General features: G+C 37.7%; 1 protein-coding gene across 1 annotated transcript; it reads left to right on the top strand.

The window, feature by feature from the left end:
• The first annotated feature begins 35,751 nt into the window (after nucleotides 1-35,751).
• On the top strand, nucleotides 35,752-70,303 carry LOC107806897 (phosphatidylinositol 4-kinase alpha 1-like). Its single transcript, XM_075254699.1, has 26 exons — nucleotides 35,752-37,000; nucleotides 37,285-37,626; nucleotides 37,721-37,876; nucleotides 40,804-40,974; nucleotides 41,116-41,274; nucleotides 41,364-41,491; nucleotides 41,569-41,875; nucleotides 46,734-46,902; nucleotides 47,056-47,273; nucleotides 48,308-48,466; nucleotides 48,566-48,748; nucleotides 49,207-49,701; nucleotides 49,821-50,180; nucleotides 50,994-51,208; nucleotides 51,473-51,653; nucleotides 51,824-51,957; nucleotides 52,049-52,199; nucleotides 58,456-58,722; nucleotides 59,137-59,214; nucleotides 59,350-59,394; nucleotides 59,964-60,136; nucleotides 60,261-60,456; nucleotides 65,839-65,979; nucleotides 68,352-68,560; nucleotides 69,530-69,691; nucleotides 69,781-70,303. Exons 1-26 carry the CDS (start codon nucleotides 36,161-36,163, stop codon nucleotides 70,037-70,039), a joined length of 5,898 nt encoding a protein of 1,965 aa, XP_075110800.1. The 5' UTR covers nucleotides 35,752-36,160; the 3' UTR covers nucleotides 70,040-70,303.
• Nucleotides 70,304-72,089: the final 1,786 nt, after the last annotated feature.

Raw genomic sequence — 72,089 nt, 5'->3', positions numbered from 1 at the left:
TGTGACTATAAAAGCTTAGAATTGTAAGCTTAAGCTAAATTGTTACTAAATTTAGAAAATGATCATTCTTTTTGGAACGGACCAAAAAGGAAATAGGTTCACATAAATTGGAACAGAGGAGTACGATACTTTCACATACTGTTGTTTATCAATTTATTAAGAACTACTCCCTCTGTTCCAATTTATGTGAACCTGTTTGATTGGGCACGGAGTTTAAGAAAAAATAAAAAAAATTAGAATTTGTGGTCCAAAACAAGTCAAAAGGAGACCCAGAGTATTTGTGTGGTTATAAAAACTTCTCATTAAGGGTAGAATTGTAAGTTTTAGCTAAATTGTTACCAAATTTAAAAAGGGGTCATTCTTTTTTGAACGGGCCAAAAAGGAAATAAGTTCACATAAACTGGAACATAGGGAGTACAAATTTTTCATTTGATACGTCCATAATTAACAATGAATTCATATCCTTTGCACTAGTTCTGTCGTGGAAATTTCTTTGTAATGCGTTCAACCTTTATCAGGGCGATATTTTTTATTAATCTATAACAAACAATTCACTCCGAACTGAGCAGAAATTGGAGTAATATATATACACCTACGTTATTTGTTTGATGCATATCATTAATCAAATAGTATATCATAATTAAATTATTTTAACATCGATCATTGATCTATCACTATATTTCTCTTATATTTGAATTTAGGACCAGAGGTGGCTCAACAACACTTGGAGCCTAAAGCCAAAGTTTATTTGGAGACCCTTAATAATGTTTTAATAAATATTTTTATTTAGAATCTCTTTTTTAACTTTTGAAATACAGAGTTATTAATTATTTTCTATAGTCGATTTCTTATGATAATTCTTTTACATTTGGTTTTATTTATACAATCCATATTAATCTTCTTCTTCTTAGATTTTAATATTATCTAGCTCAACTAGGTTGGTGACTTATTCATCTAAAAAATGCTCCCCTATATTTCCTAATTCGGTTTTTCTATTGTTTGTTAATTTTATCAAAAGCTCCTTTTGGGATTTTACTAAAATTTTAACTCTTCTCTTTAAATAACCATGAAATAAAAAAATAAAAATTAAAAATATAAGATAAACATATAGGTTAGAATGAAAGAACTTGATTCAAGAACTTTGAAGACTTAATTCTAAATTTATATTGCTGCTTCAAATACTTCCGGAAGCCTTAATTGTGAGAATGAACAAAAAATGAGACACAATATATTGTACTGAAAGTAGATTTTAACTATGTTGTTAAAGAAGCAACAAAAATTATCGAAAGTTTTGAACAACGAATAGTTGAAATCTTAGAGAAATTAAGAAATAATATAAGACAAACTATGTAAATTGATGAAATATGTTTTTTGAGCAAACATGAAATATATATATTAAAAGTTAAGGAACATGTAGTACATGATTTTCATAGTTAGTGTCGCATAGGACACTTTAATTACCTAGGCTTGCTAAATTTTTACAAGTATCATAAGATATGAATTTTTCAAAAGCATATTGTTCTAGTAAGTCACTTTCCACTAGACATTTTACATCATATGGTGGTTCCACAAAAACTTTCTCCTTCATTAGATCAGCAGTTGCCTTCTTTGCCATTTGATGAGCTACTTTATTCTCTTGCCTAAACTCGTGCTGGATGGTTACTTCTTTCTATTGGTGCATTAACAACCTGCATTTGCTGACAATGTTAGCATAGAGTCTATTACCTTGTTGGATTGACAGAATTACCTTCGTCGAGTCTATTTCGATTTGGAGAGGGAACATTCCCCAAGTATGAGCTGTTTAAGAACTACTAGCAATGCTTTGATTTCAGCATGTAGTGAACCACGTGCATGAGCTGGTTTTGCAAAGCCAACTATCCAGTGCCCATTGGCATTTCTGATTATACCACCCAGTCCACATTTTTGCATGTTTTTGTTGAAGCTTGCATCTATATTTAGTTTGAACCATCCCTTTAGGGGTCTATGTCATTTAATATTGATGTGAATTTTTGGAGGAGTCAGTTTATTATTTTCGGTTAGGAGACGAAATTTAGTAGCCCTAGCAATGATATGGTTGATATTGATAGGGTTTTCTGTATTGTTTTGATTGTTATTATTTCTATTTAACCAAATGTGCCAGATAGCAAATGGGAAAAAGATATTCCAATTTATAAACTTATTTTTCATCGGGTAGTTAAAAATTTTTAGCGGGACTAACCAATGATCACCCTGCTCCTTATAGAAGTTTTGCCATACAATGTTGTCCCAAAAGTGCTTAATGGATTTGCAGGTAATGGGATTATGGATTCCTATATATGACATTTACATATAGGGCATGTTGGGTCAATAATTAAACCGATTTTAGCTAGATATTTCCTATAGGGAATCTTGTTATGGAGCATTGCCATAGAAAGAACTTAATTTTATTTGGGTATGTTAGGTCCCAAATCCATTTAAAATCAATTTGCTTGTCCGCATTTGATTCCATGATAGTGTAGCAAGTTTTGGTTGTAAAGAAGCCTTGTAGTGAGAGACCATATTGGAATGTCACAATTTGGTCTTTTGAGACGGATTTTAACTTTGGATATGTTATCCTCGATTTCATTGGGAAAGTTGAAGGATATATTGCTAAAATTCCAGTTTTTACCATCTAAGATGTCGTTTATTTTTAGTGAGTAATCCGTTTTTAATAAGGATCCTTCCATTGTTTTCCTAAAACTTCCTAAATTCAGAATCCAATAGGTTTCTCAAATGTTCATGTTTGATTGATGGTGGGGTAACCAAATAATACCTTTGAAACATAAATCTCACCCCTTTTGAATGCTTTTCCAAATTAAAGAACTTTTGCTTATGGCATAATTATTTGCATATGAAGTAATGATTAGGTTTGCCCATGAAGTAGTAGCGTTAGTAAGGATTCTCCATACTAGGCTAGCAAGAGTGCATAGATTCTTGTCCTTTGCACTATAGAGTCCAAGGCCTCCCTTGCTTTTAGGTCGACAAATGGTAGACCATTTGATGAGGTGAATTCTTTTCCTCTCGTTGGTAGTTCCCCATATAAAGTCCCTTTGTACTTTGTCAATTTTGTTAAGAATTTTTGTGAGGAGTAAGGTGTATTGCATATAATGTTTTGGGATTGAGTTTAGACAAGAGAGAGAAAGGGTTGTCCGTCTAGCTATATTGATGAATTTCATTTTCCAAGTCGTTAGTTTGGCTCTCATTTTGTCAATTATGAATTTGTAGTCATTTGGCCTAGGATGTTTGTTTAATATAGGAAAACCTAGATATGTGCCAAAGGAATCACTTTTTTTAATACCCAACCTATTGGTAACTTCCTTAATGAACAATTGTTAGAAAAGACAATTTTGGATTTAGAAGTGTTAATACATTGTCCTGATAGGTCACAAAAAAGATCTAATCCTTTCTGGATTGCATGGCATGATTTAATATTGACCTTGGCCATAAGGGTAAGATCATCTGCAAAAAATAAGTGGGAAAATATGGGACTTTTTTCCCTATGGTTATTGGATCCCAATTTCTAATATCAACTTGATGATTTATGTATCTTGACAGCATTTCTAGACAAAGTATGAAGATATAGGGGAAATAGGATCCCATTGCCTGATTCCCCGACTTGGTTCAAAAAACGTAGTAATGGAACCATTAACTAGAACAGCTATGGAACTAGTTGATATGCAATTTAAAAGAAGCTTTTTGAATTTTTGAGGGAAGTTAAAGTACGTTAATGTGTGATGGACAAATGACCATTCTAACCGGTCAAATGCTTTTTTTAGGTCAATTTTAAGGAGCATGTGGCTTTGCTTTCCTTTTAATTTATGTAATTTGGAAACTAGTTCCTGAATGATAATAGCATTATCAGAGGCCCTTCTATTTTTCATGAAACTAACTTTAAAAGGGCCAATAAGTTGTTCAAGGAAAGGCTTGAGACGATTTGCTAGGATTTTAGTGATTAATTTGTAAATGATATTGCAAAGGCCAATTGGTCTAAAAATTTTAATATTATTGGCATTGGGAATTTTTGGTATTAAGCAAAGGTAGGTTATGTTAAGGTCTTTGGGGATCTCCTGATTTTTAAAAATGTTATGACACAAGTTTATAACTGAGGGTCCTATAATTTTTCAGTATTTTTAGAAAAAAAGGGGTGGAGGCCATCCAGACCCAGTGCTTTGAAAGGTTTAAAGGAGAAAATAGCCCTTTTGATTTCAATATCAAACAAAGGGTTATCAAGAGAACTTAGGTTTAACAGATTATGAGTAGAGTTGTTTTTTAGAGGACTAATCCAACTTGCCTTGGATTGAGAGGTAGTGAAAGTATTGGTAAAATAGTTAAGGACATGAGAATTAACTAGATGAGGTTCATCCAATTTCCTTCATCATCTTTAAAGAAGTTGATTTTATTTCTTTTCTATTAGTGACTGAGATGTGGAAGAACTTTGTGCTGGCATCTCCCTCATTAAGACACATAACCCTAGATCTTAGCTTCCAATAATCTTCTTCGATTTTGAGCAAGTCATTGTATTCTCTTTTTAAATTAGTTTCTAGGGTTTGGAGGAAGATACTATATGAATAATGCTTGGAATTTTGAATTTCTTGAAAGCGGGCTAGAAGCTTTCTTTTTTTACCCATTATATCACCAAAGGTTTTTTGCTTCCAAACCTTAACGTTTTCTATGAAATTTTGGCTAGCCCTAAATTAATCAGTATTAGACCAATTATTTTGGACTAAGGGTTGGAATTCTTGATGTTTGCATCAGAAAGTTTCAAGTCTAAAGGGTTGCTTGTGAAAAGAATTATTTTTAGGGATCAATTCTACTAGGATAGGGTTATGATCCGAATAAGTCTTAGAAAGGTGGATAATCGAACTTTTTGGGAATAGATTAACCCACTCCTCATTTCCTAACACTTTATCAAGTCTTTCCATAATGAAACCTTTATTTTTATGTCTATGGTTAGACCAAATATATTTACAACCTTTAAAACCTAGGTCAATTAAGTTGCAATTGTTAATTTTTGACCAAAGAAAATTTGCTCTATTGTCATTTATAGACCTGCCACCAAATTTTTCATTAGTACCCAAAACATCGCTAAAATCTCCCCTAACAACCATGGTCCATTATAATTCCTACTAATGTTTTCAAGATTTCCCCACATCATATTTCTACTAAGCATGTTAGTACTTTCATAAATAGCACTAAAAAGCCAATATTTACGTATATGAGTTACCTCAATCGTTGCATGAATTTCTTGATCCCTTCGGACAAAGTTTTGAACAGTCACAACTTCATGGTTATATAGAACCACTATACCTCCTGCTTGTCCTTTTGTTGACACCTCTATCAGCTCTGTGAACCCAAAATCATTATGCAACTCCATGTGGTTTCTTATTATAATCTCTAACAGTGCCGCCATACAAGGCCTGTGGGTATCTACCATTTCTCTGAAGTTTCTTCTGAAATTATCATTGTTCCCTCCCCTTATATTCCAAATAATGAAGTTTGTAGGTTGATTCATTGAGATATTAAGATTTGAGTTTTTCGGATCCTCATTCTCCCTCACTACCCCTAGGACTGGGTTCCTTCTCAATGATGGAACTAGGATCATGGATCTGTCGCCCACTGTTGGATTTTGAGGTGGTCTTATGTCCATCGAGAATTTGTATAATGCTAGCGCGCAACTAAGCACATGCCTCTTCTCTTGCCTCTCCGTGAAGAGAAACACTTTTACTCCTTCTAGACTGAGATTTCTAGGACTCTTTCTAAGAGTACATTAAGTGGTTCCTCCTCCTCCTCCATTTCTGCTTCTACTGGTTCTAGTTCTTGGACTTGGTGGTGGGGTGGGGATGGAGGTTGTTGGTGAGGTGGTGGAACTGGTGGCTCCTGAACTGGCTGAGGTTGTTCCCATGGCAGGAATATGGGATTGAGTTGGGTTAATGTCTCTGGCATAAAGAAAGGCATGTTCAGGAGAGCATTCTATGGGTAGATTGGGTTGAAGTGTGGTGGTATGTTCTATTGGTTTCTTATTGCATGCACTAGCTGGGGGTTCATTGAGGGTGCTAGGGGTTGAAGGATATTGTTGAGCCAAACCTGGTTGAGGTAGTTGTTCATGGATAACCTCATGCCTTCCGTTACCAGTTGGGCTAGGTACTGAGTGTCGTGAAGAGTGATGATCGAGTCCTGACCATTTATTTGGACATTGAATGAGTATGCATGACCCATCAGGCCAATCTCCATCCACGACACAGGTTGGTAGTCCTGTGCTTGTGGTGGTTGAACGTAAATTATCTGTGGGTTCTCTGGTTGAGGGGGTAAAGGTGGAAGTTTTCCATGGATTGGATTCTGTGTTGGCGTAGAATTTGAAGAAGTCTGTGTCTCCTCCTTAAGCTTGAATGTATTCTGGGCATAATGGATAAAGGGTTCGGTACTTAAAGGATCTAAGTTAGGCGCGAGAGAGGGGCTATTGGTGGTATGAGAGGGATTGGTTGATAGGGTAATGATTGAGGCTGCCTTTTGCATGGCGTTTGAGTCCCCAGTGTTTGGTTTTATTGGCAGATCCTCCATGGATGTAGTATCCATTGTGTGCTCAAGGTTGGAGGATATTTGCCCATTATTATCTTTTTCATTTGCCATTTGGATGGCATGCTTAGGGGTGGAGGGATTACCAAATCTTATGGAAAGATTTTGGTTGAGATTTCTGGTTATCAAAGGTTAGTAAGGCTATTTTTATCCCTTTCATTACATTTATTAGGGGGTAGTTTTGTCAGTTAATGGATTATTTTGCATGGCAAAATTTTTAATTTTATTATTAATATTATTAGGGGAAGACACGTTTATTTCTAACCATATGGGTGATCAACCATATGTTCTTCTGAGCCAAACTTTGGGAATTCCATGAAGGGTTGGTTGTCGGTAGGTGTGAAGAGAATTGGATTAGAGATGGTTAACATATCTTTGAAGGATAATTTGTTCATAGGGTTGTTATGTTTGGTAATATCTTGATCAATGTCTGCGAGTTTGGATGGTATTGTATTTTGATTTGCATAAGGATGGGGATCCATTGTGATGAAATATGTTAAATGAAAGATTGTGGCTCTTGCATAAACTAAGAAAGAGCATGTAAATTTATAACACGTTTCCTACTGGAAAAAAACTAAGTACAGAGTCCTTATCAAATCCATTCCTCATTAGTATGTTGTGATTTATAGAGTTATTCATATTTCCCTATTTTTAAGTCAAACGAGCACTTATTCACAGAGCTAAAAAGTTGGCGTTCTTTTTATATGAAAAATCTAATTTTCTTCTGAATAGTACTCCATATTTTTCAAAAAAGAAAAGAAAAAAAATATAAGTCTATTATTTCTAGAAAATGGGCCCCGCCTAAAGCAATAGCTTAGTTGCTTCATGGTTAAGCCGACACTATTTTGGAAATTTTGCATGTGTGAACTTGCTCACATAGCCGATCTCAAGTCCGGATAAAGAAGGAGAACTACAGTAAGCTGGAAGTCAGCGTAAACTTTGTTAATTCATGATGAATTCTCATACTAGGGATATTGTTGGGACGTGCCCACCTATTGTCATGACCCAAAATTTCACCAAGATCATGATGATACCGAAATTAACCCACTAGGCGAGCCAACCAATATACTGAACCAAAGAAGAAGATAAAGTATAATAAAGTCTCATAACTTATCATAAATAGATCAACATAAGTGAGAAAATACAAAAAATTAACCCTTAAGCTGATAGTATAACATTGAGCAACTACAATTGGATAACAAGGCAACAATTTCTGACATAATAAAAATTATTGTTTGAAATAAAACAACAGTAATGACTAAATAGAGATGGTGACTCTAAAAGTTGTGAATCCAAGCAAGGCAGATCACAACGAAGTCTTTAAGTGTTAGTCTATAATGACTCGACTAGCAGTTTTGAGTTTTAACATTGGCGGTTAAGACCTTGAGTAGCTTCATATGATGTATTATGACTTGCGTATATGGTTGGTTTCGATACCCGAGAGGTTTGTGACTGATTCTCAATTTGGAAACCTTAAGTTGGAAGAGTTGACTAAGTTTTGACTTTCGAGTAAACGACTTTAAAATGAAATTTAATGATTTCAATACATTTGTATGGTGATTTTAGACTTGGGCCTATTTTCGAATTTTACTTTGGATATTTTTAGAAGGTTTTGACTATTTATCGAAAGATGGCAATTTGAAGATTGGAAAGTTCATAAGTTTGACTAGAAATTGACTTTGGTATTATCTAATTCGAATTGTAGTTTTGAGACCTTGGATAGGTTTATTTAATCGATTGGGACTTGTGTGTAAAGTTTGATTGTGATCGAAAATGTCTAAGTGTGAGTCAGACGAGTTTGACGAAGTTGAAATGTTTAGAACTTAAGAGAATGATTTTGATCTTTGATTTGTGGTTTTGATGTTATTTTCAATATTTTGAGCCTTTGAGTAACGTATATGGGCTTGCTGGTATGATTGAACGGGGTTTCGGGGCTCAGACGTAATTCGGGGTGGTTTCACACCATTTTGATTGAGTTTGCATTCCTGATTTTTCTGGTGCATTTGATGAGCTCGTGATTGCGATGGTGTTTTGGCTGCTGGTAATTTGTGCATCGCATTCACAATGAAGGCCTCATGTTCGCAGAGTGTTATAGGAGCTGGCTATTGCGTTCATGAAGCGCTGAACGAGGTCGAGTAGTAGAGGTATGTGTTCGTGTATGTTCCCTCGCGATCGTGTAGTTATGAGGCCAATTGGACTTCGCGTTCATGTGATGCTAGCCGCATTCATGTAGTAGGTTTTAGTGGCATTGACTATTTGTGAATATCAATCGTGATAGTTGTGCCGTGATCGCGATGGGTACTGCTGGACAGAGTATTTAAGTATGTCTTCGGCATTTTTATCCATTCATTCATAATTTGAGTCTTAGACTTGGAGATAGACAATTTATCATGGAGATTTTCATGCAAAACAATAGGGTAAGTGATTTCTACCTATTTGTGATTATATTTAAAGAATATATATGTATTTCTACACCTAAAATATAGAATTTTAAAAAGAAATTTGGGGGTTTTATCTATACTTTAAGAGGGTGCATTTTGGGGTTTTGACAAACAACTTGGACCTGAATTTGGAAACTAGTCATATATTTTGACTCGGTAGGTTACGAGTCATCGTATATTAGTATTGTTTTTGAATTTCAGGCATGGGGGCCTGGGATGACATTTGTTGACACTTTTTAGAATTCATCAAAGATTTAAACTTTATGATTTGGAAATGCTTCCTATAATATTATTTGACTTTCTTGGATGATATTTTGCTTGGATTTGCGTGATTGGAGGGCAATAACAAGATTTAACGCAATTTGAGGTTGAATCTAGCCCGAGAAGAGGTAAGTCTTTTGGCTAACCTCGTTAAGAGAAGAATTTGACTTGGTTGCTATGTGTTTATGACATTGAGGTGGTGTATATGGGTGGTGCGAGCGTATATGCACTTACTAAACTTATACCATATATGGGGTAAAATTGAGATACTTTATGCCTTGTTTGATTATGTGACCCTTTGATTTATGATTTGTTTGACTTATATGACAGCATTCGCTCTCTTATTCATGTTAAAGATCATACTTGGGTTTATGATATTTTATGAAGACGATGGAGCTTGCTCTTGATATGTTGAATTGATTGAATCATCCGCAGTTATATAGAAATTCCATGAGCACATATCCGTATGATTATTATTAAGTTTTTATGACACCAATTGAGGTCGAATTCATGACTCTAACAAATGCACCTCCAGTATTTGAAGTTGTAGCTTTACCTCCCAAAGCACATGCTCCATTTGGAGTGAAGATGTCCACGCTGATCCCAGTGGCGATGTCAGCCGTAACACCATTCCATACCAAGGCTATACCATGGGACTATATAGCTGAGGCAAGGAGGAAGAGCAAGGTTAGGTTCGAGGAAACTGTTGCCGCACAGGGTATGACGAGGACGGGTAGGGTCTGTACCCCGAAACACCTAGCTGAGTCAAGAAAGCAGGCCTCCAATCGGTCGCCCATCATTAAGATAGGTCCAGACGATCTATGGAGAAAGATACAGGCCAAAGAATACTCGGTCATCGACCAGTTGAACAAAACACCGACGCAAATCTCCATACTTGCTTTACTACAAAATTCTGAGGCACACAAGAATGCTTTGTTGAGGGTGCTAAGTGAAGCATATGTGCCAAGTAACATCACTAACGGAGAAATGACTAACATGGTCGGACAGGTATTAGAGAGTCACAAAATTACTTTTCATGAGGATGAGCTACCGCTTGAAGGGTTGGGGCACACCAAAGCACTGTACATCATTGTGCAATGTGAGGATTACTTTATCACCAGGATCTTGATTGATGGGGGTTCCAGCCTCAACATTTGTCCATTGGTAACACTCAAGAAGTTGGGTAGGGGACTGCACGAGATAAAGGATGGAGCCATTAACGTGAAAGCTTTTGACGGTTCCCAATGGTCCACCATTGGGGAAATTAGTCTGTGCTTACAGATGGGGCCAACTTGGTTCGACGTTGATTTCCAAGTGATAGACGTGCTAGCATCTTACAATTTGCTATTAGGACGGCCATGGATCTATGCCGCTGGGGATGTAGCATCAACATTGCATCAGGTAGTAAGTTTGAATGGAACCACCAGGAAGTGATCATTCACGGAGACGGTAGCAACCCCATATACAGTCGCCAGACCATTCCATCATTGAAGGGAGAAAAGAGCTGGTAGGAGAGACTTACCATCACATCAAGTGGGTAAATGCTGTTGACAAAGACAAATGGTAGGATAACAAGATCGAGAGTATACTGAATTGGAACGGATACGAACCTGGCAAGGGACTCGGAAAGAATCTCCAAGGAATCGCTAAGCCTATAAAACTCAAGAAGCATGGCACCACTTTCGGTTTGGGATATGAGTACACCTGGGAGGAATTCAATAGCTGGTCGTTACCATGGCATGGTCCTTACTATCTATTGGAGTAGCCTATACCATATTTGGAGCAGACTTTCCAACCAGCCGATATTATTTATGGGCCAGAAGAAGAGGAAGTATTGGCAGCGGTGAAGAATTTGTTCTTAGAAGACAATGATATGGACTGCTGTGTCATTCTCGAGGAGGAGGGGAGGAAGGACCTTCCATACAAGCCGTAAGCAGAGGGGCCCGCCTCAATAACTGGACAACCAGAGCCCGACGAGCATTGGGGTAGAAAGGCTAAAACAAGCACTGTTTTGATTTACTAAAAGATTGTTATTTTTTTCTCTCGCATGTTTTCAATTCTCGCAATAAGATCTTCAATGTTCAAAATAATTATGCAATTTATCAAAGCATTCTGACTTTTCTTATGAATCAACACTTATTACTATTGTTTTCTCTCATTACTTTACTTATACAACATTACTATTACTTATCTTGATGAACCAATGACTGTGACATGCAATGAGACAACGCAACAAACGGACACAGATTTAGAGGAAGATGAAATACCAGAAGAGGTTGTTAAGGAAGTTGAGAATTTTGAGCATAGACCTAAGTCCAACCTAGACGAGATCGAGATTGTTAACCTGGGAGATGTAGAGAACGTCAAAGAAACGAGAATCAGTGTCCACTTATCGCCACCAGAAAAGAAGGAATACATAGAATTTCTAAGGGAATATGAAGACATATTTGCTTGATCGTATGATGACATGAATGGTCTGAGTACATCTATTGTGGCTAACAAACTGCTAACCGATCCAACATGTCCACCGGTAAAGCAAAGCTCAGAAAGTTTAAGCCTGACATGAGTTTGAAAATCAAGGAAGAAGTCACTAAGCAAGTCAAAGCCAAGGTTCTCAGGGTAGTAGAATACCCAACATGGTTAGCCAACATTGGGCCAGTACCAAAGAAGGACGGAAGGTCAGAGTCTGTGTCGACTACTGGGATCTCAACCGGGCTAATTTGAAAGACGGCTTCCCCTTGCCAAACATACACATCCTGATCGACAATTGCACCAAGCATGAATTGTAGTCATTAGTGGATTGTTTCGCTGGGTATCATCAGATCTGGATGGATGAAGAAGATGTTGAGAAAACGACTTTCATTACGCCGTGGGGAATGTACTGTTACAAGATGATGCCGTTTGGGTTAAAGAATGCAGGGGCCACCTACATGAGGGCCATGACTACCATTTTCCATGATATGATACACAAGGAGATAGAGGTATACGTAGATGATGTTATTATCAAGTCCAAGAAACCCACTTATCACATGGAAGATTTGAGGAAGTTTTTCAATAGATTGCGAAGGTACAACCTGAAACTGAATCCCGCAAAATGTGTATTTGGGGTTCCTGCCGGAAAACTACTTGGGTGTATTATGAATCGCCGAGGAATAGAACTAAATCCATCAAAGGTCAAAGCTATTCAAGAATTGCCACCGCCAAAAAATAAGAAGGACGTGATGAGTTTCTTGGGGAGACTCAATTACATCAGTCGGTTCATAGCACAATTTACAATTATCTGTGAGCCAATCTTTAAGATATTAAAGAAAGACGCCGCTACCAAATGGACTGATCACTGCCAAAAATCTTTCGATAGAATCAAGGAATACTTGTCGACACCACCCGTCTTGGTCCTGCCTGAGCCAGGTAGACCTCTATTACTCTACCTTGCAGTATTGGATGGAGCTTTCGGTTGCGCTTTGGGGTAGCATGATGAAATAGGGAGGAAGGAGCAGGCCATTTATTATCTCAGTAAGAAGTTCACCCCGTACGAGGCCCGATATTCTCTATTAGAACGCACCTGTTGTGCTTTGACTTGGGTAGCTCAGAAGCTGAGGCACTACTTCTGTGTCTATACTGCATATCTCTTATCAAGGATGGATCCTTTAAAGTACATCTTCCAGAAGCCCATGCCCACTGGCAAGCTAGCCAAGTGGCAAATCCTGTTAAGTGAGTTCGACATTGTCTACGTGACTCAGAAAGCAATCAAGGGTCAGGCATTGGCAGATCACCTTGCTGAAAATCCCGTAGATGGAGAATACGAACCCCTGAAAATGTATTTTCCTGACGAATAGGTGTCATTCATAGGAGAAGACATTGCGGAATCCTATGATGGTTGGAGATTATTTTTTGATGGAGCAACAAATTTCAAAGAAGTTGGCATAGGAGCAGTCCTGGTATCAGAAACTGGTCAGCATTATCTGGTGTCTGCCAAACTCAGGTTCCCGTGCACCAACAATATGGCCGAGTACGAAGCTTGTATCTTAGGGCTCAAAATGGTTATTGACATGAACATTCAAGAGTTGCTAGTGATCGGAGATTCGGACCTACTTATACATCAGGTCCGAGAAGAATGGGCAACCAAGAACTCCAAGATACTCCCGCATCTGCATTATGTACAGGAATTGAGAAAGAGGTTCATAAAGACATAATTCTAACATGTTCCCAGGGTCTAGAATGAATTCGTTGATGCATTGGCTACCCTATCATCCATGATAGAACATCCAGACAAGAACTTCAATGATCCTATTCCGGTAAAGATCCATGATTAACCAGCTTATTGTGCTCATGTTGAGGAAGAAGCAGACGGAAAACCTTGGTTTCATGATATTAAGGAATATTTGACGAAAGGAGAACACCTAGAACTTGAAAATCCTACTCAGAAACGCACCCTTCGGAGGTTGTCCAACAATTTCTTTCACAGCAGAGGGATCCTGAATAGGAGGACTCCTGATTTGGGGTTACTAACGTGTGTCGACGCAAAGGAAGCATCCAGGCTACTAGAGAAAATTCACGCGGGGACCTGCGGTCTGCATATGAATGGCTTTGTGTTAGCAAAGAAGATACTCCGAGCTGGTTACTTTTGGATGAATATGGAAATGGACTGCATCCAGTATGTCCGAAAATGGCACCGCTGCCAAATATATGCAAACATGATAAAGGTACCTCCAAATGAGCTTAATGCAATGAGCTCACCATGGCCCTTCGCCGCTTGGGGAATGGATGTTATCGGACCAATCAAACCTACCACTTCCAACGGGCACAGGTTTATCCTAGTAGCAATTGACTATTTCACCAAATGGGTTGAATCAACATCTTACAGAGTAGTAACTAAGAAAGTCGTGGCAGACTTTGTTCGTGACCACATCGTTTGTCGATTCGGGATTCTGGAGTCAATCATCACTGATAATGGTTCCAACCTCAACAGTGACTTGATGAAAGCCATGTGTGAAACCTTCAAGATCATACACAAGAATTCTACAGCCTGCAAACCTCAGATGAACAGAGCAGTAGAAGCCGCCAATAAGAATATCACGAAGATATTAAGGAAAATGATAGAGAAGCATAAACAGTGGCACGAGAAGTTATCGTTTGCTTTACTGGGATATCGCACCACAGTCCGCATATTAACCAGGGCAACCCCCTATATGCTGGTTTACGGTACAGAGGCAGTCATTCCCACCAAAGTGGAAATTCCCTCCCTAAGGATCATATAGGAAGCTGAGCTCGACGATGCAAAGTGGGTGAAGAGTCGTTACGAGTAGCTGGCTCTTATTGATGGAAAGAGAATAAATGCAGTTTGCCATGGTCAACTTTATCAGAACAGAATGTCCAGAGCCTTCAACAAAAGAGTCAAGCCAAGACAGTTCACACCGGGGCAGTTAGTGTTAAAGAAAATTTTTCTGCATCAAGATGAAGCCAAGGGGAAATTCTCTCCCAACTGGTAGGGTCCATACATGGTTCATCGGGATCAGACAGGAGGAGCCTTCATACTCGCAGAAATGTACGGAGAAGTCTAACCGAAGTCGATCAATTCAGATACAGTCAAGCGTTACTATGATTTTCTCATATGATGTAATTTGAACTACGCCTGACCTAATTCCCGTTTAAGAGGGGATACGTAGGCAGCCCTATGAGTTCGGTCACAATTCAATAAAATTTTTATTTTCCCATGCGATTGGAAACTGGGGTAGAATTTTGAGGAGGACCCTCAAAATTCCGAAGTTAATTTCAGCCAATCATCGCTAGCAGCAGTCGAAAACATCAATCCATTAAACTGGGGCAGAATTTTGAGGAGGACCCTCAAAATTCTGTAACAAGAAGGGTTGCAATGTCTTGAACCACGTCGCAGTCGTTGGTTCATCTAAAGAAAACTATTCTTAATTATGTATTTATGTATGCCTTTACTAAATCATGCATGTTTATTGCCAAAATTGCCTTGTTTAGCAACGCTACCCCAATGATACGTACAGTATCACCACATCAAAGCCGAGCAGGTCAAGCAAAGCTAGCGGGGATACAAACTAACCTCCCCCCTTTACAAAAGTCACGATTTTTCTTTGGATGCAGGCACTTGAGTTGCAAAATCATCAAATATACTATACACTCACGAGACTCACATTGCTCAGAAATACACTCTCAGAACCGTTGCACTTACTCACAGCTACTATCCGCACGCAGTGTCCCCAGCAGACACAGTATCCCCAGCAATCGCAATATCGCAATCCGCTATCAGCTAAGAAAATTCTATTATCATTTACCCTTTTACTTCTTGCATAAGGTTATCATTCTGCCTTCCGAGGTTAAGCTCTACCTCCATCTGCATTTTTGCATTGCATATGACTACCATTCTGCCTTCTGATGTTAAGCTCTACCTCCATCTGCATTTCTTGCATTGCGTAAGGCTACCATTCTGCCTTCCGAGACTAAGCTCTGTCTCCATCTACATTCTTGCATTGCATAAGGCTACCATTCTGCCTTTCGAAACTAAACTCTGTCTCCATCTGCATTCTTGCATTGCATAAGGCTGCCATTCTGCCTTTCGAGGTTAAGCTCTACTTCTATCTGCATTTCTTGCATTGCATAAGGCTACCATTCTGCCTTCCGAGGTTAAGCTCTACCTCCATCTGCATTTATGCATTGCATAAGGCTACCATTCTGCCTTCCGAGGTTAAACTCTACCTCCATTTGCATTGGCTGAAAGATCGCCACCTTATTTACATTCGCATCGGCTGAAAGATCGCCACCTTATTTACATTTGCATCAGCTAAAAGATCGCCACGTTATTTACATTTGCATTGGCTGAAAGATTGCCACCTTATTTACGTTTGCATCGACTGAAAGATCGCCACCTTATTTACATGTGCACTGCTGAAAGACCTCCACCTTATTTACATTTGCATTGGCTGAAAGATCGCCACCTACTGCATTGCATAGGCTGAAAGATCGCCAGACACTGTATCTCATGGGCTGAAAGATCACCAAATTATCTAAAGGCGTCATTGTCCGGAGGCACCATTCTCATAGCCCGAGAACACCATTTCATGGCATGAGGACCCCTTTTATCTTTTGCATATCATTAATCAAAGGCGTCATTGTTCGGAGGCACCATTCTCATAGCCCGAGAACACCATTTCATGGCATGAGGACCCCTTTTATCTTTTGCATATCATTATTCAAAGGCATCATAGTTCGGAGGCATCATTCTCATAGCCCGAGAGCATCATTTCATGGCCTGCGAATACTTTATTATAGGCTTTATAGCCTAGGAGTCATGGTCTAAGGACGTCATCCTAACCGTCCAAAGACAACTTTCATGGTCCAACGGGAATTTGCATCATGTTTAAATTTACGCACAATATATGTTTGTATCGCTTACTTGTTGGTAAACCAACAAGCAATGGTCATCTCGTCAGGAGCGATCCCGCTCCAGTTCCCGTAGCCATGTCATGTTTCAAACCATTCACCCCAACCTGAATATGGCATCCGTTCTTGAAAAGTCTCTATCGGCATATTCCGCCGACGGATCCCGAACTACATACGACCTGATTCCTATAAAACCAGGGATATGTAGGCAGATCAGAAATTAGATTACGACCTAAGTCTCATCGAACCATTTTGTTCGGTCAAAATTGGCCACCATACCTTTACTCGACAACTCTTTCATCCTTCCTGGGTAAAGAGGGGCAGCTGCTGATACCTAATTTTTCTCTGTATATTTTTAATATGAAAAATACTCTCAAAATAGTATGTATGTGCATATATAAGTATGTCCCAAGGTTTTATTATTTTTTTCTTAATTTTTAAAGATTTTTAAATTAATTTATTGCCCTATTTTATCAAGAAAAACCCAGTAATTATCCCTAAAATTAACATTTTGGGTGATTAATTTAATGGATTCTCATATTTATATTAAAATATAGCAAGAATAATTTTGCATATTTTTACAAATTTACTTAGTATTTTTAAAGCTAAATTGCATATAATTGCAATATTGGCCTCTTTCAAGATTTAATAGTAATTATATTTATAAAATCGACTACAGTATTTTTAATTTGATAATTATGTATTATTGATCATTTTAGTACCTTTAATTTATTTCTAAAAATTATTTTACTATTTTTTATAAAATAAATAATGGAAAATGGCTATTTAAATGTTAGCCCATTTGCATTTCAATTTTAGCCAGATATGACACCCCAATTAAACCCAATTTCAAATCCAATTACCCAGCTCAAATCCTAAATCTACCCAACCCACGACCCTTTAAAATAACTCTCCCGGATTCCTCTTCAATCCAGGCCATTGATCAAAATGATCAACGACCACCCTTAACCCCTTCCTTTTTTAACCCGACCTAACCCCTAAACCTAATCATTTCCCTTCTGTAGCCGCCCTTGAATCCCCCCTTTCTCCCAGTTCTCTCTCAAGCTCCCCTCAAACCCTAGCCGCCTCCCTCCGCTTCCACCCTAAAATCACCGGAATCCATGGCTTCCAAGGCCACTGAAGTCCTATACCGGCCTCCTATAACTCCTACACGCCTGGTTACTATAGTTTCAAGGCCTGACCCTGAAGAAGCTTGGCCCAGACTTTGTTCAATTCGAGTTCTATGGCCGTCTCCGACCTTACTCCGGCCATCCATGGTTATTCGAGCCTGATCTCGACTTCTCCTGCTTAGATCAATGACTTTCCAAGCCTTTCTCGCCATCTGGGTTCTTCTGAAACCCTAACTTTTGAGGTTCTTCTGATTTCTTTAGATCCGTTCTAGATCCGTGTTTTCCCTAAACTTTCAAACGCTTTCTCAAAGTTTCTTTCAAAACTCTGCTTTCAAAACCTTTATCTTTTCAGATTTAGGGTTTGGGCAAGATATTTAGAAGTCTCTCTGATCTTCAGCATGTTCTATTGTGTTTCTTATGTTGTTCTTCTACTATGTTTCTTATGTTGATTCTTCTACTGTGTTTTAAAGTCTTAAGTTCTTTCTTAGGGTTTCTGATTTTATTTTCTTTGTTGATATTTTTTCCTGATTCTCTTGTCTTTCACCTCTACACTCGATTGATGACAAAAACCCTAAGATTTGGGGTTCATTCGAGTTCTGATATTATTTGCTATGTGATTTGTTTGCTCCTCATCTCCGAACTTGTATGGTTTCAAAACCCTAATTTCTTTGGACCTATTTAAGTTTCTAAAGTTGTTTCATCTGTTGCTCAACTGAATTTCAAAATCTTTTGTTTCTTTATATGATTCTGAATCCCTGCTAAACTCTTCTAAGGTCTTTCTACCTTTGCATGCTATTTGATACTCTCTCCCTTCTCCATTGCTGAGTTACTGAAACTAACCTATGTGACTAACATGTTCCTATAGTCCACTACTTACTGATTTTGCAATTGCATGACACTTTTCTTTGTCCTAAATTTAACCTCGCATGCCTAATACTTGTGTGCTCTTTATATATGTTGAGCTTCTCCTCTAAAATGACTTTCAATTTTTGACTGATTTCATATCTCCTTGTGTAAGTCTGATTGATTCTTTCCTTATTTTACTAATTTCCCTGTTTCTTGGTTTGATTTGAAAACTTTCCTTAGCCTTTCTGACTTGGTTTATTCATGAACCAGTAATTTCAAATCTTTGACTCCTTGATTTACTATATACTGATTGATTCTTACCTTATTTGTTTAACCGTGTATTTCAAAGATCCTTCCCTTAATTAAACTTCTATAAATTTACCCCTAATTGTCTACTTTGCACAAGATGCTTATTTGATCTCTTTCCTTAAATGATTTCTGTTCATTACCGTTTAAGTTTGAACTCCTTAATTAAAGGAAGTTCTTCTACTAATTGATTTTAATTGGTACATGGTTATTTTCTTGCCTTATTCTCTGTCTGTTTTCAAACTATAAATACCATGCTCTTTTATTGACACAAACACACGAACACTCTTAGTTTTCTGAACTTACACTCACATTCAAAAAGCACTCTCTCTCTCTCTTGTTACTTGTACTGTGGCCTGTTTTCTTTCAAGTACGGCTACTGCTATATTTTGCTCCTTTGAAACTGGTATGTCCTGATTAAGGTTTTTAGTAACCACAACAATGTGTTTATTTAATACCTTCACTTGCATGTCTGTCTATTGCTTATGTTTAGTTCGGAATTTACTTTAGCATGCTGTAATGTCCTTCCTATTATGAATCCCAAACCCCCTACCCTAATGTGTTTGATGCTAATGGTTTGTTTGAGGCATGACAGTATTAAGTATTATTGTCTATGGTTCAAACTTGATTCCCCTGGAATCATAACCTTCTTGTCACTATCATATGTTGTGTATTCTTGTTGATTTGTAAGCATAACAGCACTTTCTATTGTTGTGCATTCCCAGAATTAGCTAATGTCTAAGCACATGGACTCTTTGCAACTTCCCTATTCCCCTGAACCCCTTTTGTGTACTTGTTTGTAGTTGTTTCCCTCTCCTTTACCCCTTTAGAACTTTGTTCCTCACTTGCACTCTCTCTTAGACTTCAAGTTTTGCCCCCCTCTTGTGAGCCTTGCCTTGGGACCCCTTGAGCTCCCTCTAAACTTGGACACTTGAGGGCTGGCCCTTCCACACTACACTTATCCCCATTCTGATAATGCAATTTAGGTGTGAGCATTGCCCAGAGTCCCATTGAGGCTCTTAGGGAACTTTGACACACTCAGATTGGAGAAAGGCTTTGGATCAATGATCTTTAAGTTGGGTCTATCATGTAACTCAGAGAGGAAGTCAGAATCAGGCTTCCTCTAGTTGTACTATTTTTACTTTTCCTGATGTAATTTTATTTATTCTGGTTTGTAATAAATATTTGGGGATGATTAGTGAAAAAAGGTGGATAACTATGTATGCAAAGGGTAGAAATAATGATTATAGGACTACTATATTCCTGCATATTCAACATCATATAGAAACTATGTCTATAGGATTCTGCATATTCAAACTTCACTTAGAAATCATGTCTATAGGATTCTGCATATTTAACTTCACTTAGAAATCATGTCTATAGGATTCTGCATATTCAAACTTCACTTAGAAATCATGTCTATAGGATTCTGCATATTTAACTTCACTTAAAAATCATGTCTATAGGATTTTGCATATTTAACTTCACTTAGAAATCATGTCTATAGGATTTTGCATATTGAAACATCACTTAGAAATCATGTGTATAAGGTTTCTACATTTTGACGCTACGTCTACAAGGTCTTAAAATTAGTAACTCCTAGAAAGCATGCCTATAGGAGTTTCTAATAAAAAATTTGATTCACCTCACTCGGTGTTAGATATAAAACCAGTAGTAATGGCCGCTATCGTTTGCAGAACTTGTAATCAATTCGTTTAAATTCTGCCTCTCTCTTTCAATAATCTGAGTCCCTCACTTAGCAAGTTTATGAGTATGTATTCAAACAGTTCATTTCGAGCATTACTATTTCATTGCTTTTTGAATCTAGTAGATACCATGCTTATAGGATCCTTTTCCAACACTTAGGCAAGCCCTAGGGTAATAAATATAAACTGAATCAGCTTCTGTTAATAATTACAATCAGCAGGCATGCTTGATTCGGACTTCTTATCTGAGTTATGTGATAAGCTGAAATTGTCTCAACAATTTCCTCTCACTCGTTTTTAATACCTTTTATATCAGACCTAAACAGTATGTGTAAGTCATCCTAATTACGTGCTTCTTCGTTTAAGGAGGTATATCTGAGCCTCTGCTTGTTATATGCTTTTCCCAATTTTCACTACGTGTTTTGTATGTCGCCTTAGAGTTTTTTCCTTTGAAACTACAAATAAGCCTAATATCCCTCCCTTTTAGGATTAGTAGTCCTAAATTCCTCCGGTACTGATAGGATTGGGACGGGTAATAGCATGCAATAAGTAAACGAGACCAATCCGCGCTTTCAATACCTTAACGGGGTGGGAAGGGTAGATATGATGACTACGCGATAATGTCATGTGTAGCCCCTCATTGAGGAGTGATTATCGGACATTGTGTGGGGTGATCCATATTGTTAATAAACCTAGGACCCCTTTCCCTATTCTTTATTTCTTTTACCATTCTAACTCCTTCTTTTAAAAAAAATTAGCTTTCTTTGCTCTTCCAAACTTTGTTTATTTGCAAACCATTATATGAAACCCCCTCTTATTTGAGCCCTATTTGTCTACATTTTAATTGCACCCCAAATTCACAATAATTGTCTGGCCGGGAACCACATTAGTAGATTCTGAGGGGTGCCCAACACCTTCCCCTTAGAATAATTTCAAGCCCTTACCCTAATCTCTGGTTATTCAAAATCAAACTCTTTTGGTGTCATAATGCACCCTAATCATTAGGTGGCGACTCTTCAAACGCAAACCCAATTTCCAAAAGGAATGAGTTATCCCTCCAAATGTCATAAACTAGATTTCGCTCTAGAAAAAAGGGGCGCGACACCTTTTTATGAACCCTGATTTCACTCGCCCGTTCAAAATTAATTGATTATTTTCCCTTTATTGTAATATTTACCTTGCTGAATCTATTTCCAAAATAAGTATATTCTGTACTTAGACTTGATTACTTACTGAATGCTTATACTACTTCTTTTATGGCAATACTCAGTTTGTATCTAAACTGATCTCTTTCCTTATTTGAATCTGTTAAACAATGATTCCTTAATTAAAGGGAATCACCCGTGTAATTGATTCTGACCTATGGTTGTTTCCATGTTTGTATCTTATTACTCTTCCTTCACTCAATTTCAAAAAACTATAAATACCCTGCACTCCTCTTCTTTCAAAGACGAATCAATTGAGTTCAAAAACACACACTTCACTCAAACTCTCTCTCTTTTCTCTGTTACTACTTGTGTTGCTACCTTGTCTAGCCGGCTGAAAGCCAAGGCTAGGCTGTGGGAAACTTGCCTACTTTTTCTTTCTGCATTGGATTTCTTTACTGGTATGTCCTAATTACTCTTCCAGCATCAACAACAACATATTTCTTCACTAATTCCTTCACTCTTACCTGTTTCCTGCTTATGTTTAATCGAGTTTCATTATCAAGCATGCTATGATCTGCCCTTTCCTTTTTCTGAAATAATATTTTCTCATGTATGAACCCCATACCCCCTATGTGTTTGTATATTGGTTTGAGGGCATGTCAGCATCATACATTGTTGTGCATGACCTAAACCTGACCTCCCTGGGTCATATGTTCCACATCTACTATATGTTTGGTATCTTTGGTTGGTTTGGGGCATGATAGCATTGAACATTATTGTGCATGACCCAAACCTGATTCCCTAGGATCATAACCTCCATATCCCCTCTATATGTTGTGTGTTCTGGTTGGTTTATAGGCATGACAACATCATCTATTACTGTGCGTGCCTAAACTTGGTCTCTGCCTAAGGATATATGCTCATTGCAATGTATTTCCCAAACCCCTGACCCCTTTGTGCAATTGCTGATTCTGTGATTTTACCTTTACTGTTGCTATTTTCAACTCACCCCTCTCCCCTCTCCATTCTCCACTCAGTTCTAAATCTCTACTCCTGCACTTCCACCATATTCTTAGACTTAAGTTCTGCCCCTCTTGTGTGAGCCTTGCCTTGGGAGCCATGAGCTCCCTCTGAACTTGGACACATAAGGGTTGGCCTTTCCACACTGCACTCATCTCTATTTGGTTATGCAATTTGGGTGTGAGCACTGCCCGGGGTCCTTTTGAGACCCTTAGGGAACTTTGACACACTCAAGTCTGAGAAAGGCTTTGAAACAATGGCATTTGAGGTGGTTTATTCCATAACTCAGAGAGGAAGTCAAGAATCAGGCTTCCTCTGGTTGTAACTTTTCTTTTGTGCTTCCTTGATATAATTCATTATCTAGTCTGTAATAATTTTGTAATAAACATTTGGGGGCTTAGCTAGTGAAAGGGGCTGGGTAATTATGCATGCTCAAGGGTAGATATCACGTCTATAGGATCTAAAATTCCACATGTTTAATTCTGCAATTTAGATATCATCTGTTGTTCTGCATGTTTAATTCTGCATCTAGATACCATGCCTATAAGATCCAATTTCATTAAATTCCTAAATGTTCTACATTTAGAGAATATGCCTACAGGACCTAAATTCTGCATATTGAATTCTGCATTTAGAGAACTTGTCTATAAGATTTGTCTTAATTTTTGCATTACCACGCTTAAACACCATGCTTAGGAACTGACGGGCTAAAAATCAGATATCATTTTCAGTACCCCCTTTCGTAGAAATCATGCCTATAGGGATACTGCATGCTTCAATTCACGTTCGACTAGATATCATGTCTATAGGAATTAAAATAAGCAACACTAGATATCCTGCCTATAGGATCTGAAACCAATTTAAAATTAGTTTCACTCTGAATCAGTTTTAAACAACTGTACTCTTTACTTTAACGCGGTTTAGAAAGCATGCCTATAGGATCCAAATCGTTCGTCTTCAATTGTTACTGTTTCGCTTCATTCTGAATAGATACTATGTCTATAGGATCTCTCCTAAACGCTTAGGCAAGCCTTAGGTGATAACAATCAAATAATTGAATCCGCCTTTGTTAATTGTTACAACCAGCAAGCAGGCCTGATTCGGACTTCTTATCCGAGTTATGTAATAAACTGGTCTGCCTCAACAATTGAAATTTCTGTTACCTTAGTATGTTAAAGTCAGACCTTAGATGTATGTTTAAGTCATACTATTTATGTGCTTTGTTTGAGGAGGTATACATGAGCCTCTTATTTGTTATATGTTTCCCCTAATGTGCAGCCCCTATATGTTTTGTATGTCGCCTTAGCTTTTTCACCTTTAAAACCTAAAATCAGCCTAATATCCCTCCCCTTTAGGAGTAGTAGTCCTAAAAATCCTCCGGGACTGATAGGAAGGGATGGGTAGTAGCATGCAATAGACATCGAGACCAATCCGTGCTTTAATACCTTAACGGGGTGGGAAGGGTAGATATGGATATTATGACCGGTGCGCTAATGCCACATGTATCCCCTCTTCTAAGGAGTGTCATACAGGGTATCGCATTTATGTGATCCATATTATAAATAAACCTAGGACTCCCCCCCCCCCCTTTCTCTTTTATATTTTCAAGTATTTGTAGAAATTATAACCCTTTCTTCTCAAAATTCGCCTTTAATTGTTTTCAAACTCTTATGTGTTTAAACTTAAATCCCCTACTATTTGAGCCTAAATTTGTCTATTTGCTAAATTGTACAAATTCACAATAAACTATCTGGCCGGGAACCACACTAGTGGATCCTGAGGGGTGCCTAACACCTTCCCTTAGGATAATTTCAAGTCCTTACCCGATTTTTGGGTATCAAACAAGCTTAGCAGTAGATCTTATAGGTGTCCTATTGCACCTTAAATCATTAGGTGACGACTCTTCAAAAATGCAAAACCCAGTTCCCAAAAGGAATGAGTTGTCTCATAGCAAATGTCACAAACCCGATCTCCTGATTGCATAAGAGGGAAAATGGGCGCGACAGCATGACGACTCTGCTGGGGATATTTAGGTTTTTATCATTTCAGACTTTTATTGTGAATTTATACCTCTTTATGTGCAATTACTTGTTTAATTCCTTTAAGCATTCAATTTCCTTTTCAACTGCAAAACTAACTTGTCTTCTTTGTTTCTTTCCTTTACCATTGCTTTAAATTATGAAACTGTTGTATATACTGCTTTATTAATGTGCAAATACATGTCAACATGCTTTTAATTATTGCATAACCATGCTCAACATCATACTCCACTCGTGCCAAACAAAATACCATAGCAACGCTTATAATGAGTGGTTGCACTCTTCCTATATTATTACCCCTAAATCCAGAAAAGGCATATTTGCGGTAAAACCAGTCGATCAGCGGTGCAGTCAACGGTTCTGTGCCTTTCCCCCTTGAGTTCTCCGCTCAAGGGTACCAGTCTAAAACCCCATAGAAACCTTACTCTGTTAAACTGTGCATGCATCATGGTCAAACCTAGCCAGGCCAGTTATGTTGTCCACATAATAACCCTTTAAGATAGTCTTGACCAAAGTCCACTGGGTTTCCCTGAACCCAAACGGACGTCACCACGTTCTATGCATTTATTTGGAGAACTAAATGCTTCATACTAATTGTTGGTATTAAATAGTCGAGTCTGGTGGGGGTAAGGGCTTAACCTTATTTGTCTTGCAGAAATGAGGCACGAAATCCCTAGATTCAGCATGGTCACCAACATCCACCCAAGGCTGCTAAGCCGGTGGGAGGATCTTCACTCTAGTGATCAAACTCTTGTCCGAAAATATTTGGGGAATCTACCTTCTCTCCTGGAGATCCAACCCAACAACAAGATCATAGAAGCTGCTACTTTGTTCTGGGATTGTGAGAGGGCCGTATTCCGCTTCGGGGACATTAAAATGACGCCTTTGCTAGAAGAGATAGGAGGATTGGCTAGTATAGCGTAGGAAACTCCGAGTTTGTTAATGCCTGAGAACCGCAAGGGCAGGGGCTTCCTCAAAATGATGGGTTTGAAGAAGAATCCAGAGCTGACATGTTTGAAAGAATCCTACATCCCCTTTGACTATTTGTATGAGAGGTACGGTCACAGCAAATCCTACAGTACCTATCCTGATGAGTTTGCCATCACATCATTAGGGCACATTCACCGAAGGGTTTTTGTATTCATGTTTTGTTTTCTGGGACTGATCGTGTTTCCGATGAAGAAAACAAGAATCCACACCAGGATGGCTATGGTAACTAAGACTTTAATGGAAGGGATCGGTGGGCAGCCATTCAACATTGTGCCCATAATTGTTGCTGACATATATCGAGCCTTGGAAAAGTGTCAACGTGGAGCAAAACACTTCGAAAGCTGCAATTTATTACTTCAACTCTAGCTCGTGGAACATCTCCAAAGGGGTGAATACCGACAAGAGATTTAGCAAAGGGACTGGGATGATCATATCACTTTCCATCATCTGAGGCGAATGAATTACATGCCCAATATGTTCGCTCAGCCAGAAGATGCCAAATGATGGGTAGAGCTATTTGATAATCTAACTGAGGACCAGGTATAATGGATGTTCGAATGGTTTCCGACCGAGAAGCTCATCGCCCAATCTCGAATTGATTGGGCTGAGAGGAACATACCCTTACGTCCCTCTCTGAGTTATGAGACAAGCTAGTAGGAAGCAGGTTATACCCAGGGTCGACAAGATAAGTCATTTCCGGGCTGATTTCCAGAATGATGATAGTCCTTACAAGTGCCAAGCTCAGCATATGGGGCATTGCAAGATCATAATGGGGAGGGATACCATCGAGTCAGACAGGTATCATGCTGGTTGCGCTCCTTTCTACTCAGGTTGGTTAGAAAACAATCATGATGGTCTGGTCCAACCAGGGTTTGCTCGAGGTCACAGGATCATAGATGAAAGGCCCGATGCACAGGTCAAATACAACCAACTACGCAAAAGAATTCATGAGTGCGAGAGTGAACACTGTGAAATACAAGAGTCCAACTAGAAACTAATTGAGGAATGGAAGGACATGGCTGTCAGTGCCAACAAGCGACTGGGATACTTGGAGTGGGGCATAGTGGAATTGGAAATAAAGTTTCTCAATAGGGTTGAAGACTGCCAAAATGCTGAAGGAATCGAAAACGGACATCTAGCCGGGGCCTACCTATTGTTGGGACTTCGCCAGTTGGGAAAGTTGTTCGACGGAGCCAAGGATGCCGAATCTGGGGAAGGTCCTTCTGGGACTAAATAGATAGGAGTTTTTCTTTTTGCTTTAAAAATGTAATAAGGCCAATGGCCATTAGTGATTCTCATTTCCTGTCAATTTGGGATTCGTCTACTTTTTATCAATGAAATGAGGCATTTAGCATCCTAAGTTCTCCAAATCAAAGTAAACACACAACAGCAACACAAAGAATATTCAGTTCAATCCAAATTTCATACCAAGGTAAAACAGGTATTTCTAACCTAGCATGTTGCACCTGCACGGAATTCAAATAAAGCAGTTTGAGTAAGTAAAGCAATTAAGTCAATTAGACATGCTTTCCTAAGCTAACAGTAGGCTTAATTTACAAGTAGTATAAATAGGGAAGAAAACACAACTATAGTTACTTAATGAAAACATGATTTTCAACAATTAGCACATGTACGTACTCGTTACCTCACGTACAAGGCATTTCATATATCAACAATACCAAATACTAAGGGGAGTTCCCCCACACAAGGTTAGGCAAGTCACTTACCTCGAATCGGCTCAAAAATTAACCCGAAACCATGCTCTTGCCACGATTACTCGACTCCAAATGGCCCAAATCTATTCAAATCAATTGCATAATGTAAATATAACTTCAAGTAACTGATTCCACTAATTAATTCTAAGCTAATACGCGAATTTAGGAAAAACGACCAAAACGCCCCCGGGCCCACGTCTCGGAATCGGGTAAAATTCACAAATTCGGAACTCTCACACTCTCACGAGTTCAGTCATACCAAAAGTACCAAAATCGGACCTCAAATGGTCCCTCAAATCACCACTCAAAGCTCTCCAATTAACCAAGCCCTAACTCCCAATTTACAACTGATTTCTCCCTTTAATTTCATGCTAACAACGATAAAAATCGCCATAATAACGAGCTTAGGAGCCAAGGACCTTAGCTCAATGAATCCCTCTGAAAATCTCCCTTGAAATTGCTCTCAAAAGCTTCTTCCCGTTTGAAATGTTATGAAAAGTAGCTCAAATTCGCGACGGGCGAAATATATATGTTCTGACCAAGCAAAACCGCATCTACGGTCCAATTACCGCACCTGTGGTCCCACACCTGCGGTCTCAGGTGCGCATATGCAGTTCTTCACTTATTCGCTAGCCACCGCACCTACAATGACATCCTCGCACCTACGCCTTCGCAGATGCGCCAAACTTTTCGCATCTGTGGCTCCAACCTTTCTTCCTCTTGGCCGTATCTACGGCTTCACATTCGCTTCTACGGGATCGCACCTGCGGTCCCCAAGCCGCAGGTGCGGTTATGACAGCAAACTCAGCAGCTTCAGCTGCAAATTCCCAACTCCAAACTTCCCGTTAACCATCCGAAATCATCTCGAGGCCTCCGGGACCTCAACCAAAAGCACGAACAAGTCATATACCACTATCCAAACTTATACCAATCCTCAAAACACCTAAAACAAACATCGAAACATCGAATTAACCATAGATTCAAGCCTAAGAACTGCAAAACTCTCAAATTATGCTTTCGATCAAAAAGTCTATCAAACCTCGTCCGAATGACCTGAAATTTTGCACACACGTCACATTCAACACTACGGAGCTACTTCAACTTTCGGAATTCCATTCCGACCCTTAGATAAAAATCTCACTATTGAACCAGAAACTTCAAAAATTCAGCTTTCAGCATTACAAGCCTAAATAAGCTACGGACCTCCAAAACATAATCTGAACACGCTCCTAAGCCTGAAATCACCCAACGGAGCTAACAGAACCGACATACTTCCATTTCGAGTCCATCTTCACACTACAATGACTAAGGTCCAAATTTCAGAACATAAGCTCTCATTTAGGGACTTATAGCCTGTTTGGCCAGGCTTCTAAAATCAGCTTATTTTGAGAAGTGCTTTTCTCAAAAGTACTTTTAAAAAAAGTGCTTTTCTCAAAAGTACTTTTAAAAAAAGTGTTTTTCTCAAAAGTACTTTTAAAAAGTACTTTTGGTGAGAAGTAGTTTGTATTTGGCTAATTAATTTGAAAAGCACTTTTGAGCAGTAATTAGTGTTTGGCCAAGCTTTTAAAAACTGCTTCTAAGTGTATTTTTATCAAAAGTGCTTCTGAGAAAAGTGCTTTTGAACAAAAGCTACTTTTTTCTGCTTCTCAAAAACTGCTTCTACTTCTCCTCAAAAGCACTTTTTTTCCTTCCAAATGCTTGGCCAAACACCTCAATTTTTGGCCAAACTGGTTATAAATGTCCCAAAACTCTTCCAAACTCCAAATAAATCCTCCCGGCAAGTCACAATAGCAAAAACAAATACGGGGAATATAATTAATAGGGGATCAGGGCGTTAATTCTTAAAATGACCGGTCGGGTCGTCACATCCTCCTATACTTAAACATTCGTTTGCCCTCGAACGAGCATAGAGACATACCTGAAGTAGTGGAAAGATGAGGGTAACGGCTGCGCATATCTTGCTCGGTCTCCCAGGTCGCCTCCTCGACTGATTGACCCCGCCATTGAACCTTCACTGATGCAATGTTCTTTGACCTCAACTTTCGAACCTGCCTATCCAATATCGCCATAGCTCTTCAACATAAGATAGATCCTTGTATAACTAGACTAAACTAATATCCAACACGTGCGACGGATCACCGTGATACTTCCGGAGCATCGAAATATGAAATACCGGATGAACTCTTACCAAGCTAGGAGGTAAGGCAAGCTTATAAGCAACCTCCCCAACACGCCGAAATATCTCAAAAGAACCAATAAACCTCGAACTCAACTTCCCTTTCTTCCCAAATCTCATAACGCCCTTCATAGGCGAAACCTGAAGCAGAACCCGCTCTCCAACCATATAGGAAACATCACGAACCTTCCGTTCCGCATAACTCTTCTGTCTGGACTAGGCTGTACGGAGTCTATCCTGAATCACCTTAACCTTCTCCAAAGCATATTGAACCAAGTCTGTGCCTAATAATCTAGCCTCACCCAGCTCAAATCAACCCACCAGGGATCTACACCGCCTACCATATAAAGCCTCGTACGGTGCCATCTGAAAGCTGGACTGATAGCTGTTGTTGTAGGCAAACTCCTCCAATGGCAAGAACTTATCTCAAGACCCTCCAAACTCAATCACACATGCACACAACATATCCTCAAAAATCTAAATAGTGCGCTCGGGCTGCCCGTCCGTCTGAGGGTGAAATACTGTACTCAACTCCACCCGAGTACCCAACTCATGTTGTACGGCCCTCCAAAACTGTGATGTGAACTGAGTACCTCTATCTGAAATGATGGAAACTGGAATACCATGTAGACAAACAATCTCATTACAGAGAAAAGTGGAGAGGGAAAATTCTTATTGATTTGGAATTATTTACAATGGAATAGAACCCATCTATTTATAGAGAAAAAGTGATTTAGCCACCAAGTAACAAACTCTAAGGTCTCTCTAAAATATAGGTATTCACCTTAAATATAATTCTATTTATAACATACTTCTCTTTTTAAAAAAATAAAAAATCTGCAGACCTCTTTTGTGCTTTTCCCATTGAATACAAATTATTCTTTCTCTAGTTCTATCATAAAACATACGAGAAATTAATCAAGACATTTAGTTCGTGAAGAACAAAATTTCATTTCTAAGAGAGGCGAAGTGACCTTTGCGCAAATTCTTAATTCTGGTTTCGACAATCTTTCATTGTGAAAAAGGCACACAATTCTTGATTTCGACTACTGATTCATTATTCTAACATTCTTACCAAAAGCATATGTTTATTTGCCTTAGAGTCTTGATTTTGTTATGTATTAAGAATTATGCTATGTGGGCGTGAATTATAGCACCCATTCGGTTATAATAACGTATTGATGGTATTGGGAAAAAACTGAGTTTGAATATTGAAGATGACGTGTCATGATACGTGGACTGGTCAAAAGGTCAAAACACAATAAATAGCCAAGAGGCACGGGAGACAACAGATATGGGGAGAAGAAAACAACATAGGTGTGGACCGTTACTCAAATAGGTACGAGTCTCGTACCTATTCGAGTCATTTAAAGACCGAAGATCGGAAAAAGTTGAAGATACGAATATGACGACGTAAAAGAGTCTAAATACAACATTAAATATCAAATACGTTAGAAAATTTGAATTAAATAGAAATGATTGTGTAACATTTCTTTTAATGTCATTTATTGCTCATAATTGCCTCATTAAGACAAAGACATTACATCTTCTCCTAGAATCAACTATAAAAGGAGAAGGACTCAACATCTTGTAGACACACGAAATATTATTGAGATTACATGGAAATACAAAACTACTTATTACTTTATTATTCTCAAAAGTCTTCTATTATTTTCGTCTCCAGATTATCAATAACCCGAATTTCTCTTTATTTCTAGCTTTGACTAAAGACTCAGATATTTGGTTAAACAAATTAGTTCCGTTACCGGGAATCTGATAATCTTTTCTTTTAAGCTACATTCTATCCATTGTTATCATCATGTCAAACAACAATAACAACAACAACAATAACAGTGAAAACACCTTAGGAAACCATGAAAATCAAATCCATCCAAATCAAGGAGATTTACATAACATTGACGTGGTTCCCTCCCCTCAAAATTCACCACGTCAATCTCGCGAAGGCACTCCTACTCCTGAATCTCGTGCTGATCAACAAGAGCAATCTGAACATTTTGAAGGGGCAGATGAAGCTTTACAAAAATTAATTGATGCACGGGTTAGCAAAGCTCTTCAGGCTCTAGTTAGTCGATTGCCTGTTGCACCACCCACACCTACACCTAATAATAATACATTGGAGAATCCTCGTTCGGGCCATGTTAATTCTGGAAATGGAGGAACCCCCAGTGAACTACAAGAAGGAGAACCAGGCAATTCAAATAATTCTCATTTGCAAAATTTAGCACTAACTTTGCAGAAACAGCTTAAGGAACAGAATGAGTGCATCGAGCAAATCCCTGGAGTTCCCCTTGTAATCAAAGGAGTGGATGTGGATAAATACTCACAACAACCTTGGAAACCAAGTGTTGCTCCCCTTCCAATCCCTAAAAAGTTTAAAATGCCTGATATCTCAAAATATGATGGCACAACAGACCCACGTGATCACGTAACTGCATTTACTACAGGTGTAAAAGGCAACGACTTGACCAAGCAAGAAATTGAATCAGTATTGGTCAAGAAATTTGGAGAAACACTCACCAAGGGTGCATTAACCTGGTATTCTCTTTTACCTGAAAATTCTATAAACTCTTTTGCTGAGCTTGCAGATTCTTTTATTAAAGCACACTCAGGAGCTCAAAAGGTTGAAAAAAGAATGGAAGACATTTTCAAAATTAAACAAGGGGACTCAGAGTTGCTTAGAGATTTTGTTGATAGACTCCAACGTGAGAGGATGACTTTGCCTCGTGTACCTGATAACTGGGTTGCAATAGCTTTTGCAAGCAACTTAAATGACAAAAGTTCAGAAGACTTAGAGAAAGCCTTCGAGAGTTCCCTGCAACCACGTGGAATAACGTTTATAACAGGTATAGTACGAAGTTGCGAATTGAGGAAGATACCGTACCTCAGTTTCATCATGGAGACTCTCTCTCTCCTAGACCCACATGTCCTCTACTCGGCGAGGGATCCTCACCACCCGCTGAGCTGGGACCACAGGCTGTGTCGCCATGACACCTGGAACCTTGACCAATGCGAACTCGCTGCTCTGGAGTGGGGGCGGAGAAAGTTTGGGTCCCTTCCCTGATCTGTGAAGTAGTCGATACAACTTGGATCAATCCCGCCTGAACCAATGTACCAAACATGCTCAGGAACTGTGTTAAGGTCTCCTAAAGTTGCTGGAGTAGTATTAGTAGTAGGCGTATTAGGCGCCTGGTCTCCAGCCGGAACTGCTGGTGGCTCCTCTATAGCAGCTCGCGCGGGTGTCTGGGCACCTACGATAGCACGTGTCCTCACCATCTATGAGAGAATGGAAGATATAGGTTTAGGATTGTGATGTCAAAAATCTCGCACGATAGGGAAATCAAATGAAGTGGAATTTCCTAACAGTTACATAACCTTTCGTAGATAAGTACAGACGTCTCCATACCGATCCGCGAGACTTGTCACGACCCAAGTTCGCCTTCCATGAACTGTCGTGACGGCACCTAGTATCTACGACTAGGTAAGCCTAACAATTTCGAAAAAAGAAATAAAATGCGAAAAAACTAATAAAAACTGAAGATAAACAAATATAGAAGTGTTTAAGATGCCGCTCAGCATATACTAATACAAGATCTCAAAAACTGAACAACTTTCCAAAATCTGGATGCTCATGAAATCACAAGCTGTTGAATAACTACAAGTGTCTAACTCCAGAATGTCTAAAGAAAAGTAAATACAGAAGGGTTAATACTATAAGAGAGAATGGAAAGGGACTCCTCGGTCTGCGGACGCGGCAGATATACCTCGAAATCTCTAGAGAATTGCCTCGCCTCAAGGGTAGTAGGTCTGAGTCGAAGTACCTGGATCTGCACATGAAAAACATGTACGGAAAGGGCATGAGTACACCACAGCGGTACTCAGTAAGTGCCAAGCCTACCCTCGATCGAGTAATGACGAAGAAGGTCAGGGCCCTACTAATTATAGCTGAAAAATAAGGTAAAACAGTATAGAATATGACAATATAATTAAATGCTAATAGTATGAAGTAACACAAGATAATAAGAATAACAACAAATACAACAGAGAAAAACATCACAGAAAGAATATAGCTCAACACAGAGATAGCAACCGGGGATCTACCAGGATACCGTCCTATAGCCCCCAAACGTAAATATCCAACAAACCGGGGATCTACCAGGATACCGTCCTGTAGCCCCCAAATGTAAATGTCCAATGGATCTTCCGGGTGTCGTCCCATAGTCTAACTCATAGTGCGTCGGGGATCTACCTAAATCCCGATCCATAGTCCCCAAATGTAAATGCCCAGTATTAGGGTAATCTACCAGGTCCAGTCCCGTAGTTCCAATATAAATGTGCAGGGGGATCTACTGGAATGCAAATCCGTAGTCCCAAAGTAAACATGCAAGGGGATCTACCAGGATACCGTCCCGTAGTCCTAAAGTAAACACACAACAGCAACACAAACATTATTTAGTTCAATCCAAATTTCATACCAAGCTAAAACAGGTATTTCTAACCTAGCATGTTGCACGGAATTCAAATAAAGCAGTTTGAGCAAGTAAAGCAATTAAGTCAATTAGACATGCTTTCCTAAGCTAACAATAGGCTTAAATTGCAAGCAGTATAAGCAGGGAAGAAAACACAGTTATAGTTACTAAATGAAAGCATGATTTTCAACAATTAGCATATGTACGTACTCGTCACCTCACGTACAAGGCATTTCATATATCAACAATACCAAATCCTAAGGGGAGTTCCCCCACACAAGGTTAGGCAAGTCACTTACCTCGAACATGGGGAATGCAGTTAATAGGGGATCAGGGCGTAAAATCTTAAAACGACCGGCCGGGTCGTCACAGTAAGGACTTCAAACGTGGGCCATTTTTTATTAGGCTGTTAGGCCAAGTGACAAGGGTTGTAATTCTTCCTTATTTCATTAACTTTTCGTTGGAGCATTTACATCTATATCCGCTTTTTGGGTCACGTTTTAACTTGTACCTGCTTTGCAAAAAAAATTGTAAGCGTACCCACTTTTTCGCGTAACTTCAGCATACGTACCTGAAGTAGTAAAGGCAATCACACAAATTTCAGCATTCTATTAGACGAGCCTGAAGTAGCAAAAATTGCTGAACCAAGTACGCTGAGGTTTTTGTTTGTAGTTGTTGAACTTAAACATTCTGGTGTTGAAGTATTGTTCTCTATTTGCTGAAGTTTTTATTTGTAATTGCTGAACTGAAGCATTCTAGTAGCTAAAGTTTTGTGATGCTGAAGTTATTTAGTTCATTTGTAAAAACTTCAGCACTAAATAAGCTGAAGTTTTTTTGTCCTGGATTCATTAGTTTTGTCATTAAGCTTTTTCAAGAACTTCAGCATATGCTGAAATTATTTAGTTCATTTGTAAAAACTTCAGCACTAAATAAGTTGAAGTTTTTCTTGTCCCGGATTCATTAGTTTTGTCATAATCAGACTACTATAAAATAATCAGATTGCCAACAGTATCTAAATCATAAAATTTTGGAAATAATAAACGTGAAAAGAACAAAATATCATGAAAAGAATCACTAAGTGTGACTTTAAACTTCCCGTACGTGGAAATATTCACAAATTATTGTCTACTAACTTACGTAATTATTTATAATTTATTTTTAAATAATCTGATAAACATACTTATGACAATCATCCCATGAATTGAAGTTTCATAGCAACACCAATAACAGCAGAAGAAAGAAGAAGAAGAAAACGAAGGAGGAGAAGGAGGTTGAAGTTGTTTAAAAAGTGGGTACATATTAAAACTTAAAAAAAAAATAGGTATAAGTTTTTTGTTAGCAAAATAAATTTAGCCCATTTTGATAACGGCAAAAACATATTTGACCCAACTTTTTTTAAAAAATAAATTAAAACCATTTCATAGTATAGTTTAGGGGCAATTTTTGATTTGTTCCTACTTAAATAATACTATCACAGAGTATGAAACTACGAGACGCACGGAGTCCAGTTAATTCTGCCGAATAATTCGCGCCTGCATCAAAATTCTGGGGAAAAAGACAAAAAAATCTGAGCGAGGCGCGCGATGTGCAGTGTGCTTCCCCCAAACTGAAAAAGTAACAAGGAGCCGGCATCGGAATTCACGAATTGCACCTCATTTCTCCTCCATTATCCTCTTTGACACATTCTTATTACAATTTTCCTATTAAATCTATAATAATAATATCCACTACCGCATTCGTGAATTCTTTTGGCTCCGTCACATTTCCATTTTCCTCCAGGTCCCTGATCCAGCCGATCGGGCCCTTTCCAGTTTTGATTTTGCCTATTATTTCCTGATCTAGTTGTCATTTCTTTAAATTTTTTTGGTTCATTCTGTTGACATAATTATTTCTAAAAATGGAGTCATTGATTGAGCTATGTGATTTAATCGCACAAAACCCAGCTCAATTCGCAGAGAAATTAGCATGGATATGCGGCAGATGCCCTCCAGCAGAAGCCTTACTCGTTGGATCTTCTCCTAGGGTTTCAAGGTCTCAACTCAATGCCATACTCGCCGTTGCACGATTCCTCTCCAAATGTCCTAACCATTCGGATGAAATGCCCAAATCCCTCGTTCTCGCGTTCTATCGTTCAATTCCTTCCTCTTTTAACCCGCACTTTTGGCCTCAATCCCTTACAAACGACTCAATTGTTTCATTTTTCCGTGATCTTTTGGAATATATTTGTAAAGCATGTGAATTGTCTCCGGAATTTTCTGCCGACGTAGCTAGATTCACGGGGGATATTGTGACATCGGCTTTAGGTAACAGGAGTGGAGATTTGGGGATTTCGAAGGCAGTTTTGAAAGCAATGTGTTATTATTTCCCTCCTATTGTTCCTTCTGATGCTAATAAGTTGGTTTCGGGTCTGCTCGAGCAGTTTGATAATTTTGTCCCTAGCTCTCCCCGAGAGCTGCTTGGAACTTCTTCCTCTCATAGTTCACCTATGAGCGGTAGCAATATAGATTTGTTAGGTGGAAGTAGTGGTGGTGGGTACAATGATGGAGATGGCAGTGCAGAGAAACAACGAGCCATTGCCTCATTCGAAGAGGAGCCACTTGATAGCATTGAGAAAAGAGAAATGGCTTTGAAATTGATAGGAAATGTCCTGGGAAAAGTCTCTATTGAGGCCAATCTATTGGATAATGTTAGAGGTATCGTAAAGCAGCAATTTCAGTCGATGGTAGCATTTTTAAAGGTAAACATTTCAAGATACTGCTGTTTATTCAGTTTAATATATGTGGTGAATTTTTGGTCTTTAGGATAATAGCTGCATTGTTGCGGAAAAAGGGTTGGTTTAAATTGTAGTTTATTCTGTTTAATTATCCGTGGTGCCTTTTCTTCAGAGTAGAAATTGCATGTTACTAGAAAGCATGGTGTAATTGCAGTTTATTTCAATAAATGTGTGGTTTATTGCTCGTTAGAAGAGAAGATGGAAAAGTTAGTGAAAAGGATGGTCTAATTAACTTGGTTGACTGGCAGATAAGGAAACGTGATTGGTCAGAACAAGGGCAGTCGCTGAAAGTTAGGATCAATGCCAAACTTGCTGTTTATCAAGCAGCAGCCAGATTGCAGATTAAAACTCTTGCATCACTTGATTTGGATGGAAAATCATCAAAAAGATTGTTGCAGGGAGCTCTTGCTTCATTGATAGAGGCTGCAGAGGCATGTTTATTCTCAGTGTGGCGAAAGTTGAGAGCATGTGAAGAGCTATTCCGCTCCTTGCTTTCTGGAATTTCCCATGCTGCTGTTGCTCGTGATGGTCAGATGCTTCGAGTGCTGCTCATTCGGTTTAAGCCTCTTGTGCTGGCGACATGTGCTCAGGTACAACATTCAGCTGCATTAAGTCGCACTTAATGGTTCAATGGTGATTGTAGAATCTAGCATAACTTCTTGATTATGGGTTTTTTCACCACAGGCAGACAGTTGGGGCAGCAACCAGGGGGCCTTGTTTGAAAGCGTGTTGAAGACAAGTTGCGAGATAATTCAGTTTGGATGGAACAAGGATCGATCTCCTGTGGACACTTTTATTATGGGCTTTCCTATTTGTGAAAGGAATCGTTATGAGGAAGAGGTTAGTTTTACCTTGCAGTTTATTGCCCATTTGAATAACTCGCACCCATTTATCATGAGCTAGTGGAAGTAAATGGATGTTTGTTGATGAATCAAGAGGTAGTAAACATTGCCTGTTGTTTGGAGTCGCTAGATAAAATTATTTGCAAGTTAAAGTTGCTAGTCATTTGCTCCGCATGTTGCAAATGGAGCCAATTCTGGAAGGTAGAATGTTGTTAGTATCATTTGTTCTAGTATAAGTCATTTCGGTAATTTTTTCCTGATTAAACTATTATACTGGACATATATGGATAAACACATCTATTACTATGTACAATAACTTCCTATGACTTTTTATTTATTCTTTTTAATTTTGTTTTCTCCTTGACGCACATTAGTAGTCTACAAAAGAAGAATCTGCCATCTGGCTCTTCCTCTTCCTCTTTTTTTTTTTTTGATAGGTATAGTAAGAATCTTGTCACAGTAAAACCAGCAATATGAGAGTGCAGGAATATATACAAGCTTTGAATAAAGCAGGCTAAGCCTTAAAAAGCTAAAAAGACTCTATCAAAATGTCTATTTCACATCTTTCCATTTACAACAAGCTAACAACTGTAAGCATTTTTGTGTGTCAAGATTACTCCTTTTTAGCATTTTCAAGGTAAAAGTTCCCACTTTTGTGTGTCAAGATTGCTCCTTTTTAGCATTTTCAGGTTTATTTTTGTGATGTCATATTTACCTCAATGTGCTTGAGAAGCTAGTGTTTTTTCCTTGCAAAATTATGGGTTTTTTTTTGTTACCATTTTATCTACCTAGCTAAGCCTAAACTATAAAAGCAACCTTTTTGGTTATACTGATGAAAAAACAAAAAAAATGTTTCGTCATAATTGATGGCCTGGAATTGAAGGAAGATATTTTTGTGACATTGAACTTTTACTTGGTATATACTCTGTGTATACTCAGTGTGCACTAAATAAAACATGTCAAGTTTAGGGGGGTCACGAGGTATTCTGCCAAAAAAGATTTTCGCTTTTCCTTCCCACATAAAAGTCCTTCCTATGCTGTTGAGCAGCATTTCCACCTTTGATGTCATAGAAATGAGACATTAAGTATGTTTGAAGAGTATCTAGCACACTGCTAATTAATGCCACTCCTTCCCTGTCCCACAAAAACTGGCATTTCCAGGTTGATTGTTTCCTATCAGATTTTTCATGTTGATAACTTGGAGTGGTGAAAACCCTTTTGATTTTATAGATCAGAGATTGTGTCATTGAATCTGTGTTAAAATGTGTGGTGACTTCTGCAGTTCACGTGATCTTACAGTTAATGTAAATTAAGTTCATCTATCTTTCTCCCTCTTAATTTACTCCAGTAGAGTCTAGCTTCCTTGTGCCCCAACTCTAGAGTCTAGCTTCATTGTGTTCTGCTTCAATTACTAGGTCATTATTCAAGCTTTTATCTATTTTTTCTTGAAGTAAAACTGTGTTATCAAGTTTGAGTTCAAGATTAGTCTGTGAGCTTTGTTTTTTCTTAGATTTGGTTGTTTTTTAAGGCCTAAGAACGGACAAGATTGACTTGTGCCTCAAATGTCTGTAATTTTTACAACTGATTGTTGTGTAAGCATCCTCTTTATTTCCCTCAGAAATTTGCTCTTTCTCTATTTTGATAATAAAAAACTGAATGTGCTCTTTCATGTTGCAAGGACAAAACTTTTGGCATTTAATGTCTTGATTAGTGGTTTAATCTGCACTGTTGAGTTTCTGGTTTCTCCTAGGCTCACAGAAGGGAAGGATTTTTCTTGTGAGTCACAGAACCCTTAGAAATTGTGCTAGCTTTTTGAATGCTTGCTTAGGGACCTGTATGTTTGATTTACCTTTAGGAGTTAATTGGTATATCATGTGAAATATTTCGTTTCGTTGTTGTTCGATGTAAATGTTGTGAAAAGTTTGTATCAAAAAAGTTGAGATAGTTACCAATCAAAAAAATATAATTTATCAAAAATTCTGTCTTATCACATTCATTTTCCTTCAATTCTATTTGATCCTGCTATATAAATAGGAACACTTTAGGTCAACCTAGTACCATTATATTTCTTTGTTCCATACTTGTTATGTACTAGTCAATTAAATCGGTTGAATTATTGTTCATATTGAAAGGAGTCAAGACTGATAAGGAATTGTTTAATGATTCCCTCTCAAAAAAAGAAGAAGAAGATATGTTACCAATAAAAGAAGTTGAAAATAGTTTACTCATCAAAGAAAATAATCGAAGTTAGTTTTCGTTTGATCTGAGAAAATCTCTTGGTTTTCTTCTTGACATTTGCTGATGATAAAGTATTGAAATCTAATACTTTTATAGCTTATATGCATCCATTTACATTGAAGTTTGCTTGTTATCCGGCTTTACAGGCTGCAAAACCTATAGCTGAAGTATAGATTTTTTTTTGTTTTTTATTTATTTATTGTTTTTTCAATTTTTTTTAATTACATAGGGATAGGGGAAGGGGAAATGGGGGCGAGGATTACATGGTGGGGAATTGAACCTTCACCAACAAGGTGAAAGTTCAGGTAGCCAGCCAACTGAGCTATAGCTTTGGAATATCTAAGTTTCTGCAAGTAGAGGTTTGAAATCACAGTTTGATGAGCAAATTCATAGTTGTGCCATTAGACAAGCATCTTTCTGGTTGGCCTGTGACAAAATAGTATTTATTCCCTTAACAATCTAAAAAAACATTCACTAAATATCCTCTCCTTTTCCAATAAATGCTTTATATTCATGAAATACTTCTACAAACCAAGGTGTGGGAATCTCGTCGAATATGGTAACACCCACTTAAGAGGCTTACATGTATTTGCATTTTTTCATAGAGGACATATTGCTTAATTCTCTTAGTGTTTCTTTATTAGTCTCTGTTTTGATTATATTATTTGCAAATGCCTACTTTTCCAGGTAGAGAAGGAGAAGCAGGCAGCTCCTTCCCTGCAGTTGAACGTTATAAGGTTACTAGCTGATCTGAATTCTTCAGTTAAGAGGCCTGAAATTGTGGATATGATATTGCCTAAATTCATTGAAAGTTTAGAGGAGCGTGATGCATCAATACCAGGCTTATTGAGACTCCGAGTATGAAAATCTCTTTTCATCACAAACCTAGTGCAGTATCTCTGCAAAATTTACTCAAGTTTTGAAAGCCTTTACTCTGTTAACTGAGCTAATTGAATCACTTTCTGAGTTTCTCAACCTGTTTTTGTTGAGCTGCTGCAGCTTCTTGATGCTGTTGCTCGTATGGCAAGTTTAGGTTTTGAGAAATCCTACCGTGAAGCTGTTGTTCTGATGACAAGGAGTTACTTAAGTAAGCTTGCTGCTGTTGGCTCAGCTGAAAGTAAGACCACAGCCCCAGAGGCCACAACAGAGCGTGTTGAGGTGGGCTCATGGTGTTTTTATCATATTATAGCAGTTAATTATCACCATCTCTTATTGATCGATTGCTCACATGTTCAATCACATTCTAGACACTTCCCGCAGGATTTCTTCTGATTGCCAGAGACTTGACTACTCCTAAGTTGCGTACAGACTACCGTCAACGTTTGCTATCCCTGTGCTCAGATGTGGGCTTGGCTGCAGAGTCAAAAAGCGGAAAGTAGGTTTTTGTAATGTTGGCTGAGAATGTGCTTTACTGGAGTGTTTCTGGATGAACTCAGGGACTGTATTTTGCAGGAGTGGAGCAGATTTTCTTGGGCCTCTCCTTCCTGCCGTGGCTGAGATATGTTCAGATTTTGATCCTACTGTAGACGTTGAACCTTCACTCTTGAAGTTGTTTAGAAACTTGTGGTTCTATATTGCTCTCTTTGGGTTAGCTCCTCCATTACAGAACCTTAATGGCATGGCAAAGTTAGTATCAACGACTCTAAACAGTGTTGGTAGCATGGGAGCAATTGCACTTCAAGCGGTGAGTGGTCCATACATGTGGAGTGCTGATTGGTCCTCTGCTGTCCAACGCATTTCTCAAGGAACCCCACCACTTGTAAGTTTGGTTCTGACTTAGAAGTTCAGCGTCTCATAAAAGTTTGTTATCATCTTCTCCTAGAATGTTACTTCTTATGTTGAAATTGCTGCCTTGTTGCAACTATTGTAGGTCAATCTCGAGAAACATGTTAAGAAAATGCTTAAGATGTTGCACCTGTAGGTGCATTCCTATGTCATGTGTGCTACATATTTTCATCCCAACATAGTAGTTTAGCGGTTTTCCTAGTAATTCCTCTTGCTCATTTAGCTCTAATATTTTGCTCTTTTTCTTCTTCTTCCTTGATTAAGACGCGGTTCATTTTGGAAAACCTACATCACAACAACATGAACAGAAAAAAGGTTCATTTTGCCGATCCATTTCATTTCAATGCACAACGTATCCGGCGTTACGCAGGATTCGGGGAAGGACCGCACCCTAAGGGTGTGATGTAAATAGTCTAACCTAATACAAGCATTAGTGGCTGTTTCCACAGCTCGAACCCGTGACTTGTAGCTCACATGGAGACAACTTTACCATTGCTCCAAGACACCCCTTCTCCAAGGCCCCCCTTCATCCATTTCATTCCAATATTCGTAAATAATTTATCTGTTTAGGCAAATTAAAGGTTTTCTAAGTTAGGATTCTCTAAATCTCACACTTATTTCTACCAAACCTAGTGTAACTTAAAGAACAATAAGAACTAAGTCTAAATCAAACTAGTTGATGTTGCAGGATCCTTGCTTAAAAGTTGTTAGTTGTTAGCTAAGTTAGCATTAATTCTGATAGATTAAAGTTCTTTTGAGGCTAATTCTCTCAACGTGATTTTGCACTTCGCACTGTCTCCTTTTAGTACCTTCAATTATTGTACTGTCATGCTTAGGAACGGCATATTGGATCTCTACTTAGGATATGATCAAACCATCTCAGACGACTTTCTCTCAATTTATCTTCTATTTGTGCTACTTGCACCCTCTATCTGATGTGATTGTTTTTAACCTTGTCTAATTTTGTATGATTGTATATTCATCTTAACATTTGCATTTTCTTGGAGTAAAGTGGAGATCTTAACACTTCAACAGAAAAAGTAGAGATCTTAACACTTGCATTTCGACAACACTTATTTGAGGCATAATATTCACTTTCATATACATTGCCTGTTTCACAACTGTTCTATAGAACTTATCTTTTATCTTTTGCTTTATTAGGTATCTTCATAATTTACAACGCATAACAATCTTCCATTTGGACCATTCCTATTTTAGGTCTGTATTATGCCATTCCTTTAGAGCACTAAGTCTAGATATCCGAATTTTCTGTAAATAGGCATAGCAATTCCGTCCAATCTTATTTTATCTTCGTTCTTCTTATGGGCCTACAGTTCAAAAGCGCGCTTAAGCCCTGAAGCGAGGCTCAAAACATGTTGGGCGCTTCGTCTCGCTTAGCGAGATCTTAAGTGTTTTCATTAAGGCTTTAAGATATACTTTTCCTTTCCAATGAGCGTAATTCTGAAGAGGCGACACTAAACAATTGATATTTCATTTTATCGTAAATTTTCTTCAATTTCATTGTCCATATATTTGGTATTCATGCTTATAAATATTAGTCTTGGATAACACACACACATATACAGGGGCGTACACAAGAATTTGGTAAGCGGTGTCGAAATTTATAGAGGAACTGGAATATAAATTTGATTATCATCCTTTTAGACAAGAAATAGCCTCAGTCTATTGATTTTGTTGAGTCTTAAGTTATAAAAGGTCCCGAGTTCAATTCTACTTCATCACAATTTTTAACCACAAAGGCTCTCTCAAATATTTGCAAAAAAAAAATGTACTAGTTGAGGTTTGAACCTTTGACCTCTTAGAGCAAAATCAAGCACATAACCAACACACCAAGACACAATTTATGTCAAGTGGGGTCATTTTTTCCTACTTATCCATTTTCGTACATTATTAATACATATATTTAGTAAAATTATCCAACGCTTCGGTAAGCGTGCATATATATATATATATATATATATATATATATATATATATATATGTTTTTTTTTTTTTTTTTTTTTTTTTATGAAAGCTCGCACTTTATTGCGCTTTGCGCTTAAAGCCCCACCAGATCTTAGAGCTTTTTTTGCGCTTTTCGCCTTTGATAACACTGGCCTAAACTTGTTGTTCATGTATTATGTTTACTTTTACTTATTCTAAACTACTTACTCTCTAAAGTAGTTCTCCACAGTATTCCCTAGCTAGTTTGTGAGTTAACACAATATCACCTGCAAATTGTATATAATGAATATCATCCAGTATGCTATCAAGATACTAGTGGTTAATTCATGCATAACTGGGCTAAAACAAGTATCAGTTCAAGGTAGATCCTTGGTGTAAATCCTATGTTATGAGAAACATTTCTCACTATTCTCACACGTGACAACTTGCTCTTAAATATCTTTTACAGTAATTACATATTTGGTATGAGTTCCTTTTTTTCAAGACACCCACCAAAAGACCTTTCATAGCACTTTATCATATCTATTTTTTATCTATGTCAATGAGTAGCACATGGAGATCCTTCTTCGTCTCTCTATAAACTTTCATCAATCTTCAATAATATATCTTTGGTTGTAGTTCTGCTTAGACACAAAACCAAACTTGTCGCTTATCACATTTGCAGTGTTCTAATGTCTCCAAGGCTACACTCTGTTGTTCTTTACTGAAGTTTCATCATAGACTCAGTTTATATCTAGTTGGTTCACACAACTTTGAACATCTCATTTGTTTTATAGTCAGAACCAAGGTACTCTTGTCCACTTGTTTGGCATCTTTTCACTTCTTAATATAATAACATTGAATAACTTGGTTAGTTATGGTATTCCGACATCCCAAAGGCACTTCCAAACCTTTATACGGATACTATTTGGGTTTATCACAAGCCTTTCTAACCCTAATATATTTCGTGACATCCTTGATCCTTTACTTTAGCACATCTAATTATATGAATGTAGCTAAGGTTTCTAGAAAAACCTGTCATTAGACGATTTTTATATGAGCATGTCTTGTGATTGTGTTCTTCAATTTCTTGCCCTCAGGGCTATGGTCAAGTGGTAAGATTGCATCCCGTGATTTGTGGATTAGGTGCACAATACGTGTTTGAACTTGCGGCAGACAAAAGCCTGGTATTTAAGTCGAGAAAGGTAGAGTGGCGGCCCCACCATCTATCGAATTTTGGATCAAGGGCCACCGGGCCTCGGGGATTTCTTGGTTATCAAAAAAATAAAGTTCCTCGAGTTCTCATTACATAAGTTTCTTATATGGCTGTCTCTTTTGTTTTGGTCCTTTTGACCGACCGGAAAGAACTGCAGTATTGGTGCATTTACTTCCAAACCGAAAATAAGGATATCACATGTCTAAAGATAACTTAGTTATCCACATGTTTGATATTTTTCTTGATCTCAATTAGTGTTATCAAAGGCGAAAAACACAAAAAAACTCTAAGGCCCGTTGGGGCTTTAAGCGCAAAGCGCAAATAAAGTACGAGCTTTAATGAAAAAAAGCGCAACTGGAGAAAAAGTAAAAATATGTATATGTAGTCCATGACCAATAATTATAAGCATGAATAACAAATATATGAACAAACAAATTGAAGAAAAAATAACGATAAAGTGAAATATCAATTATCCATCGTTGCATTTTTAAGATTACACTCATTGGCAAGGAAAAATATGTCTGAGAGCCTTGATGAGACACTGAAGCGCCCGCAAAGCGAGGCGAAACGCTCAACATGTTTTGAGCCTCGCTTTAGGGCTCTCAATTATTTGAGAAGGGAGGGATCAATGTTGTTAAAAGCCATTGCTTCGTCGCTTGAATCGGTGAAATGAAGGCTTGTCGTCTGATGAGGGAAGCCATGCGCTTCATAGAAGTTTGTGCTTCAAACAATGATACAAAGTGATCCCAACAAAAAATTGTTGGTTTTTTGAATCTCAACTTTGAGAAGCTGGATTACTATCAACATTATTGCATACTGGATGCCAGAAGTAGTTATATTAATTGTCTTCTCAAAAATTGGTTATATTAATTATGATATTATTATAGTACTAAACTGATATATGTTTATTTTTTTATATTTTGTAAATTGTACAACTCACTTCAAGGAAGCCTTCGCTTCACTTCTCGCTTTAATCATATAGTTTTTGTCCGCTTTTAGCTTTTAAACCACAATGACACACAAAGTGATCCCAACAAAAAATTGTTGGTTTTTTGAATCTCAACTTTGAGAAGCTGGATTACTATCAACATTATGCTTCAAACAATGATACACAAAGTGATCCCAACAAAAAATTGTTGGCTTTTTGAATCTCAACTTTGAGAAGCTGGATTACTATCAATATTATTGCATACTGGATGCCAGAAGTAGTTATATTAATTGTCTTCTCAAAAATTGGTTATATTAATTATGATATTATTATAGTACTAAACTGATATATGTTTATATTTTTATATTTTGTAAATTGTACAACTCACTTCAAGTAAAGCGAAGTTTATATTTTGTAAATTGTACAACTCACTTCAAGGAAGCCTTCGCTTCACTTCTCGCTTTAATCATATAGTTTTTGTCCGCTTTTAGCTTTTAAACCACTGTGAGGGATGTGATATGTGGAGAAAAAGAGACTAGAAAGATTATATGGGTTGTTCTTGTTATTTACTTCAAGGTGGTATAGTTTATCCTACTCACAAGCCATAACTTCAAAAGTAACAGGCCAATAAATGTGCGATTTCTTTTCGTCTTGAATCTTGTAATATTTCTCGTTTCATGTTAATAATGTAATTCGTTTAACCAAATAATTTATATAAGGTGTCTAAGACGTGCTGTTTACCAGGTTGTGAGCTCCGTGAAGTGGCTTGAAGATGAGTTGGAACTTAATGCTCTTCATAACCCAGGTAGTCGGCGTGGTAGTGGCAATGAGAAAGCCGCCGTTAGCCAAAGAACTGCTCTTTCTGCTGCTTTAGGAGGGCGTATGGAAGTTTCAGCGATGAGCACAATTTCCGGTTTGTTGAATTTCTTCGTGTTCGGATTTGGTTTGAGAAGGAAATCAAGTTCTTAATGAATTTTAATTGTTTTGGAGATGTTCTTTGCTTAGATACAAATGATGATCGAGATGTTTCTAGGCTTCACAGATAATTTTTATTTGGCCTTTACAGGTGTCAAGTCAACTTATCTACTTGCTGTAGCGTTTTTGGAGATCATACGGTTTAGTAGTAACGGTGGGATTCTCAGTGTGGGCCCTAGTTCAACAGCTTCTAGAAGTGCCTTCAGCTGTGTCTTCGAATACTTAAAGAGTCCTGGTCTCACGCCGGCTGTCTCTCAGTGCTTGACTGCAATTGTTCACAGGGCTTTTGAAACAGCAGTAGCGTGGCTGGTACTTATAACTTTCTGCTATGTCTTGCTGTACACACTAATCACTTGCAGTTATAAGGTTATAAATTACCAGGATATCTAAATTTTCTTAAAACGGGTACTGTAATATGATGGTTGAAGGATACCAGAAATGCAAGTTAAGTGAAAGAAACAGAATGCACAAATCATCGAGAATTCATAGAACTAAATGAAAAATATTGTTGAATACCAAATGCAGTGAAACAAAAAAGAACAGTTAAACTGTATATTTTCAGAGTGTGATAGGTTTGTTTACTTAAACATTTTAACTTATATCTATAAAATTCAGCATTCATCTTTGTATACATCTTGTTTGTATTTTTAACTTATGTGCAATAATGTTCTGTATTCAGCTTTGTTTACAATTTATATGTGTATCTTGTACGTTAAATATCCTTTGCTGTGTGTGTTTCCCATATGGATATTTTAATAACTGTCTTCCTTTCTCTCTTTACGAATTTGTTAGCTTCCAATTTCTGTCTTCGAAACAATTTAGCCCCTCGTTTTGTTTGCAAAATTCTCAATTGCCTAAATAATATGTTGTTTTCATTGTTGTTTTCTCTTTCTGAACGAGTTCAGACCAAAACTGCTGATTATTTTGCTTCTTATTGGTTATTGCATTTCACCATCATATGCATCAAACGGCGTAGCCTATTTCCATCTAGAATCTTTAGGGGATTGCGTGGGAATTTATCGTAGAAAATAGGGATAAGGGGCATTCTTTTTGCATCTGGAGGCAAATGCGTATATCTGTACTCGACTTAGAGCATTTTAAGTTTCTTTAGCTGAAGACGAACATTTTGAAACTGTTATGGACAAAGTTCGTCACATTAGAAATCAACTTTGAACTGTATAGCATCCCTTTTTAGTTACTTTTTCTTAGTGAAAAAGCTAATGGAGATCATAGTTTTTAAACAAACATAAATTGCTGATCCTCTTCTCTTGCCTCCCCATTCAGTTTCTTGTCTTTTTTGTCTTTTTACATTAAGGTCATAAGATCCCAGTAACTTGCTGCAGGAGGATAGGATGTCTGAGACTGGACCTGAAGCAGAGTATAGGGAATCTACGTTGTCCACACATGCCAGTTTCCTTGTAAAAAATTTGTCTCAAAGGGATGAGCATATACGAGATATCTCAGTCAATTTGCTGAATCAATTAAGAGATCGCTTTCCTCAGGTGGTGTTTCACTGCTGCTTGTACTGAGTGTCAAATTTGTTTTACTTTGCTTCTTGCCATTGGTTGATACTAACGGTTAAATAATTTATTGGCTTGCAGATTTTGTGGAATTCTTCTTGTCTAGATTCACTGTTGTTTTCTGTGCACAATGATCCACCTTCATCTGTAGTCAATGATCCTGCTTGTGTTGCTACTATTCGCTCTTTGTACCAAAGGACTGTTCGCGAATGGATAATTGTTTCACTTTCACAGGCTCCTTGTACTAGTCAGGGGCTTCTTCAGGTTCTTTATTCCATCAGTTTCGAGTTTCATGACATGCTGTATCACTTTTTTTTCCCTCCGTATTACATTTTTCAAGTATGTTTGTTCGTCTATGTTCATTTTCTTGTGCATATGCTCTTGCTAAGGGATTGATGCACTTTGCTTAGAGTGCAAAATGAATATTTGGGTCCCTCTCTCCGCTACAATACATGCTGTCAAAATATTATTTTGTTGGAAAAACATCACTAGCCTTTAACATTGGTAAACACATTGTCTTTTTTATGTAGGAGTAAATATTTTGTGTGCAGATGGTATTTTAGCTTTATTTAGTAACGAAGTTTAAAATGTCAGATACCTTTTTGCCGAAAGATCTGAATTTGCGTGGTTTGTACAGATGTACTGGATTTTTACCTTCTTTGCCATCCTTTTACACTTTCTATTTTACATACTATTAGCTAGTCTCTCTTTCCTTGCTTCAGGAAAAGCTTTGTAAAGCAAACACTTGGCAAAAATCACAGCCTACAGCAGAAGTTGTTTCTCTCTTATCCGAGATAAAAATTGGTACTGGTAAAAATGATTGTTGGACCGGAACAAAAACAGCAAATATTCCTGCTGTTATGGCTGCAGCAGCTGCAGCATCTGGAGCAAAATTAAAATTGACGGAGGCGTTTAATTTAGAGGTGCTCAGTACTGGTATGATCAGTGCAACTGCGAAGTGTAATCATGCTGGAGAAATTGCTGGGATGAGAAGGTTATATGAGAGTATTGGTAGCCTTGATCGGCCAGCATTGGGTCCCGGTGATATGGTGGATAATTTGCAGCCAAAACCTGAGTCCTTTTCTGAGGTTTTACTTACAAAGTTTGTCCGACTGCTGCAGAAATTTGTTAATACTGCAGAAAAAGGGGAAGAAGTGGATAAGTCATCATTCCATGAAACTTGTTCTCAAGCAACTGCTTTGCTTCTCTCTCATCTGGTACAGAAAGTTTCTAATTCCTACCAGTCTTTGCTTTCTTAGGCTGGGATGAAACTTTCTTTTTTCTCCCCTTAAATTTTCTATCGCTTTACATGTTACCTATTTGCTGTTGTCCACAGGGTTCAGATACTAAATCAAATGTAGAAAGCTTTTCACAACTTTTACGTCTTCTTTGCTGGTGCCCAGCTTATATATTGACATCTGATGCCATGGAGACTGGTGTATTTATTTGGACATGGTTGGTTTCAGCTGCTCCTCAACTGTGTTCTCTGGTACTTGCTGAGCTTGTCGATGCATGGTTGTGGACAGTCGACACAAAGCAAGGTCTTTTTGCATCTGAAGTTAGGTGTAGTGGACCTGCTGCTAAATTAAGGCCTCACCTGGTTGCCGGGGAGCCAGAAGCACCACCTGAAAAGGATCCCGTTGATCAAATATTTGCCCACAAACTATGGCTTGGGTTTTTCATTGATCGTTTTGAGGTGATTATCAATGTTTTAATGCTTTCACTCTCTTAGCTGCTCCCTATGAACCAATGCGATAATCAAACATACACTGATCTATTGTCCACCCAAAAATGGTTAGGTTAGAGATGATGTTACAGTACAGTTGGCCTATCACTTATTTGAAATTTAATTAGATGAATATGTCAATATGATGTTTTGCTTCAATCATAATACTCAAGTACTAGGGTTTCGAGTTAAATAGATGTGATTTTCCATGGCAAATTAGCAATACCTACTTCACAATATTGGTGTCTTTAGCTGTTGTTTCTCTCTTTCATCATATTTTCGTCTGGTATAACTTTTACAAGTATCTTCCAGCACTTGTAAGAGAGGACCCTCGTTGGTTTCCTCCCTCACCAATTTCTCGCACTAATGCTGTTTCTATGTAGAGTACTATGATAGAGGAGTACTTGGCTTGTTGAATCTGTGTTTGGATTAGTTGGACTGTGGTGATGCCGTGGTAAAACAACTACTATAATTTTTTCTACTAACTTCATCACAATTGAAATGATTATATTTTCTGTTCCTTGACGGCTTCTCAGTTTTTGCTCTTTGACTTCTTGCAACACTCTTTTTCCAGACTGTCAATAGTTGTCTATGAAACATGGCTTAAACCATACATTGAAAAATAAACAAACAACAAACCTTTTTTGTGAAAAAGCTGCCTTTATGTTCTCTTGAAAATGTTGCTAAAACAATCATTGTTTCAGCCTTTTGATTCTCTTAAATGTATTTCATAAATGTTCAAGTTGTAGTTTTTTTTTTGTTTTGAAAAACTTGTCTTTGCAGGTTGTTCGACATTTTAGTGTTTCACAGCTTTTACTTTTAGGGAGGTTGTTGCAAGGAACCACCAAACTACCTTGGAACTTTTCTTCCCACCCTGCTGCTACTGGCACATTTTTCACCCTGATGCTACTTGGGCTGAAGTTTTGCTCGTGCAAGTCACAGGGTAATTTGCAAAACCTCAGGGCTGGGCTTCAGCTTCTGGAAGACAGAATATATAGGTAAAAACTTATGAGCTTGCATTTAATTGGACTGATATGCTTGCCTGCATTGTGAATACAGGCATGGAATGCGTAGTGGAAGTTCCTTGCTCATCATTTCTGACTGATAGCTTGCTAATAGACATTAAGTTGCTCGCAAACATATGTCTATTTGTTTATGGAAGTTTATCTCAATGGATTCAATATGTTTCATTCGACTAGGCCTTATTTAGGAGTATGCTGATTTGCTGATGCATTCAACCATTTGGTGATGTTCAATTACAGGGCTTCATTGGGGTGGTTTGCTCACCAACCTGAGTGGTATGATATGAATAAGAACCTTGCCCTGAGTGAGGCACAATCCGTTTCTATGTTTGTCCATCATCTTTTGAATGAGCAATTAGATACTCCCCAACTTGATTCCAGAGGACGGGCACTGGAAAATGGAAACTCTTTGAATGATGTGGTGAGATAATCATAATCGAGGCGCTGGAAACTTTGGTTCTTACATCATTTGTGAAAATTTTTGTGCCTAAAATATCTTTATTTTTTGTCGTGGGAACAGTTTCTTTTCTCTAATTGCAAACAATTGTTTATGGTCCTTGTGCTCTTTTTTGAACTTAATGATGCTCACAGAGAGATCAATACCATCCCATTTGGGGCCAAATGGAGAGCTACACTGTTGGAAGGGAGAAGCGGAAACAGTTGCTTCTGATGTTATGCCAGCATGAAGCTGACAGACTTGATGTCTGGGCACAACCTACTGTCAAGTAACGCACAATGATTACTGATTGTTTTTCTCCCTGTTTTAACTTCTTTTAATGTGGTTGTCACTATTGTTATTAATTCTTCCAACATCAGGGAGATCACTTCACGTCTTAAAATCAGCTCCGACAAATGGGTCGATTTTGCTCGAACTGCCTTTTCTGTGGATCCTCGGATAGCTTTGTGTCTGGCTGCAAGATTTCCTACAAATAATCATCTGAAGACTGAAGTAACACAGTTGGTGCAAGTATGTCTTTCATTCCCACTTATCATATCCTTCGGTTTTCTATTAAACCCTGAATGAATGTGCCTGAATGGTATGCATTTTAAGAGAGAATAAAGATGACTTGAAACAGAAATTGCGTATGAAGTTGACTTTAGGATGATGAAGATTGCCTTATTTGTCTATTTTGTTGAAATTTTTATGCAAAAGCGCCTAAAATAAGGGCCTTGGTGAATCACACGACAAACATTCTCAAGTAACTTTTGCTTCATAACTAGTTTCAATAATATGGTGGCTGTTCTCTGTAACAAATTTTCTGACCAGGAAATAGAAAGATGTCCCTAATGATTTTTTAATTATCATCTTTTCCTTTTGAGTGGAGACTGAAATTTTCTACACCTTAAAGAAAGGTTATGATGCTTTAATTAGACCAAAGTTGCCACCTCAATCAGATGTTCAATACATTTTTCTTAACAAAAAAGATGGAGGAATGCTTCCTGTAGAATATGCTTGTAAGATATGGCTTGGTATCATCTTTTTTCTGAGAAGTAAAGTTTTATTTGTATAAGCATGGAGAAGATGCCACATTACAAAATATTTATGTAGGATGTCGCTCCTATTTAACAGACAAGGAGTTGATGAAGTCCATTTTGATAAGACTAGAGTTGAAGTTGATCCGAAATATTGGATGAAGTTCTGCTTCCTTGCATTTCCGACAAACATGTTCACTCTCTAATTGAAAAAAATGCTCTCAGGCACACTACCCAAGGTTTTTCTCTTTCCTACTTCTTAGGATCGTAGAACTACTTTTCTCTGGTGTTTCATCTCATCGGAATCCTTTCATCTGTCCCTGAAGCTGAAGCTGAGTTTTCACCCACTGTGATCTCTGTTTAGAACTTTTTTCCGTTTTTCTTTAAGTTAAGATCTTTTTTGAAAAACTTTCTCTGACTCATATTTTTCTTTCCGGCGACTACGGCAGCGGAGGGACTGTGTTTTATACCAATCATTTACGCGATTGCTTATAAACTTGGTTTACGCAGCTTCATTATAGAGAATAGAATATACTTTACAGCGCGGGGGGGGGGGGGGGGGTAAATCTTATGATATAACGGAAAAGCATATGGATGGAGAATCGTGGTCTGAATGGGTTGAGCGCACGAGAAACCTGATGAGAAGAATGACTTTCAGTAGAAAAATTCTTTTGTGGTTATGTGATTTATTGCATAAAGCTTCTGAAAGAAAGGGTAATGTCTCTAATAGGTGGAGGACCAGGGATCATTTATTCAACTTTTATTGCTCACAGAAATACAACAGTTACGGGAGATTTATTAGTATTGTTTCTGTACGTGGGGAAAGCAGAGCAGTTGTTATTCTACCTGAAGTTGAATTAAATGCAAGGTGGGGAGAGAGAGCCTCTAAAATAGAAAGGTTCATTCACAGAAACTTTCGCTTTACAAGAGCAATAGAGGTTCCAAAATTACATAATGATTTTGCTCATACTCTACGCTCAACCAAATGGTCAGAATCAAATGCCAACATCAGAGTTATTCAACCAGAAAGCAGCCCTATCAAAATTGCTGCTTCAATGCCAACAGACAAAAGTCTTTTGAATAGGTGCATCGTCGGCAAGTTCTCGAAAGAACTAGATTTAATTCCCTCATGCACAGAGGTTCGAAGATGGGTAAACAACAAGTGGAGTAATGCCATTGGAGTCTATGAACTGAATGGACTACAATTTCTTTTCGAATTCCCAACCAGAAGGATGGCGGAACAGTCTATGGAGGAAACCTAGAGATGGAAGAATGCTACTCTATTTCTGAGTTGGTGGTCCCCGACAGTAGCTTGTTATCCTTCTGAAACAAAATTCGACTGGATCTGGGTGAGGATTCTCGGACTTCCATTACATCTATGGTCATCAGAAACCATGAAAGCTATCAGAGAAAAATGTGGTGGATGGATTGAGACGGAGGAAGAGACGCAACTGCGAAATCACATGAGATGGGCTCGTATCAAAGTTAAGGGACCGGCTGAAAAGATCCCTAGAGTCGTAGAAGTAGAAGGAGGAATGCTTTTTTCCTTGCCGTTGTGGAGTGAAATTCCGACGATTGTGAAAGTTTTCCAAGAAGATGCAGTAGTGGAAGTACGGCCTAAGTTTTGTGATGATATAGTTACAAGCCCTATTTTCATAAAAGAGAGTTCTAGGCATGTGGGCTCAGTAACAGGGCCCTTTAATTCAAAAGTTGACAGTTGTATCCCAGGTAACTGATATACAAAGGCTGACAGGCGTTCTTGGATGCACAGTTGGAACTCTTCCTACAACCTACGTAGGTATGCCATTGGGTTCTAAAAACAAGTCGTTAGACATTTGGAGTGGGCTGTTAGAAAGATGTGAGAAAAGATTGGCTAAGTGGAAAAGCCAGTACATATCCCTGGGGGCAGAGTAACATTGGTTAACAGTGTCTTAGATGCACTTCCCACATACATGATGTCTCTTTTTCCTATTCCTACAAAAATAGAGAAAAGGATTAATGTTATGAGAAGGAATTTCATCTGGCAAGGAAATAAAGAGAAGGGAGGTTATCACTTGGTTAACTGGAAGGTTTTGACACAAAGCAAGAAATCTGGGGGCTTAGGCATAAGAAACTTGAGACGACATAATAAAAGCCTACTCATGAAATGACTTTGGAGGTTTGACAGGGAAGATCAAACTTTATGGCGACAGGTCATCATTCAAAAATATGGACTAGAGGGACAATGGATACCTAGAGCAGTGACAACAACATATGGGGTTAGTGTCTGGAGGTCCATCAGGGCTTATTGGCCTCTTTTTGCTGAGAATGTTTCTATTGTAGTAGGGAATGGGAGGAAAACATCCTTTTGGAATGATAATTGGCTAGGGCATGGACCTTTGAAAGACCTTTTTAGTGACATGAAAGTTTTGAGTTTGAATAATGAAGCCACGGTGGAAGACAGTTGGGACCAACATGGATGGACTTTCAATTTTAGAAGAGAACTAAATGACTGGGAATTGCCTAGATTCACTGAATTTTTGAATGTACTTGATCAGTTCAAGGGAACTACAGTGGAGGAGGATAGGGTTAAATGGACAAGGCATAGTAGTGGCTCTTTTGCAGTGAACTAAGCATACAAACTGCTCAACCATCAAGGCCAGCAAACTCAGTTATGGAGCTGGAAAACAATATGGCAAGCCAAAATACCAACTAAAGTAGCCTGCTTTATATGGTTAGCAGCCAGGGATGCCTGTCTAACACAAGACAATCTAATGAGAAGAGGCATGCCATTGTGTTCAAGGTGTTATCTGTGTGGAAATGAGGCTGAAAGTAGTAGCCATTTATTTTTACACTGTCAGTTTGCTAGAGCTTTATGGCACCTATTTTTGAGTATGAAAGGACTGTCATGGGCCATGCCCAGGAGTACAGGGGAGCTACTTGCTTGCTGGAATTTCTCTGGAGACCTGATCAAACAAAAAAAGTGGTGGAAGACCATCCCGGGATGTATATGGTGGATCATTTGGATGGAAAGAAACAGTAGATGTTTTGAAGGACACAACAATTCCTTACAGAAGATCAAGATGAACTGCTTATTTTTGTTTCACTTTTGGTGTAAGGAAGATTTTGTACAGGATGTAGATTCAATGATAGATATCATAGGATCACTGTAGTAGGAGATAGAAGATAGCCGTGGTTTTTGCTCTTTTTGATATATGTATATATGGCCTTAGCACAGCCTTTGTGCTACGATTAAATAATATGTTACCATTCTCAAAAAAAAAATATTTCCTCTGCTCCAAGTTCTATCTGGTCTTCCTTGCTTGGAAAGACCTTTCCTCAGTAAAAATATTTGGATCACGAGGAAAAAATGAGGAAGGAACACTTCATATGAAACATCTGAAAATGGTGCATTATTGGGGATCTGTGATCTGGCTGACAAGAAGCTCAATCATTTTGGAGAGGGATTCTGTAGGAAAATGGGATTATACTCTAAGATGAGGACTGTAATCTAGAAAAAGAGTGGGGAAATGAATATTGTGATGGAGTTGAAACAAGAGAACAAAGAATAGAGGGTCAAAATTTGATCTCAGAGGAAGGATAACCCATAATGCTTTACTGGTTCTTGACTTTGGAGAGGATTCTGTAGGAGAAGGGGATTATACTCTCAGATGAGGACTCTAATCTAGAAAAAGAGTGGGGAAATGAATATGGTGATGCAGTTGAAACAAGACAACAGGGGATAGTGGGTCAAAATTGGATATCGGAGAATGGTAACCAAGAATGCATTAAAGGCTCTCGACGAAACTGTTCAACCCATCAGTTAACTGAATTTCAATAAGGGTCCAATAGGTAATATGTGAACATGATGGCAGAGTTACAGGATTTAAGTCTTTAAGCAAATCATGGCATCTGAGATGAAAACATACGGTTGTTTTCTCCTTAAAATGTTATTAAAAAAGGTAATGTTGTTCATGATGTAATGGAGGAGTTAGCAAAGATGTGAACCAAGATAGGAAAAACCACCAGATAGGAAAGAGGGGAAGCAGTAAACAAGAGTGACTTATGATGGTTGGAAGGCAGTGTCAACTATGATGGAAAATGAGTTTAATGCAAAATAAAGATTGGGAAAGAAATTGGACTGAGAGCTAGTTCCTTCTGCTTATGTTTTGGGTTTGTGTAAACGTGTTATTTAGGGTGACACCTTTTTTGGGTTTGTTTCTTCTTATAAAATATATTTGCTTATTACAAAAAACTGGGAACAACCCAGCTAGTAATATAGACAGTCTCCATGATTTTAACAACACTATTTCCTAAATGAAAGAAATGATGATTTTGACAGCCTAGACTACTGTAATTCTAAATCTCTTTTCTTGTACAGTATAGAGCCAACCGATTATCATTCAATTTACGTAATCTATCCACTAATTTTGGACATGCTTGAAAACGATGTCCTGTTGTGCTTTCTACATCAATGATCTCATTTGTCATTTTAGTATTCATCCAGTTTAGATGTTTGCTTCTAAAGCTTCCAATGGCCTAGTCCAAATACGTTCTTAATGCTTTGGAATGGTTTTGAAATGTAGTTGACTTCACCAAACATTTCCTCAGATTTGGTTGAATGGTTCTTGTGGTCATTTTTGCGTTATAGCCTGTTTGGCCAGGCTGCAAAAATTAGCTTATTTTGAGAAGTGCTTTTCTCAAAAGTACTTCGAGAAACAGTTTATGTTTGGCTAAGTAATTTGAAAAGCACTTTTGAGCAGCAATTTGTGTTTGGCCAAGCTTTTAAAAAATGCTTTTCAAAAAAGTGCTTTTGGAGAGAAGCTACTTTTTTCTGCTTCTCCTCAATAACGCTTTTTTTTTCTTCCAAAAGCTTGGCCAAACACTTCAACTTTGAAAAAAGAGTACTTTTTTTGAAAAAAAGTGCTTCTAGGATTGGGGAAGCTTGGCCAAACAAGTTATTAGCCTCCATTTGCCTTGCTGATTCAAGCATGAAATTTTATGGCACTATATTTCCTTTTGGTGTTTTCACTAAATTTTTGCTCATTGCCATGATTTTTTCTTATACTGCAGTGGTCTAATTACTTCAAGTTGTCTAAGTCAAATCTCTTGACAGATACAAATCAACATACGACATACAATTTCTAGGGGTGCTTTACATGTCTGAAAGCAAAAAACCTCAGACGAATGCTTCTCCTAAATAAATAAGTATCTTTCATAGCTGCTATGTTTTCTGTGCTGCTTGTTAGCTATCTTAATTTCTCTGTATTGCATGCTCATTTTGCTCAACTGTAACCTGAATTTTTGAATTGTTTGGATCTGTGGAGCAGTTGTTCTCCTCACTACGACAATTGTGTTAGGCCATGTAGCTTTTTTGGTACCGATGAATAAATCTAGTCCAAGAGAAGGCATAAAGTAAGAAATAATGATAATATTATTAGCTGAAGATATACCTGGTCGTAAACCATTCTGTTTCTTTTGAGATGCTGATGGTCTTCCAAAGCATCTTAAGGTCGATTTTTTTTTGGTCTTTTTATGATTTTTCTTATATGCGAAGAAATAGAACTTGGTTTACAGCTCTTGGCTTGTCACTATTTCTCTGAGTTGGCCTGTTTTACAATCTTATTAGTCGTCCTTTTAACCAAACACTTGATCTTGTTACTGAAATTCCTTTACTGCTACTCATTTTGGTGAACTATATTTTGGTTTCCATTTTTTCCTTTCTTGATTTTTTGTGATTGATGAAAATGTATATCTTGTTTCTATTACAGTCGCGTATATTGGAGATACATCACATACCTGAAGCATTGCCATACTTTGTTACACCTAAAGCCATTGATGAAAATTCAACACTTCTACAACAATTGCCACACTGGGCTGCTTGTTCAATTACACAGGCGCTGGAGTTCCTCACACCAGCATACAAGGGTCATCCACGTGTCATGGCTTATGTTCTAAGGGTGTTGGAGTCTTATCCTCCTCAAAGAGTAACCTTCTTCATGCCCCAACTGGTGCAGGCCCTGAGATATGACGACGAGGTGCATTTTACTTAACTTTGTGATGTGAATTTGTTCTTTGCTTTTAATCATGACAGCAAATCAGAGCGATATATTCTTGGAAGTTAATTCATTAGTTCAATGCTTTTACATAGTTCACACCTTGGATTTAGTATTTCTGTCAGTTTTCAGATATTAATATTCTTAAATGAACCACAATTTTATGGTTATAACTTATAATAAACGATTAAATGAATGATTCTGATCGTAGTATGAAAAATGAGTAGAATTAAACAGTAGCTATCACAATGGCTTTTCATCTCGAAGTAGTCTCAATAATACCTACCTTGTGTCTCAACTTCCCATCTGTAGTGTTCATCAATGAAAACAGACGCTTAATCATCTTTCATATTATAGACATGATTGACCCCAATCATGTGATTTTTATCCATGCAGAAATTAGTAGAAGGATACTTGCTGAGAGCTACTCAAAGGAGTGACATATTCGCTCATATTCTAATATGGAATCTGCAGGTGGGAAGCTTTTGCTTTGTTTCTGTTTTAAGATGGCTATCCTTGTATGATAAAATTAAATCTGTTCCCTCTTACTTTATGGTGAACATAGGTCTTGTTCTCTATGATAACCACTAACCTGAATAATGCTTGCAGGGTGAGACTTGTGAGCCGGAGTCGGGGAAAGATTCTTCTGCAAAGGTAGATTAAAATTTTCAACTGATACCTCTTGCAATTAAAGCATCTAATGCACCTTTTTCTAATCACTCTTATCTGGTCCTCTTTCTGTGAGCATGCAGCACAAACTCCATGTTGTGGAAGATTTTGGAAACTGCAAACTTTAATTTTCAGATAATAAACGTAATTTCCCTCGAGTATAGCTATCGACTATGTAATACCTCCAAATTGACTTTTTTTTGTGTGTGTGTGTGTGGGGGTGGGGGACTTCTCTTGGCGACAATATTATTACCATCCTTTTTCTGATAAGGAGATTCATTTATCTATTTTATGTATGATTCACCTTTACTATTCTCTCTCTGAAACTCTCACATAGAGGCATGTGATATGCATTTCCTTTTACTTTGCACACTCTCTATCTCTCTCTCACCTTTTGTGTTGACTGGTGACCAAATTTTTGAAGGCAACAAATTTTGTCTTTCTTGTAGTTCCAGCTCATAAGTTCTTGCACATTCTCACTCAGTGGTTAATAGATTTTTTTTTTTAATTTGTACTATTTCATAACTGTCGATATCTTTGTATTTTATCTTCAGCATGCTGCGTTTCTGGCCCTGCTTCCTCTCGTGAGGCAACGAATAATTGATGGGTTCAATGAAAAGGCTCGTGATGTGTTTCAAAGGGAGTTCGATTTCTTTGACAAGGTTACATCTATATCTGGCGCACTCTATCCACTTCCCAAGGAGGAGAGAAGAGCTGGCATTCGGAGGTAAAGTAAAATGTGCACCAAGATTTAATATTGTCGATTTGTGTACAATATGTTGTATATATAGGTGCTGTGTGCCTTCTGATATTTGTCTATCTTGAACAAACCTCATATTTTCATTTACTAGGGAGCTGGAGAAAATTGAGATGCAAGGAGATGATCTCTATCTACCTACAGCTCCTAATAAAATCGTGAAAGGAATTCAGGTTGATAGTGGAATTCCCTTGCAATCAGCTGCCAAGGTTCCTATTATGATCACATTTAACGTTGCAGATCGAGATGGCGATCAAAATGACATAAAACCCCAAGCTTGTATATTCAAGGTAAGATTTGGGGATATAAGTGTATTTTATTGATCTTGATCTTAGATATTTTATTTCAGATGAAAGTAAATCTGCCTAAGGTCTTGCCTTCCTGCCACAACTTTTCCCCGCCACATCGTTATGCTTAGCAGCTAATATATATAAATTTAAAGGGATTTCTTCTTCATAAAGTCTTCTCAGTTAAGTCCAGTGGATGGTTGACTGGCTTGCTTCAGAAGTATTGAAAGAAGTGAATGAAAATCATTAAAATTTATGAGTGTCTTTTTCATAATTAACGATTAGTAGGTAATTACTCTATTTTGAGTTTAATGGTTAAGTTTGACATTTTACTGTTGTAGCATAGAACTCGGACTGGTCAATGCTTATAATATCAGAGGGTGAAATATATATTGTCTTCATCTCATTTGCAATGCCATGCTGAGGTAAATGTTGAAGCTTTGCCAATGACAAGTTGAGTTGTAAATCTTTACATTTTTGTTCGTGCATCACGACCGTTTGAAACTTGACTTCTTATAACAACAACATACCCAGTATAATCCAACAAGTGAGGTCTGGGAAGGGTAGTGTGTACGCAGACCTTACCCCTACCTGGCGAGATAGAGGGGCTGTTTCTGATAGACCCTAGGCTCAATTGTTTTAATGAGAGTCCCACTTGATTTTAAATTCTCGTCAATTATATTCCAAGCCTGAAACTTGACTTCTTAAATTAAAAAAATACCATGCTGAGGTAAGAACAGGAGTCAAAGATCAATTGGGTTTAAAGGGGTAGAAAGTTGTTAGGTTAAATGGTATTAGGATGGGTGATGGCTTAGGCACGTTGGAGGATTAAAAAAATGAAATGGAGGTTATTTTCAGGCTTGGAATATAATTAACGAGAATTTAAAATCAAGTGGGACTCTCATTAAATCAATGAAAATATCAAGTTTTGATAGATTTGAAAGGCGTCTTTTGGGCCTTGATTTTGTGCTGTTTTTAAATGAGAATTTGGAAATATCATTGGTTCAAAAAGGTTTTTTTTGAGGAAGGATAAGGATGTGTGGTTGTCTTTAGGACACAAAGCTACAGGCAGGAATAACCAGAATTTACAACGGTGAGTTTAGGAAGGAAGGGGAAAAAGAAAGAGAAATAGGTAACCACTAGGAGCACTCTTAGATTTATATGCGTCCGTGCATTATTAGGAACTTCACCTAGAATTCTATCGAAGCACAATCGGTTGAATTGAAGCATATATGATACTTGTAAACTCCAAAAAGCCGGTCTTATCAAGAAGGATCCTATAATGCAATCAAAAATTTAATTCGGAAAAGGGTCAGATATGTCCCTATACTATTGAAAAAGGTCTAATATTGCCCTCCGTTATACTATCAGTCCAAATATATCCCTAACGTCATACTATCGGTCCAAATATATCCCTGGCATCATAAAAGTGGTACAAACCTACCCTTCCTCCGTTAACTGCCTCCCTATGACAACATTTCATTGCTACCTCACCATTATACTCCCATTTTCATCCCTTCCCCACAACCTTTCTTTCCCTTTCATTTGAAGAAAATCACAGATCATAGATATACAAACAAACTATATCAAAAGAAATGCTAACATGTAAAGATAATATGAAACAACGTGAACCGAGAAAATTCTGATTTTGCTATTCAAAATTCATGCTTATACGAACGAAAATACATTTTGTTTTATATAAAAAAACTAAGCAAAGATACAGGCAAACTAGTTTAAGGTTTCAAAATCGACCATGGTGAGAAAGAAAAACAACCTAGACAAGAGAGTTGATTTTTTTTTGTTTCTTTCTCTTCAACCACATTTCTGGAAGGCTACCATTTTCTCTCTCTTTACGTTTTATGTTAAAATAAAAGTGCTACTAAATTTTCCCTAAATAGGTCTTACAAATTCAGCGGCAACACAAGGAAATTCAAAATAAAACACAAAATTGTAAGATCAAGTGAAATGTACGTACAATTCCAGGATCGGTCGGAGAAGCAACAGGTATTTTGAAAAGCAAGAGGAAGTAGAGGCAGTTAAGTCTTCAAAATAATGATACAACTTTAAAGTAATTGAACTTGGTAGCTGCAAACAGGGTGAAATGGTGAGGTAGCAATAAAATGTGTTCATAGGGAGGCAGTTAACGGAGGAAGGGTAGGTTTGTACCACTTTCATGATGTCAGGGATACATTTGGACCGATAGTATGACGTTAGGGGTATATTTGGACGGATAGTATAACGGAGGGTAATATTAGACCTTTTTCAATAGTATAAGGACATATTTGACCCTTTTCCGATTTTAATTCTACTAGCTGTTCTGACGTACTCAGACAAACTATAAAATGTTTTCTTCCAGAAAATTTTAAGGTGCTGCGTACTGCACTGCCAAAATCAACAAAATCTGCTCTAGCAGAATCCAGAAATAAAACTGCAAATATGAAAGATGAAAAAGTAAGAATGGAAATAGTAAATTAGGTCAAACCGTCAAAGTCACACAGGTGGAAGTAACTAGAGAGAAGCATTCTCCATTTTTTTTTGTGGAGAGATTCAGCATCATCTAGGGGATCTTTTTTACACCAAAAATAAAATAAAAACAGACAGTTCATCTTGACTTCCTGTACAGAGTTGCGGGTTCCTTCAAAGCATCTGTGTTTCTCTCCTTCCGCACAGTCCACCATACACAAGCAGGTATCATTTGCCACCATTATTTTATGTCCAGCAGTACCTCCAGTATTAATCCAGCATGCCAACAGTTCTGTTGTATTCTTTGGCATAGCCCACTTTATTCCTTTCATGTTGAAAAAAGCTGCCAAATCTCGTCAGTAACTTCACAGGCTAGGAAGAGATGATTTATTCTCTTAGAATCGTTTTCACACAAAAAACATTTAGAATACAGCTGCAACCCTTTTCACATATAAATCACCAGTTCCATCATATAATCAAGTGCCAGTGTCAAAAGACAATTACGAAGTGCCACAAGTGTCCAAGAACGATTACAAGGTACCTTCCGCACCTAAACAAGAATACAAGGCACCATCTTTGCCAAAGAATAACTACTACACGAAGCAAAAGGATAACTACTACACGAAGCCATCCGTTCCAAAAGATAACTACAAGAAGGTGCCATATTAATTTTTCTTGGGTCAAGCATACTTCCTTAGCTAGTTTCCAAGAAAAACATGCCGCCTTATAAGGTATCTTCACTTTCCATATTTCCTTCCAAGGCCATTTGAATCTCTGTTGCCCACTGTGATCGAGTGTTATATATGCTATTTTACAGTGTACACACCTTTGCAATGCCTTCGTCATATTCAATTGTCTTCAGCTGCTGTAGTTCCTGGAAAATATCCCAAACTTCTGAGAAGTTCAGCTACTCTATCCACTTCCCAGGTGTTCAAAAACCTTCTAAAATTAGATTCCACCCCTATTTATCCCTAACTTCAGCAACAAATCCCTCTCTACCCCCGGGGTTAGGGGTAAGGTCTGCGTACACTTTACCCTCCCCGGACCCCACTTGTGGGATTTTTTACTGGGTTGTTGTTGTTGTTCAGCAACAGATGCATCAGGTTGTTGGCTCAAACAGAAAGATCAATCTTTTAATGGTCCATGATGGCTTCAATTATCATTCCAGAAAGAAGTTTTCATCCCATTACCAAGTTTTATATTGACATAATTGGCAAGAGCAGGCCAAAAGTTGATGGACTTCCATACACTAACATCATAAGGGGAAGTCACTTTAAGACCCACTTACCTTCTTGTCCCTGTTTTTCACTGATAACCTTTCTCCACAAAACTTGCTCTTCCAAACTAAACCTGCGTATCATTCATAAGTAAACTTTTATTGTGCACTCTCAAATTTCTTATACCTAACCCCCCTTCCATCTTGCTAACAGTGATAGTTCTCTATTTTACTAAGTGGAAACATTTCTTGCCTTGCTACCTTCCCAGATGAAGTTTCTCCTCAAAGAAGCAATCTCTTTTCAATTTTTGCAGGCAAAGGAAATAAAGACATCATATATAGGTAGGTAGTGAGTAAAGAACAGTGTTTACCAAAATCACCCTGCGCCCAAGGATAAGTGTTGGCTCTTCCATCTAGCGAATCTTTTTTCACACCTTTCAAGAACTCCATCCCCGATATTTTGTGACTTATTTCTTGACCCCAAATCCATCCCTAAGTAACTTGTAAGAAGAGATCAACTTCACATCCTCGAGTTGCTGCTCTTGAATCTCTGACACTTCATTTACCGGGAATAATAGACTCTTCCTCCAATTAATTTGTAGCCCAGACACAACTTAAGCATTTTACAAACTTTTAGCATTCTTAAATTTGTATTCCATTAGAGGGTTTTGTGGATTGCATGAATTTTCTATTAGATATGTGTATAAAGCTAAAGGCAAACGTCTGATTTATTTAAACCTATCTAAAGTGAAGTTTCTACTTTAATCATATAATAGTCGGTTCAATTATTCTGCTGTTATGAATTCAAAAGAATTTGGTAGCTTGAGAAAAAAATTTTATTTGAGAAAAGTGGATAAATTTTGAAGGACTAAAGGCAAAGTAGAATTAGAATAGTGGTATTTATAATTTACGATCATCATTGTCCAGATGTTTTATTTTGAAATAGTCTTATTAAATTCAGAAGTATTGTGGTAAGTCCAATTAACTTTTGCATAAATGGTAATAAAAGGTAAAATGAGTAAGATATTCCATTTTAGGGGCATTAAATCTTTGTAGACCAATTTCATAATGGAACAACGTCATTTGATTTATTATAGAGGATTTGGAAAGTTAGTTACTTTTCTTATCTTACTGATACATCAGTTTTAGGAATATGATCTAGAAGTTATGGATTTTTAGCAGTAAGTAGATGAATTTGACATGGGCTCAACGATCCTGAATACTTTATGCAATTAAAAAGCTTTCCCAAGCGTATTCAGATCCTGCAGAAATAGTATTGTGATCAATGCCTAACTCTAGTTCTAAAAAGGATAAGCGGTTACTACAAATATATCCGGCTAAAGAGCCTAAGTTGAATCTCACTGAGAACTAACGCTTAGCTATAATTATCAATATCACTAAAAAACAGCTTCAAACAATTTTCGAGTTATAGAAATTGTGATTTTGTTTTAAATTAATTAAATAACAAATACTAAAGTAATAAAAAATAAGTAACTAAAGAGATAACTGATAATTTGTGTTCGATGAGTAAAACGCTAGGATAGTGATTTCTGGAATTATCAGGATGAGTGTCTAACATGTTTCCTATAATTTCGCCGAATTATTCTCCGCTGATCGTGAGTTCTCTTGTTAGTTCAGTATGCTAACCAACTCAATCTTTTTATGCTATTTTACAATTGGCTAAATTTTGTTTTTCTTTGGCATAGGTTGGAGATGATTGTCGACAAGATGTTCTTGCTTTACAAGTTATTTCACTTTTAAAAGATATCTTTGAAGCTGTTGGGCTTAATCTTTATTTATTTCCATATGGAGTTCTCCCAACTGGCCCAGAAAGAGGAATAATTGAGGTGAATCTTTACATGACATCTGCCTATGATTTCATGGATGCGTATGCTTTCATAATGAAATTTTCATATGTGAAATGTCTGGAAACTGCTGATTTATCTGAAAAAAGAATAAAGTGGAAATAGATATGAATATAGAGGAGAAAAAAGACATATGAAGATGAAAACAAGCCATAACTGACCTATTAAGTTTTACCCAAATCAGTTCTGTTAGCTATATGCCCTTGTTTCTGTAGGATTTGCTATTTTGGGGAATCAGATTGTGAAATAGTCCCTTGAGGGATTCATCATGGAATGTCCTCATGACAGAGTTTGCAGAAAATGTAGGGACAAACTCGGAGACTCTGGGGAAACTAAGAATAGATTGAAATGGGAGAACAAGACAATTAATCAAGCTCTTCCGTTCTGTTTGATTCCTATGTTTCCTTCAGTCCCACTGTAATTTATGGGCCAACAAGCTGTCCTGTGATCATTTATTCACTTTTCAAAATTATCTTCCAACATTTCTTTTTAAAAGAACTCCTGACAAAAGATTGAGAAATGAAAATATATGTAGGATGCTGATATTTTGTAGCCTTCCGGCTCTAAAGGAGCATGTAGATCCAATTGTGCTACCATTTTGTGTAACTTCTAATTTGCATAGTGAAGGGTACAACTTCTGTACATTCATCTACTCGTGTTGGAGAGGTGGTTGAAAAGTTAATGTTGTATCTAGTCTCTCCAAGTTATAAAAGTAGCTTGTAGAGAGTATTTATGATGAGACAACAAAAAAACATTACTGATAATTACATGTGTCAGATCTGTTGTGTTTGAGTATGAAGCTTTTGTCGTCTCACTTCAATGAAAATTTGAAATACCAGCATTTCAGTCTCTTTCATGGATAAGCCAGTCAATCACTCCTCACTCGCGAAATAATTGGGGCTGGCTTTATGAATCCAATGTATTCATTCTGCTCTATTTGGATCCATTTCCTTTTACTACTAAATAAGTTGTCATTTATGATTTAAGGCAAATTAGGGGTCTCTAGATCTCACTCTTATCCCTGTTCTGCCATACAAATGTCATCAGACTAAAAAAACACGGGTCAAACGCTGGACCTGCGTAAGAGTATAAACAATAACTAAACTTTAATCTCAACTAGTAGGTATTGCATTTATGAATCATTCGCCTCCATCGTGTGCTGCTCTCAGCTAAGTTCACATTGATTCTAGACATTGTAGGTCTTTCATCTTACTTTCACTTGATTTTTGGTCGCCATGCCCCTTTTTATGTTTTTAGTATCTTCAATCGTCATATCACACATGTAACCGATGCATATGGAGGTTTACATAGGACATGGGCAAACCATCTAAAGCAAAATTCTCTTAGTTTATACTCTATATGTGCTACTGACACTCCCTTTTGAATTTGATTATTCTAATTTGTCCAATATTACATGAGCAAACATCTATCTTAACATCTGTATTTTTATGGCATTCATCTTTCGGATATGTTGGCCCTTGAATTCCCAACATCTGCTGCTATTTAATGTTGCTAGTTCCGTTCTATAGAAGCTTGCCTATTACTTTGTTAGGCATCTTCATATTGCATAACACTCCATTTCATCAATATTGATTACTTTTATGTGTTACATCTTCATTTCTCATGTCATCCACTAATAATACTGAGCCTAGATATTTGAAACTGACTAAACCAGTATTTCCATCTAAAATTTATTCAGATTTATCCAAGAAATCCCCCCTTTTGTTTTTTAAAATTTAAATCTGGTAAGTCCAATTTTCAGTACTCTACCAGAAAGCATGGTAAATATTCCAAATTACACACACACACACACACATTTTATGTAAGAAGTTAAAGAGCATCTCAGTGAGGTAACAACTGATAAATTTTATCACTCACTGTCGACACCTAAGAGAGCAATTAGGAAAGTTAAACTGTCTGCTGAATCGTATGGGTAATTGAAGGTTTGAGTGCAAATTGTTGTCAGAGGGATGTAATGCTCACCTGCAGGATAGGTGGCTAAATATTGGTTACTGAACTGTGTTGCTGTGAAAAATGCTTTACTTAATTTTTTTCCTTTTATCTTCTCCTTGTTCCCTCATATCTTTGGTTTATTTTTATAGCATATAGAGTATTTTCAGCAAACAGTTCGTGGTTTATATGCATGGTTTTGTTTTGTATTGGAGATTAGTTAAAGAGTTAATCTTTGTACACGTGAAAAAACCTAGAATGCGATACATGGGGGTATCTTCTACTTTACAATACAGAGGAAAGATGATATTTCGTGTAGCCGATGGTTATGAGGTCATTTAGCTTTATGTGGTCATGATAGCTCTTTTTGCCTCCAAAATCTTTTCACATCTGTCCCTTTGCAGGTTGTACCCAACACACGGAGCAGAAGTCAGATGGGTGAGACGACTGATGGTGGTCTATATGAAATTTTCCAACAGGACTATGGGCCTGTCGGCTCTCCTGGCTTTGAAGCTGCTCGTGAGAATTTCATCGTAAGCAGTGCTGGTTATGCAGTTGCCAGCTTGTTGCTTCAGCCTAAGGATAGACATAATGGGAACCTTCTGATTGACAGGTAAGATTCTGTTGTTAAATTTCATAATGCCAATGGTTGTGAAATTACACTTTATGTAAGTCAGGTTTTGTGTTACTTAAGATGCAGAAAGCTTCTAAAATATCGTCATGTCATGGTGGAAATGTTTCAAATTATTTTAACAGTTAAAGTGCATGAGCTAAAGGGGAGATAGAAATATGCACAATATAGGATAGCTGCTGTTAAATTTGTTCGGAATTGTCTGAAAGTGTTTTTTAAAATAAGTTTTTATATGTTCCCTCACCATCATGCTTTCCAGCTTAGATTGATGATGTGTCATAAAGTAGGCTCCTTTTTCAGATATGATTTGAAGACCTTGTATGAAGGGTTAGATTAGTCTATGGTAAGATGGCTGACACACATCAATGATGCTGAATGATAATGTGCAATATGCACACCAATAGACGACTATTCTCCTTATAAATTATATACTACTAAAGATTGGCCATATACTTGCCGTTGCTGTGTGATATTTGCATTTAGCAATGTCAACTAAGAGACTCAAGGAAACAGTATTGTTCATGAGGCAAGTTCAACTAGTCTTCTATTGTATTTAGATGGCTAGCGTGTTCATTGTTCGAGCTCATGGTGGACTCAATTGGTTAGTTAACAGGAAAGGTGGTGTTTCTAGGTTGCTTTGATTGTTGAATAAAACCTGTTTTAATTGAGTCTTTTAACATACCAAGAACCTAATGATGAGAATTAATTCACGTCATAGCTGTGTATTCCTTTTCGAAATGCTGTTTCCACATGGGCCGGTGCATATTTTTGTGTGGAGTTCATGAAGATAGACATATACTTTTGGACACTCCAAAGAAGTTTGGAAACTCCAAGGAAGTAAATACATTATTCTGGGACTGGGATAAATAGATATCTTTTCAAGCTTATCAATATTGGTCGGTTAATATTGACTCATCATCTGATGAATTCCTTTTTATATTTGTTCTGCAGTTCTGGTCGGCTTGTCCATATTGATTTTGGTTTTATCCTGGAAATTTCTCCTGGTGGAAATATGCGATTTGAAAGTGCTCACTTCAAGCTGAGTCATGAGATGACTCAATTAATTGACCCATCTGGAGCAATGAAAAGTGAGACATGGTACCAGTTTGTAAGGTCAGTCGTCTTCGTTGGGCTACTTGCACTGTCTTATTTTGTATGGATTACTTTTTTCTTATGCTAAGGCTCGATTGATTGTTTTCCAGCTTGTGTGTCAAGGGTTACCTTGCTGCACGTCGCCACATGGATGGGATAATAAATACAGTTTCGATGATGCTGGATAGCGGATTGCCTTGCTTTAGCAGGGGTGACCCCATAGGAAATCTTAGAAAGAGATTTCACCCTGAGATGAGTGAGCGTGAAGCAGCCAATTACATGATTCGTGCATGTAGTGATGCGTACAACAAGTGGACTACGGCTGGATATGATTTGATACAATATATGCAGCAGGGCATCGAAAAGTGAGGGAGTTGCTGCAGAGTTTCACAGAAACTGTATATTTTGTTCTTGTAATCTATGAAAATGTAAATGTCTATCACATAGGTGTAATTCTTTTTAGGGTGGGGTAGAAGCGTGAATCTGCAAGTGATCCTTTAGTTAAATTGAACGAAGAATTGCAGAGATGAGTTGCTTGTAAAAATTTTGGGTTTAATATTTATGCACCAATCAGCGTGTAAAAGCTAACTAAAGATATTGTCTATAATTAGTTGAGCGTGAGTTGTTGGAAAATAGCTACTTAACCTAGTATAATCAGTTAAATTACACTGATAAGAGTGAAAAATCTGCAATTGATATCCAACGGGTTTTAAACTGTTTTTTGACGTGATAAAAGAAAATTTCTGCGGTATGTTTCAGCATAAGGCAGCATGTACAAGGTTCTAGGCTAGAGCTTCTTGCCCTGATCATTAATCAAAGTTTAGATGTATGAATCATCAAATAGGTGACAATTTTTAGGTTTATCGTCGAGACGGAAAGACCAGCAAAGTCATTTTGTATGGAAAATGTTTCCTGGTGTTTGGTTTGCTAGTGAACAATATTTTCTTAAAAAACGTATATTGAAGACTAATAGTTATGTTAGTAATATAAAGTATTAAAGACTAATGGTAATAATAGTAAATTGCAGTGTATTGAATAATTTTTTTGAGTATTAAAGATTGATAACCTCAGTATTAGTTAGTATCGGGGGAAGCTAACGTGTACAAGGAGTTAGTTATTGTACAAGCTTTTTGTTAGCTATAGGTTAGTAGTCAGTTACCGTAGGTTATTTTGTAATTAATAGGTCGCTGTACTAGTGTATATATGAGCGAATGTACGATCACAGAATTAGTATCAAAGAAGGCATCTTCCAAAACACTTGGTTTCCTGTTTACCTCGAAAATAGAGTAACAATTAAATTTGATTTGTGGTTTTAAAGATATGTGATTTAGTTCAATACTAATTAATAATCAAGAAATATGAAGTAGAAATGAAAGGGATAAGTGAATCAAACCAATATTAATCAGCAGCGATGACCTCGAGCTCAGTGACCTCGAGGTGCGCTTAGAACAATAAGAACAATTAAGAAAGAAAAGTAAAGTAAGAATAGTACATCTAAAGGATAATTCTGATGAACAGTAGGCAAAAGTAAAGAGTATATTCTTTGCTCAATGATTCGATGATGTTATAAAATGATTGGGCTCCCCTTTATATAACATGGGAACCCTAAATAAGGTATATTTCTATTTACAGTAAGGAATATTCTTGATACAACTGTCTAACCGCCTAATACGGAATCGTACAATCCTATTCCGGAATTTGCGCCATGATCTTGGGGACGTGGCAGAAATCTAGCTCATTCTGTTACAAATCCGCAACGGTACTATTTAGGGGTTGAGGATACTCGGCTTCGATGTTCCTCGTACTCCTATCTCCGGGCATCGCATCCTGTCTTCAAGCTCGAGTCTGGTCCATCGGGCTCGAACTCGCCCTCGCCCTCGAGCCTATAAATCGGGTAGCCCCGATTTTTACCGTATACAGATAGTCCCCGCGTTTCTTAGAGTGTAATGACAAGAAACTAATTGAGTCTTTGATTTTTACCCCGATTTACCATGACATTATCATCGTGACACAAATGACTGAAACGAAAGCTTGGAAGCTGGCTTTTCCAGAGGAAAACATTGAGAACCTTTAGCGAGTCCGGCGGCGGGGAAGATTCTGAGGGCGAAGACACTTCTGCCAACAAGGATCGTGCTGCTTAGGTTTCGTGCTCTTAGTAATTTTTTGCCTTTGAGGTTGATCAGCCCTTGCGAGGAACTCTCGATCGTGACCTATAACTTCTAGTAAAGAGGTTTATACAAAGCCCCCTTTTCCTTCCATGGCTTCTGAATACGTCACCCTTTTGAGCGGGTCAAAGCACCTTAGCATAAAACTCCATTTGAATGTCCAAAGTTTGAGATGGTAATGATCGACAATAAGTTTTGCCCTCGAACGTTTCTGATCAATGGTCCCCGAGTGACCTTTCGAACTTGAACTTAAG

The sequence above is a fragment of the Nicotiana tabacum genome, chromosome 6 (assembly GCF_000715075.1).
Source record: "Nicotiana tabacum cultivar K326 chromosome 6, ASM71507v2, whole genome shotgun sequence".
Classification (NCBI taxonomy): Eukaryota; Viridiplantae; Streptophyta; class Magnoliopsida; order Solanales; family Solanaceae; genus Nicotiana; species Nicotiana tabacum.
The sequence above is the reverse complement of the archived record's forward strand: the minus strand, read 5'-3'. Positions and strand labels throughout refer to the sequence as shown.

Coding starts and splice junctions, on each gene's coding strand:
- LOC107806897 (XM_075254699.1), top strand. CDS start 36,161: ATGGAGTCATTGATTGAGCTATGTGATTTAATCGCACAAAACCCAGCT. Junction 40,975..41,115: donor CAGGCTTATTGAGACTCCGA/GTATGAAAATCT, acceptor GAGCTGCTGCAG/CTTCTTGATGCTGTTGCTCG. Junction 68,561..69,529: donor GGGAACCTTCTGATTGACAG/GTAAGATTCTGT, acceptor TTTGTTCTGCAG/TTCTGGTCGGCTTGTCCATA.